This window comes from Eleginops maclovinus, chromosome 23 (assembly GCF_036324505.1).
Source record: "Eleginops maclovinus isolate JMC-PN-2008 ecotype Puerto Natales chromosome 23, JC_Emac_rtc_rv5, whole genome shotgun sequence".
Taxonomy (NCBI): Eukaryota; Metazoa; Chordata; class Actinopteri; order Perciformes; family Eleginopidae; genus Eleginops; species Eleginops maclovinus.
Window position 1 is genome coordinate 16,884,941 of NC_086371.1, and position 70,206 is coordinate 16,955,146.

General features: G+C 39.7%; 7 protein-coding genes and 1 long non-coding RNA gene across 9 annotated transcripts in view; 6 read left to right on the forward strand and 2 right to left on the reverse strand.

The window, feature by feature from the left end:
* Positions 1-255: 255 nt before the first annotated feature.
* Positions 256-5,365, forward strand: npy7r (neuropeptide Y receptor Y7). The gene is made up of 2 exons (XM_063876769.1): positions 256-431; positions 2,814-5,365. Exon 2 carries the CDS (start codon positions 2,851-2,853, stop codon positions 3,964-3,966), a length of 1,116 nt encoding a protein of 371 aa, XP_063732839.1. The 5' UTR covers positions 256-431; positions 2,814-2,850; the 3' UTR covers positions 3,967-5,365.
* Positions 5,366-5,904: 539 nt separating this feature from the next.
* On the forward strand, positions 5,905-9,980 carry prelid1a (PRELI domain containing 1a). Its single transcript, XM_063876770.1, has 6 exons — positions 5,905-6,057; positions 6,649-6,766; positions 7,332-7,557; positions 7,645-7,758; positions 8,071-8,149; positions 9,014-9,980. Exons 2-6 carry the CDS (start codon positions 6,675-6,677, stop codon positions 9,133-9,135), a joined length of 633 nt encoding a protein of 210 aa, XP_063732840.1. The 5' UTR covers positions 5,905-6,057; positions 6,649-6,674; the 3' UTR covers positions 9,136-9,980.
* A 2,590-nt stretch (positions 9,981-12,570) lies between these two features.
* On the reverse strand, positions 12,571-15,952 carry mxd3 (MAX dimerization protein 3). Its single transcript, XM_063876102.1, has 6 exons — positions 15,749-15,952; positions 15,007-15,112; positions 14,858-14,887; positions 14,637-14,751; positions 14,328-14,493; positions 12,571-13,819 (listed from the first exon to the last, which is right to left on the reverse strand). Exons 1-6 carry the CDS (start codon positions 15,816-15,818, stop codon positions 13,701-13,703), a joined length of 606 nt encoding a protein of 201 aa, XP_063732172.1. The 5' UTR covers positions 15,819-15,952; the 3' UTR covers positions 12,571-13,700.
* Positions 15,953-16,577: 625 nt separating this feature from the next.
* fam193b (family with sequence similarity 193 member B) lies at positions 16,578-27,802 on the forward strand. Of its 2 annotated transcripts, none has more exons than XM_063876098.1 (10): positions 16,578-17,120; positions 18,369-18,647; positions 19,302-19,488; positions 21,356-21,574; positions 22,730-23,141; positions 23,546-23,729; positions 23,864-24,097; positions 24,724-25,768; positions 25,889-25,964; positions 26,080-27,802. In XM_063876098.1, exons 1-10 carry the CDS (start codon positions 16,962-16,964, stop codon positions 26,174-26,176), a joined length of 2,892 nt encoding a protein of 963 aa, XP_063732168.1. In that variant the 5' UTR covers positions 16,578-16,961; the 3' UTR covers positions 26,177-27,802. The 2 variants fall into 2 exon arrangements, with proteins under 2 accessions (XP_063732168.1, XP_063732167.1); XM_063876097.1 differs by having other exon boundaries at positions 16,581-17,120; positions 24,724-25,792.
* Positions 27,803-27,941: 139 nt separating this feature from the next.
* Positions 27,942-34,674, forward strand: LOC134859556 (probable ATP-dependent RNA helicase DDX41). Its single transcript, XM_063876100.1, has 17 exons — positions 27,942-28,124; positions 28,605-28,700; positions 29,074-29,224; positions 29,334-29,408; positions 29,518-29,578; positions 29,665-29,801; positions 29,918-29,990; positions 30,949-31,102; positions 31,276-31,412; positions 31,639-31,801; positions 32,645-32,776; positions 32,894-32,965; positions 33,056-33,152; positions 33,493-33,642; positions 33,800-33,871; positions 34,005-34,115; positions 34,281-34,674. Exons 1-17 carry the CDS (start codon positions 28,098-28,100, stop codon positions 34,415-34,417), a joined length of 1,845 nt encoding a protein of 614 aa, XP_063732170.1. The 5' UTR covers positions 27,942-28,097; the 3' UTR covers positions 34,418-34,674.
* Positions 34,675-34,742: 68 nt separating this feature from the next.
* Positions 34,743-40,368, forward strand: dok3 (docking protein 3). Its single transcript, XM_063876101.1, has 5 exons — positions 34,743-35,085; positions 36,559-36,861; positions 37,105-37,195; positions 38,082-38,269; positions 38,940-40,368. Exons 1-5 carry the CDS (start codon positions 35,029-35,031, stop codon positions 39,786-39,788), a joined length of 1,488 nt encoding a protein of 495 aa, XP_063732171.1. The 5' UTR covers positions 34,743-35,028; the 3' UTR covers positions 39,789-40,368.
* A 26-nt stretch (positions 40,369-40,394) lies between these two features.
* Positions 40,395-41,375, reverse strand: atoh1b (atonal bHLH transcription factor 1b). Its single transcript, XM_063876103.1, is given in 2 exon segments — positions 40,395-40,870; positions 40,873-41,375. Coding segments are annotated over 2 exon segments (630 nt in total). The 5' UTR covers positions 41,318-41,375; the 3' UTR covers positions 40,395-40,685.
* Positions 41,376-60,402: 19,027 nt separating this feature from the next.
* LOC134860027 (uncharacterized) overlaps positions 60,403-70,206 on the forward strand; it is a 10,124-nt gene continuing 320 nt past the window's right edge. The window contains exons 1-3 of the long non-coding RNA XR_010165184.1: positions 60,403-60,637; positions 69,342-69,412; positions 69,534-70,206. The exon at positions 69,534-70,206 is cut by the window's right edge and continues 320 nt beyond it. This is a non-coding gene — a long non-coding RNA (uncharacterized LOC134860027). The remainder of the gene's footprint in view (positions 60,638-69,341; positions 69,413-69,533) is intronic.

Genomic DNA, 70,206 nt, shown 5'->3' on the forward strand with positions numbered 1-70,206 from the left:
GTTCATTCAAAGTTGTACACATGAATAATATTTAGAATAATGTCTGCCTGGAAATAAAGTGAATGATAAATAAAACAGTAAAGAGCAATACATCAGTGACGTTACTCTGAGTTGGCTCTGAGTTGGACATTCTGTGATATTTAATAACATTTATTTTTGTATGTTTTACTGTGTAATGCACTGGAAATTAAATAACAAAGAGCCCCCACTTAAATATGTGATCTGCAAAGTGCAGGTCTCCGGTGACAGTCCTGGCACTGATGTGGACGCTGACACTGTCTGTTTTCCTGTAGACCTGCCTCAGGAACGTACTGTCGAGCCACAAGATGCGCACTAAGAGCTACAGCTGGGGAGGAGCTTCGGGATTTTACCCCTTGTTTCACGCCACTTTGGAGTGAGACTCGTCTGCAAAAGGAGATATAGGAGAAAAGGTGAGTGCATAAATACGTGGATAGCGCTTATAATCCACTTTAAATGAGTGTTCCGAGGTTGCTTTATTGACAAAAAATGTATCCCTGAGGAAATATATATATGACATTATCTGTAATGCTGTTGCTAAAACTGTTATATGTGCGTAATTTGGATATGAGAGGAGCATTTGAAAAGGAACAAGTGACCAAATTACGTACCGTAGCCTCAGGTGATGATTTGTGTTGGAGGCAAACGATTTGCAGCTGTCTAGTCGGTGTAAAAAGCTTCGAGAGCTCACTTTGAGATATTTGAATGCGCACTATTCAGTAAGTTAAACAAATGGTGACAAATTACGCACGACCGAAGCATCAATGATATTTGATTGGACAATTAAATATCTCATCATAATTTAATGGCAGTGCGATTAGTTCACTACAATATTACATTTAGTTTATCTGCTCCTGCAGGTGTATGATAACAGCGACATGAGCTTTCTTAAAGTCATGTATTACCATCGCTGATCAGAAAGGGTGGTTTGACAGATTTCTAATGCATTGTGAAGTGCACATGTCGCCTGCAGTCTCTTTGATAAATCCCTGCTGCCTGCTGATGTGTGACTGTCTGCTCCGCTGACAGAAGGTACAGGTGTATGATTTTTGTCTCATTGGTACTGCACACTGTAGTTGTCAACAAAATGTGGACCCTATAGATTGAGAGTCATTACATGACTCACAATGTGTGTGTGTGTGTGTGTGTGTGTGTGTGTGTGTGTGTGTGTGTGTGTGTGTGTGTGTGTGTGTGTGTGTGTGTGTGTGTGTGTTTGTTTTGGCCTTACACCTGACTTTTATAATGTTTAAATACATATTTAGATACCCAGTGCCTGATCAGATGAAAGTAACTTTTTGTCTAGACATTTTTCACCACAATTGCAGAGGACAATATGATTCATGTATCATATGGATACATATAATAATAATAATAATAATACATTGTGTTTATCAAACGCTTTATCACACCTAAAATATGACAATAAAGCAACCCAACAATACAGCCAAAAAGGATTTAACTCTTTTGTCCTTGATGAAATTCTTTATTGTGAACACAACAATGAAAAGGCAAGAATGTGTGTCTAAAAGTGTGACAAACAATAGGCTTCATAATCTCCAGAGCAACAAAAATGTTTCTGTAACCAAAGAGATGAGTTCTCCCTGTTGTCCTGGTGGTCTCTGTTAAGAAAAAACTTGAAAATGTTAGCTTCAAAATGTGTTGAATCAGGAAAGTGAGCACTCACAAACTTGAAAAGTGTCCAGTTTTGAAGAAATATAAAAGTATTTTGGATTTATTTAAAGCCTCTGGCCGATTCTAATGTCACTAAATGTAAAAAGCTTTAATTTGGTTAATGAGGATGTAGCAATTTAGCAGCTACTCAAGAGTCAAAATTGAGAGTAGTTTTTATACATGCCATGACAAAATATTCTCTCTGTATTCAGCAGGAGCTCTCAGCCTCTTGCAGGTAAATTGACCGTAATGACAAGTATAGAAAGTACTGGAAAGAAAGAATATCTTTTAAAGTAAAATATGACTGACTAACATCAGCACGGACCTTTATGCAAGAAATTAGGCGTACCACACAGTATTCCTTTTAGGAGATGCTGACTGAGTCTGAAGGCAGTTGGCATCTCTAATGATGTAGCTTTGAACTGACTGCCTTCTTCTTCTGATCACATTGCTTCCTTCATCATCTTCCTTTAGCCTTTATCATGGCACAGGTGTCTTTCTCCCTTGGAAAAACAGCAAGCTGTAACCAAACAAATACTTCTACCCAGGCCGTGGTGATTCAATTTATCTAGCATTATGATCTAATTTTTGGGGGGTATACGTTTAAACAAAGAGAGCTGTTTCCCTATATTTTTCTTAGCTTTTTCAGAAAGTCCACTTCCTTAATGAAAGGCTATTTAATTGTTCTACACTAATAATTATGCTGCATGCATTAGAGAATAGTCATATGTCCTATTTTGGAATTTCATTATCCTTAGTATAATTACAAAATGGTTTTAATAACCATATGACATTTACAATACAGACTACCCTTTCCAGGTAATATGAAGAGAATAATGAAACGGTTCGGTATGTGATGTTTTTAGTCAGATTGCATTAGAGGTTGGAGTTTGTCAAAGCTCCAGCAGGTGAGCTGTAGACCCTGAAAATATATCTCAATGAAAGAAAATTGTGTATCCTAAAGTAATATTTGCAGTGAATTCTTAATTGGAGAGAAAATATTGGGGATAAAATAAATACCTCAAAGCTCAGACCTGCTTTTACAGTTGTCTTTTTATGTTCAAAGCATTATTATTATTTGGGCTAGTTTGGGTCAATAATTAAATGTGTTTTCTCCTTCTCAGTTGTCTTCACAGACTAAATCTAGCATCTGACGACAGAATGAGCCCTCCAGATACATCCAACACCTCGAGCGATGGGGAGGCTGGTGAAACAGATCCCTGGTTTCTTCTCAACAACAGCATGGGTTTACACACACCCGGTTTCCACACTGACATCACCAAGCACCTTGGAGTCCAGATCACCCTGATCACAGCATATTCCCTAATCATTCTGCTAGGGCTGCTGGGAAATGCTCTTGTCATCTACATGATCATTCGTTACAGAAACATGCGAACAGTGACCAACTTCTTCATAGCAAACCTGGCCCTGGCAGACCTCCTGGTGGACACCCTCTGCCTGCCCTTCACTCTGGTTTACACTCTGCTGGATGAGTGGAAGTTTGGGGCGGTGTTGTGCCACATGGTGCCATTTGCCCAGGCCCTGAGTGTGCATGTATCCATCCTGACCCTCACTGTCATCGCTCTAGAGCGGTACCGCTGTATCGTCTTCCACCTTGGCCGGCGCCTCACATGGCATTCCAGCTTCCTCATCATGGCACTCACCTGGACTATGTCAGCAGTCCTGGCAGCGCCCCTGGCCATCTTCAGAGAGTACCGCCATGAAGAGATCCCTTCCATCAACCTGCGTATCTCTGTCTGCTCTGAGAAGTGGCCCCACGGGACCAGCAGGGATGGGGTCATCTACAGCCTCTCAATGCTGCTCCTTCAGTACATCCTTCCCTTAGCCATCATCAGTTACGCTTACATCTGCATCTGGGTCAAACTGAAGAACCATATCAGCCCGTCCAGCCGTAGCGACAGCATCAACCGCCGCAAAAAGACGACCAAGATGTTGGCACTGGTAGTGGTGGTGTTTGCTATCTGCTGGCTGCCATTCCACGTGTTTCAGCTGGCCAGTGATCTCGACCTGGTGCTCAGGTTTAAGGAGTACAAACTTATATACACAGTGTTCCATATCATTGCTATGGGTTCGACTTTTACCAATCCTGTCCTGTACGGCTGGATGAATAAAAACTACAGGAATGGCTTCCTCATGGTCTTTCGTTGTGAGGATAAGCCAGATGCTTTCCACCCCGAAGGCTCGTTCAGGACACGGTCTTCAAGAAGGCTGATGCTGAATGGTCGTAATGGTGGACATCCTCCAACTGCAGTTTGAAATCAACACAATTTAAAATGCCTGTAGGATGTGACTGAGCACATTTAACGCACCTCTGGTTTGTGGTGCTTGTGGTTCAAAAGTAGCCTTTTGACTTGAATTGCCTGATTATTAGTATCTCTGGGACTAGAGAGGGCTCGGAGCTTTGCATGCAAATTGCTTTATGTAAGGCTTTTCTTTCCTTTGTGAATGGTACTAGTTAAAATACATCTGTCAATCCTATTCAAATACATGTTTAAGATATTAACTAGGCTGTTAAAGAACTTAGTACAATGTTATATGTGTTTTCTGTAAATGCAGAGCTGTTGTTGATCAGTTTTGTCCAATTAATGATGCATTCACTGCAAACATTGCCTGAGGCTATTATTGTATTCATACCTACTGAAGGAAAAAGGTCAATATTGTGACTGTGTGAACAGGTTTCTTTTTTCTCACTCGTTCTTCTCTTTGTTGGGTTTCACTTAATTAATCTGAATGCTGCATTTTCGATTCACTCAAAAGTCCTTGCCGAGTAACATTCAATTCCTGCCCATGTCCATCCAGAGGAAGTGTTGATCTGTCAAACCAGGAAGTTAATTGTGCTCACCTGGCAACCAGCTGTTCTCGATTAGAGGAACCAGCTGTGTCCAAAGGAATAACATCGAAGACTCTGATATTTTCGGCACATAATGTGTGCAGCTGCTTTGAGGATATGTAAAAAAGGGATTTGGATAAACAAAAAACATGCAATTCTACACTCAGCTGCTAAAGTGATTTTTGTGGTGGTCTGTTAATAAAGAACACAAGAACATTAATCAACCACACTGCCTCTGGGCATATAGTGAACACCCGCTGTACACATAACTCATCAGGAGAAGAAATGATATGTGTTTCAAATAAGCAAAGTTTGGATGAGTGGATTAAGTTAAGAAAGGACTAAGGTCATTCAGGTCAGGTCTGTTTCCCTCTAAAACTCAAAATAGTGGCATATTCTAAAATGTTTTCAACAAAGCTTCCATACATGGATTACTCTCGGGGTGTGTGCCGTGGTGCATGCACCCTCCATACAGTAATAAAGGAAAGATCAACTTTCCATGAACGACAGCTGAGAATCCATCTAGGTGGGAAGACAGTCTGCACAAAGAAGGAAAAAATAAGCATTTTGAGAAATAATTGAAATGAATCCTGCACAAAACATTCAGACTTCATTTTTGAACAACAAAAAGAACCAGTGGGTCCAAATAACATCAAATAAAGTATTTATTGAACACCCAGCTGCAGTGTGATTCATTTTACAGCAAATAAAACATATATTGATTTTGTGCTGCTGGTTCTTGACACCCACATTACTAATGTCCTAGTTTAGCCTATGTTTTTTATTTATGTATGGTAGATTATTATAAGAATTCCTGGCCTTAATCAAGACTACTAGCGGACAAATACTGAGCTTACACCCTTGCATCAAACCGTTTGGGAATTAGAGCTAATATGTGAAGATTTGGCTGCAGTCTGGAGATGTAGCTATTTAGGGATGATTTTAATATGCGTGAGAGATTATGCATCTGTCCTAAAAGTATTGCATGCTGAAGGGGAAATATCTCCAAAAATAGCAAGACATGGTCGTATTAAAAACAGAGTTCACCCAAAATACTTTTTGTTTTTGTTTTTCCTGTCGTGTTATTTATCAATCTAGATTGTTTTAATGTATGCATTTTTATTTTTTTGTTTGGAGGGTGAACTGTCCTTTCAACCATAACATTGTTTGCTTTTTTAAAAAAATCTTTGAGTTAAAGGGAGATTGTACAAATGCCACTTTAAGTTTTGGGGCAAAATCACATGATATTTGACCCCAGAATTCTGATCAAAATGTAAATTTCAGGTAACAAATACTCTCATTTGCTGAAGTGAATTTCGCAGTCACCTGCTTCCCTCTAGTGTCAAACTGGATATTGCATCGGCCCCACCTACCGGATGTTTCGTCTTCGTTTGACCTTCTCTCAAGTTTCACATGATTTTTTCGATGGCTGCCATGGTGGCTGCTGCACAGTGAAATCCATGCTGACAGGAGTATAACATGAAAATACACAACTTTTGAATGTTGTCACCTTACAGGTAACCCCCTTTGCCTTTATGAAGGAACGCGTCTCTTACTTTTTGAATGTCAATGAATGAAATCAATGTCTTTGCCATTCATTCATAAGGTCTATTTCATGCTAGGCTAGCTCATGCTAACTAGGAAGCCATGCAGTGCGGACGTGACAAATGTGACAGTAATGTTATATCTGATTGTAGCTACTCATTGTTAGGATATGCATTTGTTTGTGCTCAAGCCCTGTATTAGCCATACCAACAGCTTCAGTGTGACGTTGAATAAGTATGATTCTTTATTAGAAAGACAGCTGTCATGTAGTCTGAAAAGTTCTGGAAAACTTGTGTCTCCGTTAACGGTGTAATTTATAACGGATGTAAAACATATTTAAACAAACCTAAGTCATATAGTTAAAAACCTGTTTTGTTTTTTCGAAATGTCCTTGTTGTCATTAATGGGTACAAACACCAATGTTCCCGAATCTTCGAAACTATTGTCGAATGAATTCCGGGCCCCCTGTTTGTGTTTACCTGAGCCTCCTGGGCGTCCTGCCCAGTTGTTAGAAAGCTAGTTATACATCAGTAACTCACAGGCTTTATTCTGTATCTCCACAGCGGGGACAGAGTAAACGCAGGTCACCATGGTGAAGTATTACTGCTGCGCAGGTTTGCTCAAAAGCAGCTGGGACCAAGTCTGTGTTGCCTTCTGGCAACGATATCCCAACCCTTACAGGTGAGCGATAAGCGGAGTCTTGATTTAGTGTTACCTCTGCTCCTTGCATTCACTGAATTATTCACATTTCTAGTTGGATTCTATGCTCAAAGTGGTGAAAAGTAACTGAAGTGTATTTACTCTAGCAGTGTTCTTAGGTATAGGATGTAGGTACTTCACTAGTAATTGTATTTTATGGCACTTTAAATCCACTACAGTTCAGATGCATGTTTCTTGTGATTTTGCACATTGTTTATATGGTTTAAATAAAATATGTAATCCAGTGTTGTGATACAACATCATTATGTCACCGGATGAGAAATTTCACCTTTAACACTTTGAGTCCTTTTTTATAGCTTAATTTAGTACTTTTACTAAAGTAAGATTAAACATTTTAGACTTTGGAGCACTTTTACATTATGATGCTGCTGTTGTATGGTGATTTGCATTTCTTTAGTTTTTTTATTTTCATATATGTGTTTTTATAGTTGAAACAATATAATTTAATTGAAGAAAGGATATTTCCTTATAAGCCCACAGGGGTTTTGTATTGTTGTGATCCTGATCTTCCTCTTCTCTCCCACAGTAACCATGTTTTGACTGAAGACATAATTTTCCGAGAGGTTACTCCAACCAACTGCCTAATTTCCAGGCGTCTCTTGACCAAAACGAGCCGAGCACCTCACTGGATGGAGCCCTACCTTCCAAAGCAAATGGCCAGTTCGGCATATATCATCGAGGACTCTATTGTGGACCCTCAGAAAAGGACCATGACCACCCTCACATGGAACATCAGCCACGCTCGACTCATGGTACGTCAATGTCTGCTTCCATTCAGCATGACACAAAGTAACTACAGCCTCGTGTTCATTTTGTTTGTTTTTTTCTCTCCGTCGCAGTCAGTTGAAGAGCGGTGCAAGTACTATATTAACCCTGAAAATGGCAGCTGCACCGAGATAAAGAGAGAAGCTTGGATCTCTACCAACGTCTATGGGCTCTCAAGAGCTGTTCAGGTCAGTAGAAGGGGAAAGTGGAGCTCTGTGCTCTGTAACCGATCAGGGAAAATGCTGAGGGTATTTGAAGGGAAGACTCACCCATCTAACTTTTCATTAGGTAACATTATACATAGTGTTAAGATGTACCAGTTGAGCAGCTGAACCTGTCTGAAACTACTTATGTTTCTGATTGATCTATCACAGAGTTCAACTGGTCTTCTATTATTTTCCGACTCTGACATGTTAGTATGGGTGACAATATGAGGTCGTTGACACAAGACTTATGTCCAAGTGTTTTTTATGTGATTGCCGACTGTGTTCTCTTTCCAGGAATTTGGTCTTAGAAGGTTCAAGAACAGTGTAACAAAGACCATGAAGGGCTTTGAATACGTGTTGGCCAAAATGCAAGGTAAGTTGTCAATTATAATACAATGCATTACCTGCGTGAATAAAGGCATCGCTAGTTATTCTGTCAAGTGTTGTTTTCCTGCAACGACAAGTCAAGACTTCTCTAATAAAAAATGAATAATTAAGAAGCACAAGGCCTCTGAGGCTAGGTATTTTGTTAAGATTCAGTTTAATAGATGTAAAGTAAAAGATGCAGACATTGAGTAAATGAAAAACTGGATTAAGCAATCTTATCAGTCAAATCTAAGAACTGGAAATTCGGCTGAAGTTTACCAGTGGGGCGTATTAGTTTGAATCCATGTCATACAACTTGTTATTAAAAGTTCAGATATTTAGTTTGGCTGCAATGGGCCATACTTGTACAACTAAATGTTCCTGTAAAAATTGTAAAGAAATTAAGGCTATTCACTAATTGGTTTATTGTGTAAGTTGTTACGGCTGTATGTGTTCCCTGTTGCTTTTTCCCTGTAGCTTCTCTGCCCAGAGGTGCTGCAGGTGCACCTCCTTGCAGCAATGCAGCACACCTGGGCAGAGAAGCTTCAGGGGAAAAGCAACATGGAAAACACACAGCCATTACAAAGTTTAAGAAGACATTTTATGTGTGTTAAAGTAAAAGTAATGGACGCATCGGTCTTTACTGCAACAGTTTAGTCATTCCAAAGTTTAGGTATTGAATACATACAGATCAATCAAATCCCTTTGATTGGCACACACACAGAAAATCTGAAAGTCGGTGCAAATTAGTAATTAATGTTATTTATTACACAATTCTGAACAATGAAATGTTATCATAGTTTTTTTAAAACTATTTTAATACTGTATAACAGCTTTTACCCATATTATAACCATTATCGTATTTTTTTAGGTGAAACTCCATCAAGGACCTTAACAGAAACGGCTACGGAGCGAGCGAGAGAGACGGCACTGGCAGCTAAGGAGAAGGCCAAAGATCTCGCGTCCCAGGCTCAGAAGAAACAGTATGTGTGATGTGTCGATCATCGGTTCTTTTACCACTGACTCTGGGACAGATTTATCTATACCCTTTTGCTTAGTTGGGCATTGAGGTAAGACAAACTGATCCCGGTCATGGGTAGACAACTGACCTCTATGAGGAAGCATCCAACTGAAATGGTGGGTGGACCATAAAAGGGCCTGAGCTGGGTTCAAGAGCCTGTTAAAGCCTCCTAAAATATATTATACTTTTGATACCAGATCATCTCAGTATTTACCGTAGATAGAGATCAGAGGAACGGCTGGATATGGCTCCAGGTGCCGTAAAACAATAATAGCACTTTGCCGAGTTGATACTGTTCATCAGACCTTTGCTCAACCTCTGTGCCCTTCATCAACGTTTACTTCTTATTCTGTTCCTTTTAATACGTCATGTTGTTTTGTAAGAGCTTTGTGTTATTAACAGCTTATGTACTCATGCTAAGATTAGCATACCACGGGATCTCTGATTGATGCTAATTCATGTGCATGATTTACTGCAGTTTTATGTTTCTCCACTATCATGTTATTTTTTAGTTTAGTTGAGTTCACCCAACCACACCTTAATCATCTTAAACCTGATTACTTCAAGTTGAAGTGCATTAACTAGAGAAAGGTCCTTATTGCTTGCATTCATAGCTTGATAAGAAATACTCCCTTGTGGGAATATCCGATTGCAGTGTCTTCGCCTGAATTCAAAATGTGTGTACTAAGGCAAACATGTTACCTTGTTTTGTGCGTTCAGATTAGGTGTGATGATACATCCCATGCAACAATGTGTTCTCTTACTGTGTTGAATTCATTTCACCGTATCAATAAATGGACTGTTCCTTTGTAACCATCATGCTGTGATGTCTTTGAATAAGTGGTGCCTCGATTTACTGACATACAGTGGGGCAAAAAAGTATTTAGTCAGCCACCAATTGTGCAAGTTCTTCCATTTAAAAAGATGAGAGAGGCCTGTAATTTCTATCATAGGTACACTTCAACTATGAGAGACAGAATGGGGGAAACAATCCAGGAAATCACATTGTAGGATTTTTAATGAATTCATTGGTCAATTCCTCGGTAAAATAAGTATTTGGTCACCTACAAACAAGCAAGATTTCTGGCTCTCACAGACCTGTAACTTCTTCTTTAAGAGGCTCCTCTGTCCTCCACTCGTTACCTGTATTAATGGCACCTTTTTGAACTCGTTATCAGTATAAAAGACACCTGTCCACAACCTCAAACAGTCATACTCCAAACTCCACTATGGCCAAGACCGAAGAGCTGTCAAAGGAGACCAGAGACAAAATTGTAGACCTGCACCAGGCTGGGAAAACTGAATCTGCAATAGGTAAGCAGCTTGGTGTGAAGAAATCAACTGTGGGAGCAATTATTAGAAAATGGAAGACATACAAGACCACTGCTAATCTCCCTCGATCTGGGGCTCCACGCAAGATCTCACCCCGTGGGGTCAAAATGATCACAAGAACGGTGAGCAAAAATCCCAGAACCACACGGGGGGACCTAGTGAATGACCTGCAGAGAGCTGGGACCAAAGTAACAGAGTCTACCATCGGTAACACACTACGCCGCCAGGGACTTAAATCCTGCAGTTCCAGACGTGTCCCCCTGCTTAAGCCAGTACATGTCCAGGCCCGTCTGAAGTTTGCTAGAGGGCATTTGGATGATCCAGAAGAGGATTGGGAGAATGTCATATGGTCAGATGAAACCAAAATCGAACTTTTTGGTAAAAACTCAACTCGTCGTGTTTGGAGGAGAAAGAATGCAGAGTTGCATCCAAAGAACACCATACCTACTGTGAAGCATGGGGGTGGAAACATCATGCTTTGGGGCTGTTTTTCTGCAAAGGGACCAGGACGACTGATCCGTGTAAAGGAAAGAATGAATGGGGCCATGTATCGTGAGGTTTTGAGTGAAAACCTCCTTCCATCAGCAAGGGCACTGAAGATGAAGCGTGGCTGGGTCTTTCAGCATGACAATGATCCCAAACACACCGCCAGGGCAACGAAGGAGTGGCTTCGTAAGAAGCATTTCAAGGTCCTGGAGTGGCCTAGCCAGTCTCCAGATCTCAACCCCATAGAAAATCTTTGGAGGGAGTTGAAAGTCCGTGTTGCCCAGCAACAGCCCCAAAACATCACTGCTTTAGAGGAGATCTGCATGGAGGAATGGGCCAAAATACCAGCAACAGTGTGTGAAAACCTTGTGAAGACTTACAGAAAACGTTTGACCTCTGTCATTGACAACAAAGGGTATATAACAAAGTATTGAGATGAACTTTTGTTATTGACCAAATACTTATTTTCCACAATCATTTGAAATAAATTCTTTAAAAATCCTACAATGTGATTTCCTGGATTTTTTTTTCTCATTCTGTCTCTCATAGTTGAGGTATACCTATGATTAAAATTACAGGCCTCTCTCATCTTTTTAAATGGGAGAACTTGCACAATTGGTGGCTGACTAAATACTTTTTTGCCCCACTGTAAGTGGTTCCCAAACTGGGGGACCACAATCCCAAAAGGGGTTGCAATACCAAACTAAATTCATGTTTAGCTTCCTGTAATATTACTTCTTGTCAATAATTTTATAACAAAAATGTATTGAGAACAAGGGAAATCGGTCTCAGATTGTACTCAATATGCTCAATAAATGCAAGAGGGGGACAACAGCCATTACTTTGTTTTACAGGGTAATAATTAGAAATCATTCTTGTGAATCAGTAAGTTTCATTACTGTAAACCAGGGGTGTCAAAACTGTTTTCACTGAGGGCCACATACAGAAAAACATACAAAGGGCTGCAACCTGTGCTAGAGGTGAGGTATATTGCCTCATAAGTTTAGTAAGAAGTTAGCAAAATCAATCAAATGCCGGTAAATTATGATTGATACTTGAATAGACTTTAAGAAAACAAACAGCCTACATCACAGCTCTTCAAAGGGTCTTATTTATTTTGTTGGGAGCTCATTCCTTTAAACATAAACTTGGGGGGAGGGGAAATAGGAAGGGTATATTTCAAGTTTGTTATGCAAATAAGTTATTGGGCTTTTTTTTAATCAACTCATCTTTGTTTGAAAATGTTTTCAACTTTAATTGACGGAATATATTTGAAAATGGGCTTTATTAATACGGGATTACTGTGTAGTATATATAATTAAGAAGTACAATATAAGACAACCAAATGTTTCTGGTATGAGCAATATTACATTTAGCATTTGCTGGGGGCCAATTAAAAGTGGGAAATGGGCTGCATTTTGCCCCTGGGCCGTAGTTTGGACACCTCTGCTGTTAGTGAATAGGTCCTGAAACTCGTCATAAACAGCATTCATTTGTTTTATAGGGTCATTAGTGTCCTTCCAATGTTACAAACTGTTGAGTTTCATAAGAGTGAACCAATGATTCCAGGAAAAAAATGAAACGTCACATAAATAAACAAAATATTTATTCTTTAAAAAGCTTACACCAGTTAAAAAAATGCTACATTATATTACTGGGCGGAGAGATAGATGAATGCATACATACAAATGGTAGTAAGGCATCTTGCATATACAAAAGTGAAATGAAATAGCACCTTCAGTTATTAAATACATAGCAAAGAATATGATACATATTGGTAATAAAGCATACATTGCATAATTACTACAAGTTGACATTACCTGCCTGGCTGGTGAGTTTGTTGCATCCAACATTTACATTTTATAATCGACAAATGCAAAAGAACTGGCAGCAGTAATGGTCATTCCCAGCTCGTTAGCAGTGACTAAAACGAACTGTCGTAATACCTCTCTCCATGCATCTTCCTTCAGGCAACAACATTCTGGCACTTGATCACAGACTGGGTTGTGTACAAATGCAACAAATTAATATTTGCCTAATTGCCAGATATAAATGTGCAAATATGACCAGTTTATTTCAGATCACTGTTTTCATTTTAATATACCCACCATTTTTTGAAAACAAGTGCAATGTGTGGACGATTTGTGCAACAGAAAAAAGACTGAACTTATATAATAAGATTATACAAATCATGGCACAGATTAATGTTTAAGTGCATGCTACACATGACATAACAGAAAATGAACATAGTGCTAAAGAAAAGCTGTATGGTATACTACATCACGTCTGATTTAAGGCAGAATTCAGTTTTTACATACTGTAGTAAAGAATAAGTTAAGAGTTTAGAATAAAAAGCCCTCAAAGGCAAATGAATATGCCCTTAAGAGATAAAGGAGAACAACTTTTTGATTCATTAAGTTACAGACAAGGCTTGGCTTAAGTAAGCAATGCCAGAAAATATATATGCGCAAGGTTAGATCCATCCCAGCCCAGTGATTTTAACTGCTTTTCAGTGCAAAATGGACACAGCTCATTAACACCATTATTGTTTAGCTTGTAGTCTGACATATTTTAAGAAGAGAATGTCATAAGTTACACCATTTTAAAAAAGTGTTCAGTTGTACAGTAACATTTTTCTCCATGTTCCTCCGTTGGCTTGTTTTTGGAATGTTTTTCTCCTCTTCCCGAAGTCAAACGAGTTACCGTAAGTTTACTGCCGTCATAGCCAGACTTTGTCCATGCTGGAGTAACAGTGGTCTGCATCAGTGTGTGTAAGGCTCAGTCCATCAGAGTCCACACAATCGAACACTATGCCTTCCACGTCCACCTCCACATCCTCTATACAGTGACCAACAAAGCATCAAATCCATTAGTGAAAGTGTGGAAAATGTGTGAAAAGAACAAAGAACATGATTCAATGCATACACAGTTAAGCTAATGTTGTTAACTTGTGTTTTTTGTTCTTGCTTCGATGAAGTGGATGATATTTGTAAGTTAATAACAAAAATACAAATAACATCACAATACATTTCCTTGAGGTTGATAAACTGTAATATTGAATACCTTTTGTTTAGTTTCAATCATATGTAAAATGTCCACATCCTACACTTATGTATGATTAAGAGATTAGTTTTGACAACAAATCATGGGTGGACAGACATTTCTTTTAAAGCTTTTTTTTTTTAAAATATCCTTTGCTGGAACTTCCAATTCCCATCAGAGAAGAATGACGGGTTTGAACGTGACAGAATAATGATCATATATAACCAAACCTATAATTGCACTTACAGTTGTAAAAAATACACATTACTGTGGCTGTGCCAAGTTCAGAGGCTTCAGTACATACCTCTGTCGGAGTCTGACCTCTCTGACGACATGGTGGACCCATGACTGTCGTTCCTCATCCTCTCCGAGCCTCTCTGCAGCTGCTCCAACCGCACCCGCAACTCTCTCTGCTCCCAGCGCAAACGGCCCTTCATTTTTTCTGCACGCTCATCTTGCTCCTGCAGCTTCTGGAATTGAAAAAGCAGAGACGGACATGTGAGCAGTGGACAAAATATGTAGATCCAACTTTAGACGGTATAAGCATCTTTCAAATACTGTTGGCAAATGCACCATCATTAAATAAGAACATACGAGTTATGGTGTTGTGTACCTTTATGTGAAGCTGGGCTCGTCTCAGCAGGTTGAGTGTGGTGTTCCTCATCGAGTCAGATGAGAGAGGAACTTGCTTCTTCAGCTCCTCCAGGTGGTGCCTCAGCTGAGCTCGTCTAAAAAGCAAAACAGATGTTATTTCATGGAAGTGGCCACCATAATAAAAGGGTTTTTTGATACACTTGTGATATAATCTATTGTTTATGACAAAACATTTCTTACCTGTTTTTTTCCAGCTCGTTGTGAACCGACCTGCAAGTACAGAACAAGACAGTTGTGTTAAGCTATGAAATATGCTCATGACAAAAACTGTTTACGAATGCATAACCACACCCTTTTTTTGTCAGTTCTCCATTATGCAAGGTATTCACCTATTGCCTCCACCAGCAGCAGATATCTTTTTGTTCTTCTGTTTGCTCCTCTTGTCAGAGTTATCTGGACTGAGAGGAAGGAGTGAAGCGTACCCATGTTCTGCCTCTGTGAACGAAAAAAAACATTACAACTGTTTAAGAAAACCGTCTGAAATTAAATAGCAGCGATGTAAATAAAGAGCTCCCATTATCAACGCTAGTGAAACATAGTGCTACAAATGATCATATAATACCTCAACTCTTCATAAATCGCAAGAAGAGGAGGACAAAAGCTGTTGTCATCAGCATCATCAGCTGGGCGTTTGGTTTTTGGCGCCATCACATCGATCATTCAATTTTATAAAACCTACTCTCTGCAGCCTCACAGGCAGAAATGCACAATACGATTTAACATAGTTTTAATAGGAAAGGAAACGTTTAGTATAGCTTTGTCCCAGCTTCACTTTCATTGACAGTAGTGAGCGTTCACCGCCGCTCTAATTCCTTTTGAAAGTGGAGCAGGTTGGCGCCTTTGAGTACAATGATGTGACCGATATGTAGGCCACTGAGTTATGGGAAGGATTGACTAATATTACCCTTCTTGCAAATAGATTAATGAGCTCTGGAACAATTTCATTGTATATCATATCTACATTATGTTTTGCATTGCATGCATAGTTAATTTTGCTTTAAATGCATTTTGTTGGGTTAACAATAACCAACTTCCTCCCCTGTAGACTGACAGTTATCATAAAAACCTTACCTCGCTCTCTTCTCTCAAGAAACTCAGCAGCCCGGAGAAGCACCTGGATGTTGCAAATGGTTCCGTCCATTACAATGTTTGTTAAAAGAATCAAATCTCTGGTAAACAAGCAACTGTGTTGTAACCGTCGGCAGCCTAAAGAAGATGAAGCTCTGTCTGTGCTACGTCCTCTCAGTCCACAGAGCCTTAACACTGGCGCTGCGTTCACTTGTTCCACGTAAACTCGGACGTATGAGTCTAACGTAAAAAGAAATATCCGGCGGGCTCTGAGTTGATCTAACATAGAGTACAAAAGGACAATTTAACTGAAGTATTGCATCTGTTAGTTCATTTTATTTATCAAAGGGAAAAAGTCTCTATTTTGGTGACTTTTTATTTACTTTTTCATTGTATAAAGTTTTAATGTCACGATTATAATATGTCCGAAAGCACACGAAGGCATCAACAGTCAACGTAAAACGTCATTGTCAAAGCCCCATCCCCTCCTCTTTGACAACACCTTTATTTTTCAAACATTAATTATTTTGGCGGACTATATTGAATTGTGCTTACCTGATATGCATGCAGTTATACTTTCTTTCCTCTGTTATATAAAAACCTAAAGAAAAACATCTTATTAGGTGGCTGTCTGAGAGCAAACCTAGTTGTATAAAGTTGCATTGAATATCTAAGAATATATGCTTTTGTTACACTTTATAAAAATGTTACTCTCCCACTCTTCCGATGTCTAAAAAACAAATGTTAACTTGCCTAAGTCCATCTAATTTTCTTTCTATAAACATATGTTCCTTTTTAAGAAGGTGTCCATTAAACATGCATACTTTTTAGTAACATAGAATAAAATGTTCTTATATATGTTGAAGCCAAAACAGTCGTTTCGATAGCTGATGTAGGCGGGAGGATATGTCAAATTGTATTTTCATTCACATAAGAAAGTGGGAGGGGAGGATTACCCTTACTAAAGATGGCGGTGTCTGGCTTCACTGATTCCGTAAGGTTTCAGTTGTATCCGCCGTATGGGAATGAAGCCGCTTTGCCAGCAGTATCTTTAACCTATGAACTCCTGAGTGTGCCAGTCCTCCGCCATATTGACTGTTGTCTTGACTGGAGGAGATAGAGAACATTTTGAGGTCCGAGAAGAAACGAAAGTGTGCTCTCCAAATCATCGAAACTGGTGCAAACTTGGCCAAAGCGTATTATAAACACCACCGTAATGGCAAGGAAGAAAAGCAAGCAGCAAGGAGTCGCCCAGAAGGAGCTTGCGCCTGGACAGCAGACCGCACCGAAGAGCCCAGTCTCTCCCGGCGATGCAGCTGACGGTGGCGGCGGAGATGCTGGGCTGGATAGGCTGGCCACTACCAGGGCGAACCAGGTAGCTAGCAACAAGCCAATTGCTGCTTTTAAAACAGGCTAGCTAGCCTCTGAGCTAGCACCACTCTGCTAATCCAAGCATCTTTCATTGTGCTATTTTCTTGAAGCTAGATTCTGCAGATGTGAAGTTGTATGCATCCGCTGTCTGGGTGAAATATATTTGGTATCGTTATGTAGTAGTCGTAGATGTTGAACTCTCACGTCGATTGATATGTTAATAAATAAATAATAGCCTCAACTTGACTCGTCCCTAGCTGGCGGCATTGAGGCTAGCTTTGCAGCCCATCTCCTCTGCCGGACAGGTGACATTGTGGCTCGGACAGGTCGTCCCATTTCCAGCCTTTACAACTATTCATCCGCACAGTATACATTAGCCAGAAGGCTAGCTGGGCTATCACCAGCTAGCGCGTTGCAAACGTGCTTACTGCCTACAGTTGAACCCAATACACAGTAACCACTCACCACAGTAGCTAAACAGCTGCTAGCAAGCTAATTAGCTGGTTAGCTGAACGAGAAAACGAGTTCATAATAAAGCTAGCTAACTAGTTAGAGTTGTTTATTTGACTCTATCTTACTGTTTACCTTTTTTGCTGTGTAGCACTATCGGATTGTGACAGGAGCTAATGTTAAAAAAGTTTAATGCATGCAGCTATCGGAGAGTGATGCCTAGGCTTAGTGGGCTAGCTAAATCAGAGTCAGGGTGTAAGCTAAGTTGAGGGTATAAACACTAACCTTAGCCTTAAAAAGAGAAGATGTTACTGCAGGTTTTGACCACTATTGCCTCAGCAGCCCGCTAACCTCACATCTGACCTCAGAGCCCTTAAGATGTGACATTTTAAATCACCCCATGTGTATGATGCCGGTCTAGACAATACCCAAAGCTAAACAAAAATACGTTTTATTTTTAGACAGAATTGTGTTATGCTATCGCTAAGCTTTTATACAATCATGCCACTATACAATTATTCCCTGAAAATACTGGAATACATCTATTGTATCCATTACTGTTTAGAGAGTTTTTGAATTAACCGTTTACGTTTTGTATCACTTTAAGTTGGATGCACCTAATACATTGTAAAATCAGTGTATAATGCACACAACATCCATATTGGAACATTTCTGTTTGACTGTCTACTAGGTTTTGGTGACGATGTAATAATGTAGTAATTATTCTGACCTAGTAGACCATATTTTTATTTTCAATCACAGGCTCATTCTCAACCTCTTCATCCTCTCTTTCTCTACCTAGCCTATGCACACCTGCTGCCTCCTGTGCCACCGAGAGTTTAAGGACTGGGGAGCAAACTCTGTGAACGGGCTCCCTGGGGGCCATGGGACCAAGCTGGCTGATGCCGTGCCTGCGCTATCCCAGGCCTTATTGCGGGAGGCACCAGGGCGTAAGCTTGCTGATGCCGTGCCCTCGCTGTCTCAGTCCCTGCTGGGAGAGGTGCCTCTGTGGATATGTCAGAGCTGCTGCAAGAGTGTGGAAGAGGAAGAGAGGCGGAGCACCCAGGAGCAACCAACACCGGTAAATAAAAAAGGAATGATTTGGGTCGTATGTCTAGATCCTTTTTTACAACATCTTTGTACTACATTTTAGTTTAAATGTGTTGGTTGCTGTCGACGGAGGCAATTTTTTGTTTATTCATCATACAAGGCATTGCATTTGCATGTGCTTGCTCACTAAATAAAATGTAATTTTAAGTTTAAACGTATAGTGTTTTTGCATTCAGTAACAACTTGTTTAGTATTTATGTCTCTTGCATATCAAAGGCAGCAGCAGCTATCAACTTGGCTTGCTTAGTTGTTGTTTTTTTAAACAAATGCTTTACATGAAATCCAAATTTTAGGCTTCTCTTTTATCTTACTTAAGCTAGACTTCAGATGAACTTTGTGTCCAAGATGTTTTGTTGATATTTGGTTCAAACATGCAAATGTTCAAAAAATGTAAACGATAAGGAACATAATGAGAGATCAGGCCCTAGCAAGTGATTTTTATGTTTTGTTTGTTTGTTACTTAATATTGATTAATGCATTTTTTTGCTTGTCTTGTCATTCTATTTTCAATGTATTACAAGCACATGTTCACATTGTTCGTTACTTGGTGCCAATCGGTTAGCCTACTGTATTTAAACAGCTCTGTGATTAACCAGTGTGGGATTTGTTTGGTTTTATTATGCAGGTACCATTGTCACACTCTTCCTCCTGTAAGTCCCAGAGCTGTGGGAACGGTTACCCAGAGCAAAGTACTGTGGATTGGGACCCGAGTTCCTTCCTGTCAGCCCACAAACTGTCAGGTCTCTGGAACTCTGCCCACACCAACGGAGGGGAACACTGCAACCACAACACTTCTTCACACTCACAACCAGGTCTGTCATGGCAGGGTAAAACACGGCTCCAGAAAAACATTTAATGACATTGACAGTAATTGCTGAAAACATCACAGACCTACATTTCAGGCTGCATTGCAAGTTATAATTTTGTAAAATAGATGCAAATGTGGTAAGAATCAGAACTCTAAGGATAACTTGCTAGCCTACTTACTTCACAATAAAATGTGTGATTTATTTTTGTCCACTTTGTTCAGGTGTTAGTCTATTATGTCTTAGAAGAATAAAGAGGCATCTTGTAAAAGCTTACTGAGCAGCACATCCTTAAAGCTTTTTTATGCAGGGTGGAATAATCATTTAAGATTTGTAAAAACAACCCACTACATTCTTTGAGGTTGATGCTTTTAAAAATAACAGACTTTCCATTGAAGACAATCTTACTAAATCAGAGGATATGACTAAAAAACCAAAAGAATACACTGGATTAGCCTTTGTCAATGTCAAATATCAGGGTCACGATCTGTTTTGATATATTCTGAGATAGTCTTCAGAATTATTAAGCACTTAATGTATGCTTGGACTTTCAGCTTTCTAATATAAAAATACTCTAATAGACCCTTAAAATCCATCCTCCTTTATTGGGCAGGTGATGAAAAGTGATCTTCTCTTACAAATAGTGTGATTTATTTCTTGAAATATTTAGCTTCCTTAGATGTAATAGGGATTTGTGTTTCATGATGGACATGATTGCTTGCCCAGTAAGGATTATTTGATATAATGAAGTGAATTATGGTGGAAATTGAAGTGCCTGCGTCAAGATGCATCAAAGCGTTTCAAACTATAGTTGAATCCTGTTGTATCTCGGAAAGATCTTTTGAACATATTTATTATTTTATTATTTGAGCATTCAGTGGTTCAATAGGACTGTATAACAAAGTAACTCAGGTGCATTACTTAGCTATAAAATCTTCTAGCCATTGCAGAGATACCTGAGAGAAGTGTCTCGAGAGGAGAATTGAATGTGAAAGTTTTTCCTGAGACAGGCAGTTGTTTTCTAAGTATTACATTTCAGACAGCTATGATTTATGCTTTTGTCGGTTTGCTTCCTGTTTCTTGGCTTCAATTAAACCACCTGTAGAGTTTACCTGATGCGTAATTAAAGCTCTATCTCTAGTTTAGCAAATACTCAAATGGGTCATCTTGCCAAATTACATTTTAAATTGTCTAAAGGAAAGTAGTCTGTAGACTTTCTGAATGGACAAAGTTAATCCCAAATGTCCGCCTTGTTTAACTTTATTCAATTTAAAACGTTTGTTGATGGCCAATAATGTTTCAACTAGAAGTAATATCATTTTTTTTCACAAGTTGAATGAGAACCAAGCTAACTATAGTACTTCTTTAGATACCATTGCAAATGTTTAAGCTGGTATCAAAGGGGACATTTTTCAACTCATAGCCAGTGTCAGGCAGGATTGCAAAGTGAAATTGAGGTTGATAGGGAACCATTGTTAATGCAGATTGTCTCCATATTCTATAGCTAATACATTGTACTACTTCCTTGTTTTTGTTTTGATTATCAGAAAGGGATTTTCCCCCATTAGCGCTTAAAAATGTCTGTCAATGCCAGTCAATGCCAATCAGAAATGATCACTATCAGACAGATAAACATGCCTTCAGAGAGCAGGAAATTATTTGTACGAAACATGAGTGTAGAATTACCAAAATCTACTCACCTGGAAATTGATGATTCAAGGTCATTAATTGAAGCACTCAAACTATCCAGGAACTTAAAGCTGCTCCAATCAAAATAAGATTGTTTTCTTTGTTGTAATTATTGTCAGATTCTCTTAAAGGGACATGTCCTTTAAATCTATCATCAAATTAATGGAATATTTGTAATCTCCAGGTTTAACAGTAGGCTCAGCCTGTCATGAGAAAAGAGGACTCCATGAAGCGCCGGGTAAATCTGCTAAAACGTCGGGGGCCAAAGTCTGTCCCTACAGTCACCCGTCATCCCAGACCTCCAATGGATCTTCTGCTGGGAACCCCCTGTCTACCTCAGCAGACCTTTGTAAGACAACTCCCAAGCACTTCAAAACCATGTGCCGTCGACCAACTCCGCCAGGTAACACTTCCTGTGACTCTTAAGCAGTTGCCCATTTGAGGCTAGATGCCACCCCCTTTGTTAGCAAAACAACCAAAATGCATCCCCCCTGTTAACTTGCAATTCCCCTTCTCCATCCAGTAGCAGCAGAGAGGGTGCAGGGTGGGGGGTTGGTTTAGTTGACCATGTCAGTCTAGTCTGCTGGCGGATATGCTCTGTGCCCCAGTGTCTCTACTGAGCAGGGTTTGTCAGTGCTTCCACCAGACACAAGTTTCAGTAGCGATTCTCACTCTTTGTAATAGCAACTTTTTGCAATTCCCTCTTAGTCCCACAGGGGGTCGGGAGTATTTCCCCCCCTGATTAAAACTAACAAATCACCTTCTGCTTTAAAGGTTTAATAGCATTTACGAAATCAGAATCTAACTAAATATTTGAAAGATGTTAATCAATCTGCAGTGTTACTATTTTAAATATTGCACATTAAAAGATCTTGTTTTTACTTCCAAAAATGTTGTATTAAAAAATAATTTGCTTGTCCTATTTTATTTTAAACTTACTGTCAGAGTAAACTTAGTTCATTTATATACAAAGTGGACTTATTGGATTTAGATCTCAGAAATGAGCGGTAAATGCCTTAATCTTAGCCTAAGCATAAGAGTTCTTTAAGGGACCAGTTGTGCAAACTCACACCCCCCTATCGTACCCACAAAGCTCAGTATCTGAACTAACCTATCAATTATCTCCACGTTAAATCCTGACCTGACCAACGGTTAACCCACAGGCTGCCAAACGGTCTCTCACTTTAAAGTGGTTTAATTGTTCCCTGGTTTAGGCTGTATCTTTGTTCTTGGACTCAAAAATCCAGCTCAGATAAAGTTTCTTTCAAGGGCCTTAAAGTGAACTCTGCTTTTAAATCCATCATCATTAATGGATGCCAGTTTCTGGGATGGTTTTCACAATAAAAAAAATAACCTGACTGCTGATCCTGCTGATGAGGGATGTCTATAAAAATATGATCTGATTTGATTAGTTTTTTTTAAAAGTTAAGTTACATTTCTGTCTGTACCTTTGACTTTTTCAGGTAAAAATAAATCCCTTAAAATAAAATGTGCGTACCAGAACAAAACTTGATGTAGCGTTTAGGAGTCATTTTTATTCATGTTTTCTATTGTCCAGGTGAAGCCTTCCACCCCAGTGACCACCATCAACACACAGACTTGTCGGTACCCCCCAACAGTCCCACCGGCCTGTCATCCCAGCATTCCTCCCTCTTGCCTCCAAAGCCGAACTCTGGGCAGCATGGCCACGTAACTTCCTCTTCTGGTGCTGGTGTTGCAGCCCACGCTCCCTTCTCCCCGCTGGTACCAAACCTCCACGGCCCCTCAGCCAAACTCAACTCTCCCAGTCCAGACAGCCCGACACCTGTCCATAAGCCCAGCGCGTGCAAAAACTCCCACATTCCTGCCGTGAACACGCAACACAGCAAACTGGGCACGTCGATCATGGGCTGTAACCACCCTTGTAATGGACACAATGCGGGAACGGTGTCCACTTCAAATGTGGGCCATCTGACAGCCGGGTCCTGCAGGTACGGATTCCTTCTAAAGTGCTTTTTGAAAAATCTTAATCAGTCCGCAGTATTAAAATATAGGAATAAGTAAGGACTAATTATTTATATTTTACGATGACTTTCTGTAATAGACACCATTATCTGAACAGATATCTTGTTTTTACCCACAAAAACTTAAAAACAAGCAAAGTCTGTTATATTAAACTCACTCTCAAAGGGAACTTGGTTAATTCATATACAAAGTTGACTCATTTCATTTACATCTTAAAAAATGTCACTTTTTTTCATTGCTAAATACAGAATTCCAGACTTTCAGTAGTAGTAGTTTTTGAAGTATTTCATCAAGCTTCAGGAGACAGCACAAAACTGCTTCAAAAAACAAATGCTTTTTGATGGTCAATGTCAATTATCTCTTTTTGTAGGGATCAGGCATGTAAGGGGCACAAAATGACTAATGGGACGTTGTGCCACCCTTCGTCGGAGCTTGAGGAGGGAGAGGATGAAGACAGCAGCTCTGAGAGGAGCTCCTGTGCCTCCTCTTCCACCAACCAGAAGGACGGGAAGTACTGCGACTGCTGCTACTGCGAGTTCTTTGGGCACAATGCGGTACTTTGAATGCTTTCTTTGTTACTCTCATTTTCAAGTAGTAAATTAGAATTCCCTTTGCTATTACCTACTTGTTTAACATTTAGAAAAAGCTAACGTGAAAATATTTTTTGCTATATATTGTCTGCTCACAGCCTCCAGCTGCACCAACCAGCCGTAACTACGCTGAGATTCGGGAGAAGCTCCGCTCGCGTCTGACCCGGCGTAAAGAGGAACCGCCTCTGCGTCAAGATGCAGAACTGATAGTGGCCGGCGCCATCGACAACCGGGATGTAGATGAGCTGCTGGATTTCATAAACAGTTCTGAACCCAAACCGGTCAACAGTGCCAAGGCTGCAAAAAGAGCCCGACACAAGCAAAAGAAGAAGGTAGAGTCACTTAGAAAACGTTGTTTCATTGTTTTTTCATTTCATTTTCAAATGTAATCTCTGATGTAGGGCTGGGTATTGTTTTTGAGATTTGGATACTCGTACTCAAAGATATTTGATAAAAAAACAAATGCGTCCAAAGGCTATTCTATAAAACAGGGAATACTAATAATACATTTTTCAAAACACAAACGCCTCTAGAAAAGTGAAATTGCTCAAATTAGACTTAAAGGATAATCCCTTCAATGACTCCAAACAACTGTAAGACACATTGGGTCTGTGTTACTATCAGATGAGTGAATACAGCTCCTATATGGCACTAGGAGATGATAAAGAAATGAGATAAATTACAAACAGTAGTGTCTGATTACAAAAAGGCATAACTTCATGTTAGATATCACGCATAGGACCCCTCCTCTAATAAAAACTACTATATAGAACATTAATCACACAATGTGAATTAAGTTAATAGATTTCATGAAAATCTTATGGATTATAACTCAAATTCAAGAAACAAATCTGGTTTAGCGTTTGATGTCAAAGTGCTACAGATGCATTTTGGTGAACGAACCAAAGATACTAACGACGCTTCATACTTACTGATGTGTAATCTATTTTTGTTTCAGGAAAAAGCTCAGCAGGGAACGGGTGCTGCAGGCAGTGACCCCAACTCAGATCCATCTGATCCTGTGGACGACGAGCCACTCCCTGACGGTTCAGAAGCCAGTCGGCTGCTCGATTGGCCTCAGCTGGAGCTGGAGCGCGTCAACAGTTTCCTCACCAGTCGGCTGGAGGAGATTAAGAACACCATCAAAGACTCAATCCGGGCCTCATTTAGCATGTACGACCTCAATCTGGATGTTAATGACTTCCCAAAAAAGGCCGCTACGTTGGAGGGCAACCATTTACTGTCCCATCTCAATGGTTCCTCTGACCTGCAGCAGATAGACCTAGACTTGGCACCTCTTTCACTGGGAAACTTTAAGAGCCACCTGGACCTGGTTAATGGATGGGAGGACACAACTACGGTCTCATCCCCTAATACAGCCCCCAACACCACCACGGCCTCAGGGGTCCCTCCGGGGTCCAAGGACATCCAGCGGTTGCACACTACCCCCAGTCTTTCGAAGCTCATAAGGGTTCGATCCCCAGAAAGATGCACTTCCACTGGACCTGACAGTTTGCCGCAGGCGCCAGCCCAAACCACAGCTAAATCGAATGAGGACGCCCCTGATCCCAAGAACACAACGGTTGGGAACGGGAGTGCAAAGTCAAAGAAGAATAAAAAGCAGCAGCAGCAGAGACAGGAGCAATCTGTGTCCGAGCAAAATACCAACAAACCAACCAAAGCTGCCTCTGGGAATGACACACAGAAAAGCAATGAGTGCAAAGAATCGGCTTCTAACGGCACAAAAGCTGGGAACAGACAGCCCCAGCACTCTGTGGACAACCAGAGAAACGGGCCAAAGAAAGCCGAGGAGGGCAGATCGTCTAAACATGCAGCAAACGGTGGCGTCTCAAATGCACACCGAGGGAAAGGGGACACAGACACACGAGGAGGACGGTCCGAGCAGGATTCAGAAAGCAAGACGCAACCCGGCATTCCAGCAAATGAGCAGCAGCAGCAGCAGCAGGCCAAGGGAAAGAACAACAAGAAGAACAAGAACAAGGGTGAAAAATCCAGCAGTGCTATTGGTACAATAAACTATCTTTAAAACTGTGCTCACAATTTGAGTTGTTTCTCAGTTTTTTATGTGTTAAACTAATGTTTTCTTTTTTGTTATTCCTCAGATGATGTTTTTCTCCCTAAAGAAGGCGATCCAACAGAAATGGATGAGATTGATCGTGAAGTGGAATATTTCAAAAGGTATACTTAACATCAGGATACTTTTTTTTATGAGCTAGACTGTGTTTATGGATTTACACATCACTTAAACTTGGCAATATTTCTTATTGTCATTTGTCTGTCTTTTATTTTTTAGGTTTTGCCTTGATTCTGCAAAACAAACTCGCCAGAAGGTAGCAGTGAATTGGTCCAACTTCAGCCTCAAAAAGGTTCCTTCCAATGCAGCTCAATAACTTGGACGAGTGCCAGGAAAAAAACTCCACACCACAAACTCTTTCAGTAGAGCCCCACATGGCCTGAGGCCTTCTCTCATTCCCTGTTTTCTTCTCTTTCTTCCTAAGCCAAGGAACCCTAGTTCAAAATCATACTCCATTCAGAGGACTGAAACCTAACTTGTGGCTGATAAGCCAGGGATCATTCTCCACGCCAACTTTACCCTTTGCTTTTGTTGCAATGTTCACTAAATGAGAGATGCAAAGTCGGTAAAAAGTCTGTTGAATCCACTGCATCCACGTGCTTACTTATGTAGTATGTAAACAATTACCTTACTTGAAATAAATGTGTTTATCCCAAATCTGACAAATTTGAACGTTGTTAAACTTCTGAATTCCAATTTGGTGCTATTCATATATTTCCTTCTGCACAGCTAGTTTCCTGCTCACTTCAGCAGTCTCAGTACACTGCAGACCATTTGTCTAGTAATGTAACTGTATAAGGAGCACAAGACAACATTTTTGTAAAATTAGGAAACATTTGTACCCTTCTCTTTTGCAGGTGAGGAATCATTTAATTAATTAAAAAGATAGACTGCAGTGCATTCAGTGGTTGTTGATTTTTAATTGGAATACTTTTCTCAATATTTAATTATGATCATTAAATGATTTAGTAATCAGTGGTTTAAAATGAAAACACCTGATGACCCATGAAACTATGTTTTTTTTTTTTCGAGAGTTTATATCAAAAGTGCTAAAAGAACGTAGTGGAAAACATATTTACTGTTTGTAACACTTGGCTCGCAGGATGCATCTCATAAAACTCAAATCCAATGAATACCCATGCAACTAAGTCTCCATTCATGACATGTACAACAGGAACATCCCGAATAATGTTCACCAGTTCTGTATTTGGCAAAGTTAAAATGTATGTTGCTTCAATGTCAACCCTCCCCTGGTTTTAATGTTGAACAATTGCATATGTTATAGTGATTTCCAATATACACTCCTCTGTAGAAGAAAGTCCTTTACCACGGTTTTCTAACTCTTAAACTATTATTTTAACCCCTTTATCCCATCAGTGACAGGTACACCATTGTGCAATGTTCATTTTAACGTTGGAACCATCACACATTGTATGGCACAGATAATTTCAATGCTTGTACATATTGAGTGATTATTTTGGGCCCTTTTGAGCCTTTGTCATGCTTTTCTGGGGGTTGTATGACATATTTTCAACCATCCTACTCTTTCCCTTTACTGTGACCTTGGTGGCATCCTGTACCTCAGTTAGCCTATCTTAAGTTGAAGTCTTGATAATCTTTTGATAAATATCACTGAAGAGTTGATACCTTTTGAGACAAGGAACTTCAGATTTTCACCATTTACCATGTTTTTAGGTGATGGCTTTCATGAGGTGTTCTTTCCTGAATCTGTGCTGAGATTTTGTTTTCATATAACAACATTGATGCTTTCCAGGTTATATTCAATTAGAGAAGATTATCTTAATGTTTCGAATGTAGATTTATACTATATCAATAATAGCCAAGTGTATGTTGGCTTGTTTCTTTTTTTTTAATTCACTTTTGATACTGTGAAAAATCTTTCGTTCAGAAAGATTAAAAACAATACAGTTTTGACAAAATAAAGTGTGGTGTTTGTAGTTTTTTTTTTTAGTTGGTTCTATGATGTATAAACCCATAAACTGTGTATATAAAGTATAAACCATTTGCACGAGCTTGGCTCTCCAACAGCAGACTGAGGCGATTTAAAATGTTCGCTCAGGTTTGACCCTTCCCGCTTCCTGTACAGAATGCAAGCTTCCTGTGTTGTGTAAACATGTGGATTGGGACTCTTTATTGAATAGTTGTTTGCCGACTAGTTGTTCAACAACTCATTCATTTTAAGTTCATAGTGAACGTTACTGTACGTTACTAACAACATGGAGACCGAAAATCGACCCAGAAAGGTAAGTTTATTCATTCATCATTCATAGTATTATTTTACAATAGCAAGCTAACACTAGCGTGAGTTAGCTAGCTAGTCTTCAACTCTGCTTATAGGCATCATTTTATCCATTGAGAAGTTACAAAAATTAAAACAGGCCAATAAACAACGTTAGACAAATGTTTGAACAATATGCAGTTATCTTGGATGTTTGTGTGTAAATGGTGTCCAATGAAACTATCATTAACTATAGCCATAATGTAGCGCCACAACATCCACGGTCAATACGTGATGGTTACGTTTAGTATTTACTGAAGTCTGCTACAGATACAACTAACGTTACGTTTGTTTAACACTTAAATAAGCATAAAAGTGATGTTACTTGATTACGTTCATTAATAACATCCTTGTACTTAAGCAATTTAGCCATTCTGGCTTTAACCTCTCGTTCTACAGGAAACTAAGCGATAATACTACTGATGATAATGTTGTGTTTGTACAGAGACCCAATGAGGAGGAGGAAAGGTCCGGCTCAGATGAAGCAGAGGATGACGATTATGTTCCTTATGTTCCAGTCAAAATTAGGAAACATCAAATGGTAAGTTATTGTGCATTGTCCTGTTTAGACGCTTAAGAGAATGGATAGACCAATCTGATCCACCGGTCCTGTGTCAGGGCACAGATCTCATTGAGCGGATCAGTAATGTTGCCAAACAGCAGATTCCTAGAGCAAATATAGAAAATTGCTCTAAGAATCTGCCTTGGCATGTATCCTCAGTTATAGGTATCAAGAGAGAAACACTTGTGGTGCATCCCTTATTAGAGGTAGCCTACATGGTCAGGATTTTGTTGTGGAACCTACCATTTCTGTAAATGTTGAATCATTTAAATACAATTATATTTAGATATTACAGATGTATACCAACATCACATTCAAATTAAGCAATGTACATTTTAAACGTACCACACAGCTACAGAAGATGTTACGCCTTCGAGGAAAGGCGACGGACGAGGAGCAGAAGGACAGTGGGGAGGAGCAGAGGGACGAGGAGGAGGGTCTTGGTCCTCGCTCAAATGTCAGTCTCCTCGACCAGCATCAGGTCCTCAAAGAAAAAGCAGAAGGTATTCAGCTCATACACGACCCCCTCTGGATTATTGCTCTTATTATCATATTTCTATATAAACATAACCTTATTGTATTCTCACTAGCAGTGTGTTTTTGTATTTACAGCCCGTAAGGAGTCAGCCAAGGAGAAACAGCTGAAAGAGGAAGAGAAGATTCTTGAGAGTGTTGCAGAAGGGAGAGGTAAAATTGCTGTCACGCTGAAATGTTACAAATGTATCAGATTTACTTTAACTGAAAATTGTTCCAACTTGAAAACTAAATCTGGGGTCCTTAATTCCTCCTCTATCAGCTCTGATGTCTGTGAAGGAAATGGCCAAAGGTATCATATATGATGATCCTATAAAAACAAGGTAAGCCTTTGATAAGTGAACTCTATAAAGTAACATTGTTTTAGTTTTTCCTTTCATTAATAATTATTTGTGAATGTTCTCTGTAGCTGGAAGGCACCACGCTACATCCTGAATATGCCAAACACTCGAAATGACCGCGTCAGGAAGAAGTTTCACATCCTTGTTGATGGAGACGGCATCCCTCCTCCAATCAAAAGCTTCAGGGAGATGAAGCTTCCACCAGGTGCAGACACGCCCCCTTGTTTCACACATGAAAAAAGAAAAGTATCTTTCTGTGTGAGGCATTTAGTGCACCCACCTGATAACAACCTGACAACAAATCTTTGTGTTGTTTTGCAGCATTTCTTAAAGGTTTGAAGAAGAAGGGAATTGTGCATCCCACACCAATTCAGATTCAAGGAATCCCTACAGTGTAAGTACAACACAATAAGACTGAAATACTCTGCCTGGCCAAAAAAAAGGTCAACACCTGGATTTAACTAAGCAAATAGGTAAGAGCCTCCCATTGGATAATTACTGCTTGGGTGATTATGTTTCAGCTGGCAGCAAGTTATTTGACTCTAACTGATGCAGTGAGTAGCTTCTCATTTGTTAAACAGTCAGGTCGAAAGACATATCCTGTGGTTGTAGAAAAGATGGTAATCTGTTTCAGAAGGGTCAAATTATTGGCATGCATCAAGCCGAGAAAACATCTGAGGAGAATGCTTAAACTATTAAAATTGGGTTAAGAACTGTCCAACGCATTATTAAAAACTGGAAGGACAGCGGGGAAACATCATCTTCCAGGAAGGAATGTGGTCGGAAGAAATCTTGAATGATCGTGATCAGCGATCACTTGAATGTTTGGTATAATCAAATCGTAGAAAAACAACAGTAAAACTCACGGCTATGTTTAATAGTGAAAGTAAGAGCATTTCCACATGCACAATGCGAAGGGAACCAGGTTATTCCTTCAATGGAGTTTTTCTTCCCTGATGGCACGGGCATGTTACAAGATGACAATGCCAGGATCCATCGGGCTCAAATTGTGAAAGAGTGGTTCAGGGAGCATGAGACATAATTTTCACACATGAGTCCAGACCTGAACCCGATTGAGAATCTTTGGGATGTGCTGGAGAAGACTTTGCGCAGTGCTCCGAATCTCCCGTCATCAATACAAGATCTTGGCGAAAAATGAATGCAAGACATAAATAAATGTTGTGACATTGCAGAAGCTTGTGGAAAGGATGCCACAGTGAATGCGTGCCGTAATCAAAGCTAAAAGCGGTCCATCGAATATTAGGGTGTGGGACCTTTTTTATGGCCAGGCAGTGTATGTAGCAGATGTTGAAACCATAAACTGTTTATACATTAAAAGTGTTTTACTGTAGTCTGTCAGGTCGAGACATGATTGGAATAGCCTTCACTGGATCCGGAAAGACTTTGGTCTTCACTCTGCCCATCATCATGTTTGCCCTGGAGCAGGAGAAAAGGCTGCCGTTTTTCAAGAGAGAGGGGCCGTATGGACTCGTCATCTGTCCTTCTGTAAGAAACACAATACTATCCTACTTAATTGAAGCTGCCGCTTGAAATGCTGCATTAACCCTGATTGATGGTTACAATGAAAATGCAGCACTCCCTCGCACTTTAGACAGATGGCCTTTACTGTGAGCATCAGCTGAGCGTATCTGATTTTAATACTTTTCCCTTCAATCCAGCGAGAGTTGGCGAGGCAGACTCATGGCATCCTGGAGTACTACTGCAAGCTGCTGGAGGAGGAAGGAGCTCCTCAGCTGCGAACTGCTCTCTGCATCGGAGGAATGTCTGTCAAGGATCAGATGGAAGTAGTTAAAAAGTAAGTAACAGTGGAATGTGTGGAAAAAAATGGCATCCTCATCTGTATTTCATCCAGAATTTCGGGTACATTTATATCAATTTGAGAAGATGAAAATATGCAAATGTTGTTTGTATTTTTATAATGCATTCAGAAGCAATAACATCATCATATCCTAACCTAGGCACTAAGAGTACTGCATTTAGAAAATACAAGCCCAATTCATTTTCCATTCGAATGCTTATAGCGGTGTCCACATGATGGTGGCTACCCCTGGAAGACTGATGGACTTGCTGCAGAAGAAGATGATTAGTCTGGACATCTGCCGCTACTTGGCCCTGGATGAGGCTGATAGGATGATTGACATGGGCTTTGAGGAAGACATCCGAACCATCTTCTCCTACTTCAAGGTGAGGTCATCCTCAGCTGCAGTTTACGCAAAATGACAGCCACCATAAATTGATTATGATAGGATATTTTTTCCTGTGTTGGTTGTTAAAGTTGGAAAATTCTGATCTCAGTGGGATATCATTAATCTGTTCCATTGAGAAGCTTGTTGTCATTTCTAAATAAAATCTAGGAAATGTGTCCATAAAATCAAGTGCTTTTAGAACGTCAAGAAAACATTGTTATTGATTAACTGTTAAACTATCTGTAACACCAGCTGAAGTTGTTATTCAAGCATTCCTGATGCTCTAAGAGACAGCACATTTCATCATCTCCTAAATACTCCCCAGTGTTTGCCGATTAGTCCATCTTCCAGCTGTTGTGCTCAATCAGTTAAAGGGGCCCTATCATGCCAGTTTCCAGAGTTCATGTTTGTTTTTGTGCCTCTAATGTGACATGTTTACACGCTTTACTGTTCAAAAAGTCCTTTATTTTTCTCATACTGCCTGTCCTGCAGCACCTTTTTACCCTCTGTCTGAAACCAAAGCCCAGTCTGCTTTGATTGGTTAGCTGGCTGCATCGCTTAGATAAGTGTCAGGATGTTCCGCCCCTTAGCAAATCAGGTACAATGTGTTGAAGTGCGAGTGGGGGTGTAACTTTGGGTTTTTAGCCTTTGCAGACCATTTACATGCACATGAATCTAAATAACACACTACAGGAAAGGGAATATATAAAAAGCATAAACGGGCCCCATTGACTTTTGACTCTTTTTCAGAGTCAAATCTGAAAAAAAACTGAGCCTTGAAGCCATTTTTGTGATGCAACCAGACATGAAAAGTTCTATAATGTCTTTTTTCTTCACCCAGGGACAAAGACAAACACTGCTTTTCAGTGCCACTATGCCCAAGAAGATCCAGAACTTTGCGAAGAGCGCGCTGGTCAAACCCATCACCATCAACGTAGGCAGAGCTGGAGCTGCCAGCTTGGATGTCATCCAGGTGTGCTTATTTGTTACAGAAGGATGTTTTCCTTCTAAGTTTGGGGAATTCCTTGCCTTTTTAAATCCACTCATAATTGGTGTAAACTTAATGATAAATACTTGTGTGTTTGTTCAGGAAGTGGAATACGTCAAGGAGGAGGCCAAGATGGTGTACCTGCTCGAGTGTCTCCAGAAAACACCACCACCTGTCAGTACTGTCACATGAATCCCAATTGTTAGAGGAAATTCGTAATCAAAACATGAGAAAAGTCACTAACTCTTCTGTTCATATCAACAGGTGCTGATATTTGCTGAGAAGAAAGCCGATGTTGATGCCATCCATGAGTATCTGCTGCTTAAAGGAGTGGAAGCAGTGGCCATCCATGGAGGAAAAGGTCCACAGAGAACCTATCTAATTGTTAAAATACAGAGCAATAAATGCAGAGTAATAGTGCCTTTACAGAATGGATGTGTTTGAAGGAATACCCAACCCAGCATCAAGTTGTAGAGCAATATCTACACAGCTTCCCTCGTCAATGTTCTTGCAGTTGCTCGTCATGACCACCAGAGGCCACCCTGCCTGCAAATGTTACAATTTCGCCTACAGTTTTTTTACATTTCCAAAGAAGAGAAGTCATTGCAGAAACTTCTCTTACAGTTTCCGTTTCCATTCATTGTCAGTCAAAAACACAAAATGTGTATGTAATATTTGTTATGTTTGTGGTAATTTTCCAGATCAAGAGGAAAGAACAAAAGCCATAGAGGCTTTTAAAGAAGGAAAAAAGGATGTTTTAGTTGCCACAGACGTTGCCTCCAAGGGTCTGGATTTCCCAGCTATACAGCATGTAGTGAATTATGACATGCCTGAGGAGATAGAAAACTATGGTAAGAGTGAGTGTGTGTGTGTGTGTGTGTGTGTGTGTGTGTGTGTGTGTGTGTGTGTGTGTGTGTGTGTGTGTGTGCGCCCTGACCTTATTGAAATGGTAATCATCAGTTCTCCATATATTGCTTAAGCTTACATTTTGGAATCTTCTTTTTTCAGTCCACAGAATTGGAAGAACTGGACGATCAGGCCAGACTGGTATTGCCACTACGTTCATCAATAAGGGCTGTGGTAAGGAAACATACTGTTAAAGACTCTATATGAGCATTAGTTTTCCGAATATTGGCAATTAAAGTGAATTTAGTCATCTAAATTTGGTGTTTAATGACAATAAGTCCACATTAACTTGTCTCTTTCTCTATAGATGAGTCGGTGTTGATGGATCTCAAAGCCCTGCTTGTTGAAGCCAAGCAGAAAGTCCCTCCAGTCTTGCAAGTGCTCCAGACAGGAGACGAGACCATGCTGGACATCGGAGGTGAGTCTTTCACACCAAATCTAGTTCTCGTTCTACAGGCCCACATGCTCTTTACTTACAGGATACTCCTCTTAAGAATTAACCTCGTATAATTATCTTAAATACATAGAAGTGTTCATTGTTTGCAAACCCTTTCTAACAAATCTGATTCTCACGATTCCACAGGAGAGAGGGGCTGCACATTCTGCGGTGGTCTGGGTCATCGTATCACAGACTGTCCGAAGTTGGAGGCCATGCAGACCAAGCAGGTCACCAACATCGGGCGGAAAGACTACCTGGCTCATAGCTCAATGGACTTCTAAAAGTTTCATATTCTTGGGAAAAGTCATCGTAGCTTAATGGAACTGAAATGTATTTTTGAGGAAATGGTACATCTTTGTCACTGAACTAAGATCTGCAAACTATGTCAAGTGATTAAAAAATACACTTGACATAGTTTGCAGATCTGTTAGGTGAATTTCTTTTTTGCCCTAAAATCTGACATACTTGTTACTGGATATGTAGAATTTGTAATATACATTTTGAGACTCCAATTGTAAATAAAACCACTTTATCCGTTGATGATTTTTCATGTTCTTATTTCGAAAAATGTAAAGGTGAGTTTCCAGTTTCATATTTTGAGGAAGTTGCCAAAAACAGCAGATTTATGCAAAGGGAAGTAGACTCAAGAAAACTGCAACCCACACCTTGTCGGTCCTTTCTTTTGCAACAGTGAAATTGCAGATCACAGATATCTGTACTAGCTCACTTAGACTTACGCAACTCATCAACAGAATGAAAACCCGCCAGTGATGTAAAGGAAACTCTTATTCTAGTGGTATAGAAACCCTAATTTTAACATCCTGGTTTCTAACATCTTGACCAAGGAGCATCAAGAGCTAGAGTGAAAGATTTACAGACAGATCTTACAAGCATGGATGTCGTCTTCAAAGAAGGAAAGCTGCACCTTCAGAGTGTCAAGTTTGGAAAAGTAAGTTTTATAACATTTCTGCATACTTGTCACACTGACATTATGGCTAATTTATTTCTGAAGTCGTGCTAACTAAACAGCTCTGTTCAAAAATATGTGACTGCTTTCATGAACTGCGTAATAAAAATGATCAAAGGATGAGTTGGCATTGAGAATGTCTTTGTTATTCTCACATCATTGAGGATACATTAACACAAATGTTTAGTCCAGTGATACTTCTCAAACAATGTTGGATTATTAGCAAAGTTTAACTTCCCAAAAAGTTTATATTATTACCTGAAAGTCTAAGTTACCCTACACTCAGATGGCACAGAATAAACCAGGTTTGACAGAGTTAAAAGAACGTCTTTTCTGATGTTTCTTAAGATGTTATATGTAGTTTGCAACTCTGTAACGCCCTGCAGCTGTGCAATCTTTATACTTCCTTTGACTTCAATCGCAGATGAAATCCTCTAATGATGTTTCAAATATTGATTCTGATGTTCAGGTCCATGTGGACATATTTCTGCTTGACCAAATTTGAATAAGGCCACGCATCGTAATGCATAAATCTTCCTAAAATGTATTTCAAGTTCAGAAATGCATTTTTATTTAGTAGTCCCGTGTTCAGCTTTCATTAGGAAATCTAAATGTAAAACAAAAGCAGCTGTGAATTTATATTATCCTCAATGATCAATGATGGTTCCCCCATATTAGATTTTTTTTTCACAATTATATGAGGCTATTTTTTTTTCTTTAATGTCTGGCTTTAAAGCTTTTTGATCATGAAATTCCTAGTTTTAGTTGTATGGGACATTTAGGGAATACAGTGAAAACATTCCATAAAGATATACAGTTGTGATTCATTAAGTCTCAAAAATACTGGTCTCTGGAGGATGTAGAAACCTAATGTGTGACGATTCTTATGCACAGGGTAGCATATTTACTTACTTTGTTGTCAAAAAAACATAACCCTAAGTAATAATTAGATTGTTTAACTTTTCATCTGACAATTGAAAATGTCAGATAAATCAAGATAAAAAATAATACAAGAACCTTACGAGAGACATAATCATACATAGTTAAACAACTGTAAATTACAAAACATACAGTGAATAGGTAAAAGCAAGTTAGACAAAAATAATAAACATTTACATTTTCACTATTTATTAAACAGCTGTGTAAGCTTAACTCTAAAGGGTGGCTGTTTAAGTGTCTGGGGGGGAAATGACTAAGGTCATTCATATATCATCTTAAAAAAATGAGAAGCATATTTAATTCAATTCTTTAAGTTACCCCTATAAACCCTGATCTCTGTGTAGTGCATTGACTTCAGAAACTTAAACTTTCAACAATGTCAGCAGGGTTGAGATTGTCATGTGGAGCAGAAATGTGGAGCTGTGTGTTATGAATGATCTAAACCACCCATAAACGGTGCCAGATAACCCATCTATTAACAAGACTTGTTATTTCCCCCTCTGTAATCTACTACAGAAATCATGGCGGAATGTATGGATGGTGCTTTTTAAACCCAGCTCCTCGGGGGTCGGTCGGTTTGAGCTCTCTACTGTACTTGACAAAAATGCTGCTGCTGACCAGAAGAAGGTTGGTCGGCAGAAAACATCTGAAAGAAAAGTGGTGCGTCTCCAGGACTGCCTCAGTGTCATCCCTGCTCCAAAGGTGTCCTGCCCTTCGGGTTGCACCGCATTCTACTTACACACCACTCAATGCTCCTTCACCCTGGCCTCCACCACAAGCCAGGACTGGCTAAGTGCCCTCACACTTCTGGCCTTCCAGGTACAAATCCCCTCTAAACTTTCCTTTTTTCTTTCCAAAACCGTGGCAGGAGTTTCATCATTTGGTAAAGGTAACCCAATGAGGAAGTTACTAAAGTATCTGTTACATCCGTCTCTGCACTTCTCTAATTCTTGTGCTTACACAAGCTATGTTCTTTCTTACATCTTACATCTTTAAAGTCATAAAATGATAAGAGGGTGCTGTACACTCCATGTAATGTTTACCATGCCACTGTGTTTACAGAAGGATCCTGGGGAATCGGGTAAAGGGACTTTTGAAAGAGGAAATAGCTTGACCATGGCAGACAATGACATTTACTCATCCTGGAAAAAAGGTAATGCTTGTTTTTGTGCATACTGAACAAAACAAGGAATGGAAAATAATATTTAGTGAGGGCCAGTTTAGTAAGTACCAGCTGAATTGCTTCACATTAGAAACCAGCAAAAACATATATTCTCTCCTATCTGGTGGAGAATTTAAAGGATTATATCTATAGTTTTCCACATATTTCCTATGTTATTAAACATTGCACCAAGGTAATTGTTAAGATCAGAATTACGTCAGAGAACGGGGAGGGTGTGGTGATTTTCTTTGGATAAATGTTTTTGCAGAGGTCAGAGAGGTCACTACATGGTGCTCAATTTAGATTTGACCTCCAAAAAGTGGTTGACTAAATTGCTGTTTATTTTGAACTATATTTTATTATTTTTTACCACATATCAGCAATTAAAAATGTGATCTAATATAAATAACTTGAATTATTCTTTGATAAGGTAATACTAGTAAACTGCTGAAAGTATTTTAGGAAGGATAAACAGGAAGAAGCTGACTTGTTTTTGTCTCCATGGCATCATAAATTCAGGACACCAGCCGAAACCTAGAATACGTGTGAGCAATTGCTAAAGCCACTAATTTATGAACGCCAAACTGTATTAGCGTCAGCAAGCCCTGGCTTACACACATTTATTTATTTTTTTATTTCCTAATGGATTACGCTTGTCCTGAAAAATCCAGGGAGCCCAGTCACAGTGAGAGATTAGCTATACAGGCAGTTTTAAATCAGTCTGTTTCTGTATGAGAATATATTAGTGTACAATTCGTCCCTTTTGCTGATTTGTTTTAGCTCAGACTTTCTGAAAATATATTTATTTTATACGCGCTTCGCTAACCTCACTGTGTTATGATGTTTTAGTAAATATTTTCATGTCTCTCATGTTTAGATGTGACCCTTCCTCCAAACCATTACGAAGTGATTGTTCAGAGCACAGAGGCATCCAGGAGGTGCAGGTTGGCTGGGAAGTATCTAGTCTCCCCACAAACAGAGGCTCTGATACTGCTGGAGATCAATACTGATCACATCATCTACCGCTGGCCATACAGATTTTTGCGCAAATTTGGACATGTTGAGGTAAATGATACCTACTTATGAATTCCAAATTGAGTTCAGCTCAGAGGACACAAATGTCTTTAAAGGATTTTTTGGCAAAAATAAACAAATTGGCTTTATTGCAGAGTTATCTGAGATAATGGATTCCCTATTCATATCTGTTTGATAATATGACACTGCAGCTATCAGCTAGATAGCAAAGCTTAACAGAAAATATTGAAATTAAGACAAAGAGGTAGTTTGGACTTGTCCAAAATCCACCTAATGGCACCTCTAAAGCTCATTGCTTAAGTTGTGACATCTTCCTTTATATGTTTTTTGTTTTTGTTTTGTTTTATCTTCACACAGAGAAATCCTTGCTATTTCCCTCTGTTTGCAGTCTTTATGCTAAGCTAGGCTAACATGCAGGTGGCTCCAGGTACATAGTTATGCCACTATACAGATATTTATGTACATGTAAGTTAAACATCTTTGTTTAACTTAAAATAATAACCCAAAAAATAGTTTCCCGGTAACCGAGTTTCCAGTCTTCATGCTAAGCTATTTCAATGCATACTAGCTTCATTGTACTGTATTCACATGAGAGTGGTATCGATCTTCTCATCTAACCTTCAGCAAGAACATGAATGACCATGTTTGCCAAAATGTCAAACTATTCCTTAAAAATGTGTGTTAATGCATGTGATTTCAGGATGGATTCAGCATTGAAGCAGGCCGTCGCTGTGAGTCAGGAGAAGGCGTGTTTGTCTTCCTGTCCGAATATGGTCCCCAGATCTTCCAGGCTATATCAGATCAGTGCTCCATGGAAAGGAGGTCATCTGGCAATCCACACAGGTCATCGTTGATTGAGCTGTCTACCAGTATCCTCCCAACAAGAACCAACTGGTGTCCTGATCCTCTAGTCTACAATCATGCAGATGTTGACACAGAGGATGAGTCTGCCACCCAATACTCTACTATTAATTACAACCCTGTACTTGATGTAAGGAGGCTGTCTCTTGCTGAACCTCATAGCAATGAGCCGTTTGGAGAGGAAGGTGAGGAGGAACGTTGTCATTCCCTGGATGCTGTAAACCTAGGTAATGTCATGGAGGATGACATTTATTACAACTTAAGGAGAGCCACACCTCCAATGATCAGACACAATAATGTAAAACCAAAGATGGACACAGAGTGCATCTATGCCCATGTGAAAAATGTGGATCCTCCTTCACAACCCCAGCTGCAGCTCTCCTCGTTACCCCACCCCCAGCCTCCTCCCTGCACCTTTCCCCAGTCTATTCTCTGCACCCCACCCTATTCTCAATATCAGCATCAGACCTCTGCAAATGACTTCATCCAGCCGGGGCTCAATGCCCAGGCACAGGCGGTGGACGACATGAAGGAGACGGAGGAGGCCATGAGCTCCTCTACCCTTGTTGCCCCCAAAGAGGCCCCTGGCAGTTTTAAACAGAGGCTTGCAGAAATCATTTCTAAGGACCTGGCAAAGATCCAGCCACCTATTCCCTCCGGAGCAGGCAGCCCCACGTTTTCTCATTAGGCTATTAACAGAAAGACCAGGAGGAGAGCTTTTTATATGATATACTGTCATGAAGCAGTATTAGTTTCCTTATTTCTTTGCAATCCTCATTGCTGGGAGCATTTGGCTTCAGACTTTGGCATACAAATCTATGTTTACCTGTAGCCTGTTGTAAAAGCGCCTCTGGGACACATTTTAGTCTGTGGATTGTTTTGCAAAAAGAGGATTCATGTACTGTTGCGCTTCACTGAAGCTATATGTGCTGCAGTATTTTAATGTGACATTGCCATTAGTTGATAAGCTTAATGAACCCTTGGACTGTTTCATTAGGGAAATAGCTTTAAAGAAAATATATTTCATTGTTGAATTCAGAGTTTTAACAAATGTTGCTGGTGAAAGATCAAATTCTATACATTTTTGGAATTTAAATTCAATTTCTTGAAGGGAATAATAGGTTTTGTCACATATAAATCAACATTTTTGCAGCAGTACTGTATTTCGGATATGGATGCATCAGTCTGCTTTGGATTAGTACAAATATTGACATGAAATACTGTACAGCTGACAATGAAATAACAAAAATACAACTTAAAATGCACAATCATGTTTTCAGTATATCTTTATTGTAGCAAAACAACTCTCATAAAATACCCCATAGCTATACATAAATATCAAAATAATTGTTTTTATAATTTAGACACATGTGGTGATGGTTCAGGCCATAAAGTGCAATAAAAAGGCCTTTGGGAGTTCACCATGGCCTTAGGAAGTACAAATATCAGTTGGCGTTTCTTCATTGGCAGTGCATCATCTCTACACTATTAAAATGACAGGAAAATATTAGTCTATCCGATATGACCAACATACAGCTGTAATATTTGGTCCAATAACAGACACTGCAGAATAAGAAGCTTTCTGTCACTGTCTTCCACTCAGACTTTCCTCCATGTCACTGAGGTGCAAAGATTCCCCATCACTGCCGTTGGAAGAACTCATTGATTGATTAGAGTCAGATCCAAATATAATAATGTGTCCAACTGAGGTGTCCCTCTGTTCTCCGCTCAGAGGGCTTTGCGCAGTGAGAGAGTGGATCAGACTCATCTCTTGTCCGCGGGACTCCTGCACTCCGGGTGAACCACACCAGTCAGCAGCTCCGACAACTCATTGATGTAAATCTGCGCCATTTGTAAGGTGTCATACTTGGACAACTTTCTCTCGTTCTCCAGTGAGGGGATGACGCTTCTCAGCTCGTCAAACGCTTGGTTCAGGCCGTTCATCCTCCTCCTCTCCCTGGCGTTGGCTGCGACGCGCCTATGTTTTTGCGGGCCAAAGTGGCTCACCTGCCCCCCCTCCGCTGCTCGGTCAGAGTCTGTCTCTGTGATGCCCATTGGCCCATGTTTCTCTAGTGAGAGGCCCGCGGCTGCAGCTCCGTCCCTCCTGGAGAAGGCATGGAGTGAGTTCGACGAAATCCAAGTTTTGGAGGCGATGTGAGCCATGCTGAAATCCTCTGGGAACTCAGGCCAGCTTGATAGCTCTGATTTTGCAGTCATCCCTGTTATGGCCTATGGTCGCACACAGCAGTGAAAGGTCACACAGAAGACTCTGGCTGATGCCTTGGGCTCTGAATGAGTCTGCACTGCGCCAGCATTTTATACTGCCTCCCCTCTGTCACCTTGGTGTCAGTCCCAGCCCTCCGACAGCCCTGCAGCCTCAGGAGGCAGCAGCCAATCGTAATCCCCTCTGACCCTGTCAACGAACAATTAGACAAAGCTCCACTTTTTCTCTCCTATTGTGCATTGTAACTCAATCACGACCTTGTTATTATCCTCACACAGAGGGGAGCAAAAAGTATTAATCATTTAAGAGCGTGGTTTGAATGTTTCAAAAGCTCGGTTAAAGAGGATCTAATTAACTTTGTGTTTAGTAGTAAAGTCTGCGCTGCATGTCTGTTCGCTTTTAGGTTTCTTAAAATAAATAACACTTTTATATAGCGTTTATAATTAGACCACCTAGGCTATTTTTAATGTCAGCAGCCCCATTCAGTGTGTTGCACAGTTTATACTTCTATATTTGTTATGAGAAAACTAAAAACCAACTTCTTTATTTTGGTTATGACCCTTGAGAGACATGCAGTGTTGAGGTTTGTTCTCAAACAAGCAGTAAAAGCTGAACAATCTTTCGCAGATTATTTGCAGAAGAATAATAAAACGAACAGGTGGAAGGCCTGACTTGAGACACACCTGTCTATAGCAGGACCATGATAACCGATAAGTTGTCTAAAGGCGATTTATGAATCATTTAGCAGGATGCCAGCGTCAAAACAAGCATACGTCATAAGCAGGGGTGTAGTGGGCGTTGGACGCGGGGGTACGCCGTCCACCCACTTCTCCCGACGTGATATATAAAAAAATAATAAATATAAAATAGCTTAGGCTACAACTAAAAAAAAAAAATTTAAAAAAAGCTTACAACTCAAATGTCAATCCGGAGATATTGGCAATGGTGAGAACAACCTACATAGGCTACATAAGACATCCCTAGTATCTGTCCGTGACCTATATTGGCTACGACATGAACATAACATGAACATTCGATAATCGTCATCAACCTGAGACTTAAAACAAGACAAAAAAAAACAACGAGAACGTGGATGTGATGAAGCTGAATATATGTATGGCTTTTTGGGTGTGTGTGTGTGTGTGTGTGTGTGTGTGTGTGTGTGTGTGTGTGTGTGTGTGTGTGTGTGTGTGTGTGTGTGTGTGTGTGTGTGTTTGGGGGTGACGTCACAAATAGCGTACCCTCACTTAAAAAATCCCCACTACACCACTGGTCATAAGGCAAAAAGTGCCATTATTATTAGTATCAGTGGTGTATAGTAACTTAGTACATTGACTCAAGTAGCGTTCTTAATTTAAAAAGACTTGCAATTACTTGAGTATTTCAAATGATTGCTACTTTGTAGGGTACTTTTACCTCACTACAATTTAGAGCTAAAAAGTGTAGTACATTTATTTAATGTCTTTACTTTCTTCATTTGGATTTATGATGTGAAATATAATAGACAGTTAAATAAGACTTTAGTTACACCTGTAGCATACAAATGAAGTAGGATATAAGTTGCACTTAAACCAGCTTTGATAAACATATTAATACATCAATAAATATAATCAAAACATATGGTATTTATTATACAGAAATGAGCCAATGTGCATAATGAGTACTTTTACTTTTGGTACTTTAAGTATGTTTTGATACTTTTGTACTTTAACTTGAGTAACATTTTGATTATAGGACTTTTTACTTGTAACTTGAGTGTTCATACACTCTAATACTTCTAATTTAACATCTGATTACTTCCCCCTACTCTGATTAGTATTATGATTCATACTTTTTGCATTTGCATTGAGATTAGGATTGTATTTTTTTAATTTGACCAAATCAAGTCCGATGCATTAATTTGCATCGCTCACGTGGCCCCTGTGCCTATCAGCTGGTGTCCCCTGGCACCACACACAGGCTGCACACCTCTGTCACAACCAGAGTCCCCCCACGTCTCCCATATGCCGCGCACAGCGACAACTCTTCCTTCCCACTGGCACCAGTACTGACACAGGAGCTAATCACTCATTATGTCATCAATTACACAAGGAACCACCTCAGCATCGCGTCTGAGATGTTGTGATATAGCAACTTGGACACATTTAGCATTCATCGCCCCTCTCTTCTTCTTCTTCTTCTTCTTCTTCTTCTTCTTCTTCTTCTTCTTCTTCTTCTTCTTCTTCTTCTTCTTCTTCTTCTTCTTCTTCTTCTTCTTCTTCTTCTTCTTCTTCTTCTTCTTCTTCTTCTTCTTCTTCTTCTCTGTTTGTGTATGTGTGACAGTCGGGGTCGAGCACTGCTAAAGAAAATCACCGTGACCTGCCTCGCCGCCAGCAGTTTAATGAGGCCTGGTCTTAGTTGAATAAATCGGCACGCTCTCCGTCCCGGGGTGTCCATTCATTTTTTGGGCAACATGAATATTTCATTCCTTCAGCCACACTGCCAGCGCAACAGCCTGCAACCCTGCGTGCTGGTTTAAAAATGCGGCTACACTTCCCATCTGCTGCGGGGCGTGAGCGGGGGAGTGGCAGCGGAGTCCGAGGAGGTGTGAGGAACATTTCTAAGGTCAACTTTAAACCGACCTCCTGTAAGAAAGAGACTGATGTGTGTGTGTGTGTGTGTGTGTGTGTGTGTGTGTGTGTGTGTGTGTGTGTGTGTGTGTGTGTGTGTGTGTGTGTGTGTGTGTGTGTGCGTGTGCGGGGGGGGGGGGGGGGGGGGGGTAGTTGGGGGGGCCATATATGCAAAACATCCACTTCCCTTACAACTAAAAGAGTTACACTTTGAAGGATTTCCATAATTATTCAAAGTTGTAGGGGTATCTCTGCAATAAACATGTTAGAATATTCTAACCTGTAGCATATTAAAGTTAAACTTATGTAAGTTATAATGTGCAGAAAATATTAAAATGTAATTTAAAGTAATGTAATGAATCACAGATTGATTTGCACACCCTAAGTTTGAAAAATAAATTAAGCAACCAATAAAGAGTATTGTTATTAGAAACACTTCTTCATATTTTGATGAGTCGTTTAATTTATAACATTGTGTCATATTCAAATGTTTCATTTGCAAAGTAACTTGGACATTTTAGCTCTAAAATCAAACCAGGAATAAAAATGGAGGTATCTGCTCTGTCAAGGAGGTTATCAAGCCACCTATACAATATTGCTGAATAAAACCTAAAACACTCTCAAAACTAGATCAATCTATAGCTTGTGCACCCTTTGTCTCATGAGGAAACAGGGAGATCTTAAATACTGCTGACTCTACCAGAATGTGAACAAGTTGAATTAATCTGTTGACAGTGGCAACCTGTGTGTTTGTCGACTTTAGGTGCTCCTCAAAAAGTCTTTGAATTTAAAAAAAATGAAATGAACCTCACAACTCAGTTTATAGTCAATAATGGTTTCACAACACAACTAGGCATCCAGGACACCTGCTGCCGTATGACGTTGATGACAGAGCCTGGCAGCAGTCCCAACAGTTTATATTCATTCAAACCCTAAAGACAACCACAGCAGCACCCTCTTGTGTCAACACACACTCTATGGCTGCTGTTAACTGTCAGTAATAAACATCTAGAGTAATTACAGCATGCACATAGGTGGTTGTAAGTAGTGAGTAAAAATTAGTCATTCTATTAATGGAGAGAGTGTGTAGTTTCTATTATAATACATTGTATCACTGTTTTCAATTCTAGTAAATTAAGCAGACCTAATAGTGAAATTAAAGCAGTTCTAATTTCACTGGGGAGGAAAAGCTCCTCAATTCTCCCTAGGGAACCACAGTAGCGGAACCATGGCCCCAAGCGATCTATCATTTATTCAACTCTATTTTAGGAGGATTTAGTTTGAGTGTCTCTGTTTCCTTGTCCACCTGTTTAAGACATTACAACACGTTATAATGCATTCAGACAAACCACATAGGATTCAGGAATTAAGGTAACACACAATCATGGCAAATGTTGTAATCATTTGCAGGGGATAAAATATGGTTATTTGGTTTTCATTATATATTTAAATTGACATTTCTCAAACTAATTGCTGAATTTAAAACCCAATAATCCCACATTGATATGTTTTTCTTTCATACTTAATATGTTGAGTTGCATGCTTGCCTGTTTAAAATTGTACAATTAACATTTGAACAAATCATTTGGAAGTTTAGGAATTGAACACTGCCTTCATTTATGTCACAATCAGTATTTCATGACTAATATCTAATATAATTTTGGAAAAGTCGACCTGTATCCAACATTGGTCCCCTTCATGATGACCAATGTCGGATACAGTTCCATTCTAAATATAATAATATAAAGATTATGATAAATGGTACTCACAAAGGCTTTAGCTTTTTATGTTAATTCATTATCATATAGCCTGTAGGCTTTTACCTGTAATAATTTCAAACATATAATCTATTTGATATATTTATATTATTTCCTTGTCATCCAACCATCCCCCTAAAGTTTGACTTACTTTTAATGGTTGATAGCAGGTCAACATGAGTTTATCTACAGTGACTCACTGAGTTTCCTTCCTCTCTCTGGTTCTTACTAATCCATAGTAGGCCTAAACCTCCGTTTTGCCCTGTCTCTTTAATGTTTTAATTAAAGACTCCTTAATTTCTCAACAATAGAGTGTTTCCATTTTTTTTTTAACCACGGAACCACACCATCGTGCACCAAGAACAGTGAACCCCTTGATGTTGGGAGCAGTCTACTCTGTAATTATGCCCACACACACACACCCGAAGCTACGGAGGTGGCTCCACTGAGCAAAGAGACAAATCTTAATGCCCGGGTTTAAAACGCAATTTAGGACAATTAGCAGCCTCATTAATTCGGGAGAAGGGAAGTAATATTCTTGTTAAAGTAACGCTTCGTTAAGTTATCTGTGGTAGGAGGCTAATTGATGAACTCTGAGTGAAGGACAATAAGTGATTACTCTGACCGACTTTGCGGAGTCACCAGGCCTGAAATGACTGCAGTTTGGGGCATCGTAATTAACGCTTTTTGTTGTAAACACACCGCTTGTTTCATCGTGAGTGTACAGTCTGTCACAGTGGGCGGTTACACTGAAGGAAATGTCGCGATTCCTGAATCAAGCCTCTCTGCAGGGTGCCCTCTTCTTGCTAGTGTTGCAGAGGATAGACGTGGCCCGCGGGGTCAGCGGTTTACCCAGCATGACCGACAACAAAGACCGTCTTCAAAGGCAGACCTGCACCAATGATCACAGGTGTTAACAGATCCTTTTTGGACTACGACGCGTGTCTTACAATAACGACTATTTAAGTTCTGTTAAGTTAGCATGCTATTCCAAACTGTGCTTTGATGAATAAATCTATGCTCTGAATGTTACCCCCCACAATATTGTATGTCTTATTATCTCTTAATCAAACGTTAACACTAAATAGCCAAATATAAGTTGATTTTCAGTATTAAAATTCTTAAATGTCCTGATATTGGAGAAGACCACTATTTACTCAATTACTGCACTGGAGTACACTTTTTTACAATACTTAAAACAACCCTATACTCTGTATACCTCACTAAAATACTAAATTACAAATATTAGTTTGACTCAACTGCATCCAACTGACAGCTAAAGTCAGTTGTTGCTGAATAAAATCGTATAAAAAAATAAATAAGTTGCCCTCTAAAATATGATGAAAGACAAATTATATTGATATTCTGACTGAATTCCCTACAGTCTACACTCTAGTTACAAGTACTAACATGCCCAATTAAATGTTGATTTTTTCTTACCATCAAAGACTTCTATACATATAAACAAACATGCACAAAAATAATTGCATAAATGCACAGTTTTCTATTTTTGTCACCTTGAGATTAATTTATTGCTAATTTTTTTCAAAGTGCTTAATCAATCATTAAAGAGAAGAAGGTTGCATTTAATTTAACTTTGTGTATGGCAGGCTGAAAATGCAGTTTGAAGGGAGTTACTTTCTTATACCAGCACACCATATGGCAGATAGGCAAGCGTGGAGTAGGCTCTAAAGACCCAGTCCATCAAAAGAAAAGAAAGGATTTCAGGCACTTGAACATCGGGGACTCTGGGAGCTGTCAGCGGTGGATAAACACTTACAATGTGTAATGGATGTTCCGGCTTTTGTGCGTGTAACAACATATTTACATTTTGTTGTGATGCAGGGACAAGGATATAATACAACTAAAAATATCTACAGTCCCATCATCTTTACCATAAGTGACTATTGTTGTCGAAAACACACAGATACGGTCCTTATGGAAGTGGTTGATTTCGCTTCAAACATTTACAAATACAATCAAGATCAGATCATATAAACGCTGAAGAACCAGAGAGAAGATACATGTACATATGTATCACAACACTATAAAGCTATAGTAAAACTTAAAGTTTCTAAATGTTAACAATGCGTCAGAGTGTTGATAACTACATTTGGTGATTGAAGGTGTAGATTGTGGTTTTGCTGTATCTGATTTGATAATATAAACAAAACAGCTACACCGAATATATAAATTCTTAAAAAATGAAAAAAACTTTCAAAATGTACCACCAAAGTGATTCTACAAAACAAAAGTAGAAAATGCAACTAAAAAGTCTCATTCTTATTGAGCCATCATTAGCCCCATGAACTGGATTTGTTCAACATAACATTTAAAATTCATTTATTTTTATGTGCAGTTTATAAGAGAATAGCCCCTCTGATGTGTCTGCTGCTTGTGTTGTTTATTTTATGGAATTTGAGTAAAACAGATGTCGTCACTATTTTGCTGGGAACATAAACAGATGCTCTTCAGCAACTAAGACCATGAGGTGAACAAAAAGGTAGTAGCAAACATTATGTGAATATAATGTACAGTCTTTATGAGTGTGTACCTGGTTGAGTTGACATAAAAAAGGCTACATAATATCATTTGTTCTACCACATACCACCAGGTGGCGACAACACAGCATACTTTTTACAGGAAGTCATGGTGTTAAAATAAATACCAAAAGCTATTTTATTTTTCAATCAAAACAAGGAAATCCTAGATAATGATTATATAAATATAATAACACACTCCAACCAACTTAACAAGCTTTTAAGAAATGGCAAGGTTATTTACCAACTGTCTACCAGACAGAAATCCTGCAGGAGGTGGACAACTGTCTGAGAAGGGGATCTCTCTGGAGGCTTCATGATGGTCAACAATCAGAAAGCTATTTACTGTGAGGATTAAGATGTGTATCTTATCATAATAAGGCCTTGCTCAGTTCACCGGGGATTACATCCCTCATGATACGGGCCGTGACAAGATGTGATCATATCCTCAGCACAGCAGCTGCAACTCAAACTGCCCTTCGTTGCAAAAAAAGGAAAATATTCTCCAAAAACTTTCTTTAGTGGAAAACAAGGAGGGTCATTCTCATTATCGTTAATAATGTAAACGTTGATGAAAGACCACATTTCAGCCAGCAAGTGTCACACAGCTGTCAGTAGAGAGCAGTAGCGCTCTGTGTTCAGAGGCCCACAGAGCAGCATGCGGCTGTTAGTAAGATGAGCTACACTTTGTCCACTGACCTCTGTGACCTTGCAGACTGAATTAAACGTGCTTCACAAAGTGGGAGCTGTTATGAAGTCATGTGGGCATGGCCGAATCACGCAGGGCTGTTTTCAGTAACTGATACCTTGAAAGTGCACGACCTTCAATGTCTTTAGTGGCTGTAAAGTTGGTGAAATGCCTTGGATATGATGGTGGACAACTCACATATTCCTTGGTTCATCCTCTTCCTCCCGCTCCTTCAGTTTCATATTCACCAATGAACCTTAGGAAGTTTAAACATTTCCTAACTGATATTGGGTTGATGCAAAAGAGCAGAGCACAAGATTTAGAGAATAAAATAGAGATTAATAATTATGTCTGTCATGATCGCGGTCAGGAGGGTTAGCTCAACAAGATTATTTCATTAGACAGATAGTGACAGCCACAACCAACTTCAATTATAATGGTGCCATCCCTGTAATTCGGCAGTAAAGATTGTTCATCAACTTTCAGTATGGATTTTCTATGGTCGATTAATGTAATTGGATTGAGAATCACTGATGTCTCAGTCGGATCTGACATCTGAGCTGATGTCATATTTTGCAGCAACAGGCTTTGTCTTCATAATGTTGCTTAGAATTATGAGCTTAACTTGAGCATTTGTCATGTTTATGTTTGTGTATAGTGTGTGTGAATAGGAAAAACAAAAAATATAAGAAAGAGAAAGAGCTTTTAGGTGATAATGAGGCAGTAAGTCCAGTTCTATAAGTTGGAATATATAAATAACCCTTATTATGAAAAGAGCAATTTTCTGCACCTGCTAAATGTTCTCATTCTGACACTTTGAATTGGTGTGATCTCTCCTTTTAAGGCACTAACTTCAGACAGACGGAGGGGGAAGGGGGGTGATATAAGGGTGGTAAGAAGGAGAGAGAAATGTAGAGTGTAGGGTGAGACTGCTGGTGGTGAACGGCATCTTAAACTGAGCGGAGCTGATTCTCTGTTATAATCCTTCAGTGATTTCCATCTGTAATGTGTGCCAGAGGATTAGTGAAGGTTGTCATGGTTCCTGCATGACACTCCCTGTCCATCCCCGCTTTCCTCTTCTCGGTCATCCGGCACACAGAAGAAGATAAAATGTTGATGTCATAAATCTTAGGATTCATTTAGGACACAAATTTGCAAACCCGGAGGCTGACTTGAATGGAAATTATTAGTGCCTTGTCCTTTATTGTTATTCTCAGATAGCAAAGAGCAAGTGAGGGTGCCAGGGAAAAGGGCCCTAGGTGATCTTATTGGCTATGGGAACAGTGAACGGAGACGGATGAGACCAGTGAGGCGAGGTTGAGGGGTTAAAAAGAAAGAAAGAAAGAAAGAAAGAGGGGGAGACAGGTAGGAGATGGAGTGTGTTAGGGGAGGTAGAAGCTGTTGTAATGGGATGAGGGGTGTAAAGTGTGTGTTCTCTCTGAGACAGCTCGATCATTTGCAAATATGAACAACTCTCCAGTTGGAATGACAGCCCGACGGCAGTATTGGATCAGATCCGTTTCCTGTGCTTTCATTCTACTGTAGCCACAGAGAGACCACAACGTTTATTTTTCATGCACACAGAAGAGAGAGTTTCTGTGTCAGTACTGTTTCATTTAAATGTGTGGAAGATAACAGGCCAAATTGTGTTTGTGTGGTGTATTCGAGGAGAAAGAGGGTAAACTGAGGTAACGCCGGTCTTAAGTGCAGACTCACATGCCTGTGAGTTGAATGTAATCAAACTTACTTTCTGAATAGTTAAAAAAAATGCTGAATCATTGCACATACAAGCTTTAAATATTGTGTAAATCTTCAAATTGTCCTGACTTATGTTCAATTTCTTCTTCTTTTAGCTGCCATTCCCTAGCGCTACTAAATATTTTGACTTTGCTCTTTAAAGCAGTAGTTTAGCAGTTGGGGAAATATGCTTTTTGTGTGCTTTCTTGCCAAGAGATACATAAGAAGATTAAACCACTAAATGTTTGTATGCTAAGTATGTAGCTTGAGGCAGCAGCTGGTTTGCTGAACACGTAGGGTAGAAACAGGGAGATCAGCTAGCCTGACTTTGTCTGAAGGTAAAAAAGATGAATAATAATCGGTATTAAACAAATGAGCTAAGCATTATGCATGTTAATCATGAAGGTAAACCCTGCTAGATGTTTCCCCCTGTTTACAGTCTTTATGCTAAGCTAGGCAAACCAACTAGCCTGATAGTGATATTGATCTGTTCATAAACTCTTTGCAAGAACATGAATGATTCTATTTTACCCAAATGTCGTACTATTCCTTTACCAGAACTTGTCCCAGTTGCAGGCGGACCCAAAGATGTAGATTATATTGGCTTTTGTGACTTTACAATCTAAACACATGATATCATGGCTTTGTGTATTTTCCACAGCAGAGGATTGATTTTGCCTCCTATTGTTAAATGTATACCACAAAGAAAAGACCTGACCAAGCCTGTCACCCACATGATGGATCCCATAAGAGATAGCAACCCAAACACAGTAGAGAACACTACAAGAAAACCCTCAATACTCCAGATATAAAAAGTGGCCGAGGACATCTGCAGGGCATCAGTAAACCAGGAGGGTGGAAACAGAGAAAATCATAGCTCTTTTGTTTTCTTGCTTTGGGCGAGACTTGTTTTCTCTCACACTCACCCACTCTCTCATTCTCACACACATGCTTGAACACAAGTCTACAATAAGCGTCTCAGATGAAACACATAAGTGAATTCTGCTTGACAGTGAGTTTTCGCTTTACTTTGACAGCCATTGATTGTGAGAGCTCATCCAGGTACTGATCAGCATCCCTGCAAAGAATGTGTTGCTGAGAGAAGGCGGGGTGCCCAACATGCCTCGCAACCAAGGTCAGGAGCAATGCCCTCTGGCAGGAAGTGCTGTGAGGAATGGCAATGTCAGTCAGAAACCTCCCTCACCTTCTTGGACCTGTCAATTTGCCGGCAATAATTAATCTCTCTCTGGTTAAATATAAAGATTGTAAATCACAGCATGATCCTGCCCCATTAGGGGGCCTTCATCTGTCAGCATCAGACTTGGGCTAATTGCCCTTTGTAAGCAGAGTATTGGCTGAGGCAACACACCAGCCACCTACTGGTCTTCCTCATCATTTGTTTCTCATGAAGACATCTCGCCCCCACCAGCAGAGTGGGGGATCATCAAGCCGCAGGCAAGAAGACAGCAGTTTTACACGACCAAAATGATCGTCCTTAAAACCCATATCTTTACTTTGCTCAGCCCTCCTCAGCACCATGTGTTAGTGAGGCATACATTATCACATGTTGGCTTTATTATGGCTAATAAATCATGTATAATGGTTTACACTGTAGTTCAGTAATAAGACATTGATGAGAATAACATTTGGATTGCCAGTTGAATCACTTTGGGAGGCGCATATTCTCCTCTGGCATAACCTCACTTAACTCCTAAGGAGGACTCTTACCACTCAACTTTAGTAAAGGAACAGCAAAGCATCTTTATGTCAATCTAATTAATCTAATTTATGAGCAAAGCAACACTAAACTTGATGGATTATCATGGTGGAGGAACACTTTCTATATTTAAAAAAAAAATGCATTTCTTTTTGTGGACCTGATGGCTTGTTATAAAAAATGAAAAACTCATGACTCTTTATTATCAACCTACTTTCTAACAAGGCATCTCATTTGCAGTTACATTAATAAATCATAATAAAAGGGTTAGTAGCTTGTTGCTTTCTCTTAAGCTGTCTGCAGCTGTGGATATTGCAAAATTTCTTAATTATTTTGGTCCAGATGCTCTCCAAATCTTTTCCAGAAGTCGTCAAACTATCCAATTATGCGGCTTACATACTGTAATAAGAGGATAAGCAGCCAAATGTATTTTTGCTGATTAAACAATAAAAACATGAGTAAAATCTGTATCAATGAATAACAAAATCACCACCATTCATGCAGTTGGCCTTACTTATGAAACCCTGAATTCTTGATGGATAGCATTTTGCCTCTTTGGCTTATAAACAGGCTCCAGTTGCTCCAGGAATTTTAATATGAGTAAAACGAATAGTTGTTGAATTTGTTACATTCTCAACTGTCCCCTGCAAAACCACAGAAGGTAGGAACAAAATATGTTATGTGGCAAAGTAGCACGGATGAAATTCCAACAATGACATTGATATCATTGACATATCATACTAATATGATAATTACATAATAACGTCTTGAATAATGACGACACAACTTAAGTCTGCAACAGCCCAATATATTTGTGATCCATATTTAATACAGTATGCTTAACTACACAACATAAATTATTTTGTTAAACTAAACCTAACAATTATTATCAGCATTCGAGCAACATTGATAAAATACAGTCTCCAGCTTAAAATTCAAGAAAGCATTTGCATAGCAATACATGCTACAGTAACTTAGCAAAAGCGTAATAAATATGTCTCACTTATTCCGTGTAACAGCTCATCTGCAGAAGTGGTTAAAAAAGAAAGACGTAGATCTACAGCATGTCCTCCATCTTGACATTTAAAATTAAAGCAGACGCTCACAGTTTGGTGACTATCAAACACTGAGGTTCCAAGAAACACCTGAATGGCTTATACATACAACCTGCCACAGCTGGCTTTGGAAAACGTAATACTGTTTAAGATGTTACAGGCTGTTCATGGTCAGCACTGATGGTTAATGAATAAAAGATGTATTCAATGAGCAGAGTAATATGAGTTTGTGTGTGTCCTTCACATTTATACTTATTGTACAGATTCCTTTACTGAATCTCCTTACCATTCTGCATAGTCACATTCAATTATAGCAGGCCGACATTTGAGCATTTAACTGCCTCTAAAAAGCCCTGTGACCCACTTTGCGGTGATCATATTATCACCACGATGCTGCTTACTGCACCTTTAAAAAGAAGAACTTCCCTCACAACCCTTTCGACTCAGCATTACATCAACCATAATAAAGTTGTTTTGTTTGTGTGCTTGTAGGGGGTAAACTCTGCGATAGTCTTCCAACGAGCTGTTAGCACTGTGCACTGTTGTGCTTGTTAAATGCTTTGTTGGAAGTTTGACACTCAGCTTCTCAGGCTGCACTCAACGCTGCCGACGGTATCCTTAAGTCATGAGGCTGTTTCATGCTGGGCCCCCATGGGTGAGGGAGGAATGACAGCTTAGCAAAAGAAGCAAACAACAAGTGTGGGCACACACACACACACACACACACACACACACACACACACACACACACACACACACACACACACACACACACACACACACACACACACACACACACACACACACACACACACACACACACACACACACACACACACACACACATATACAGAGTCACCTTTAAAGTGTATGAGAGCTCCCTGATGCCATTTCTGCCATACTGCATGACTAATGCAGCCCGCGAGTCACTGTTTCTCCTCGCCGAGTCCCCGAGAGCTGAATTAATTGGCTGTCATCACGGCCGCTCTCACTCTCACACACACACATGGAATGATCAAGATATAAATAAACCGAGTCAAGATGGCATTTAAGTGACAGGCAACCATAAACACTTTGTGCAACATTCAATGTCAGGCTCTTACTTTGGGATTCCCATCAAACATATGGGTCCCTTCCATGAAATGCACATTAGCACAACCATCAAGTGCTAGTGCAGCAGGAATAGTTTGACATTTTGGGGAAATATGCTTTCTAAGCAAGGGTTGGATGAGGCAATCAATACCGCTCTATATCTCACAAGTTTTATATTACATTTATATACTACTGATGTGTTTTGCCTGAAGGTTTCCTGAATTTTGAGAAAATGGAATTGCTTCCTGGATTTTATTCAGTGGCAATGGTTTTTCTAGTGTATGGATTGCATCATTTTTTTGTAATGCGTGCAGGTTTGGGTCACAAGATTTAGGCAATTAATGTGCTTTGGTTAAAGTTAGAAAATGATCTTGCTTTTCCTTGAATCTTAATAAAGTAAACTGTCTTTTGATTTTGAATTTTGTATAGTTACCTCTGACTCTTTAGATATTCAAGCAGACCTCTTAGCCTTGTTGGCCAAACATAACTACAAATTGCAAATCATTTTTTAAATGATGAGCAGCAGACTAGCTAAAGCTTGTTTTTAGGCAAGTAATGGATTGCTGTAAATGCTTTTTGCTATTCAAGCAGCTGTTGATCACTTGCAGCCCAAACCAGTCGGTTAAGTGGAGTGAGAAGTCAGCAGTCAATGACGATAAAAAAAATGTCAATACAAATAGTCTTTTGAAAAATTGTGAATCACTGCAGTTACAAGAGGTGCTTGAACATACAGTCACAAATTAGCACAAAATAATATTAGCCTGATGTGTTCGGTGTGCGAGATTATCTGCTGACAGACAGACAAACAGTCAAGCCAAAAAATGTATCTTAAATAAACTGAATTAGATTACATTTAGATGTAATTTCGAGACATGGAAGCTTTTCAGATTGCAGTCTAACACTTCTGAGTTTATGGGAGATACTGTGGGAGTCTGAAATTTCTGATACAAACCGCAAAATGTTGAACAATCCCTTTAACTTTTCTTAATACTTGATTAGACGTCAAAATCATATAACATTAAAATCATCCTAATCACATTTGACTCGTTTCCTCAGGGGGAGTGCAGTTTAGATAGAGATGCCATGATAAACATGTTCAGCCTTTTTTGAATACAGCACAATGAAGCAATAACCTTTTAATGACCCTGTCATTCGAACAGCTTTGCATTCCAATTGTAATGCACTTAAAAGACAAAGAGCTCTGCCTCCTTCTCTATTTGCCTGTGCTTTGAACCATAAACAACGTTTGTGTTTCTCAACAGTTTGCTCAGACTGAAAGAATAATGGAGTGTCATTCCGACCCTAGTCTTTGCATAATACTGTCTGAGTAGTCATGCAGTATAATATCCTGTCTCTGATAGAAAGGGATTATTTTTAAAGTATTTCACTTTTATTCTGAGCACTGATCGTCAGTTTAAACTGGAGGCAGCAGAAATAATGTTTCATCAGACATCGACAGAGATGTGAAGTGATCTGTGCATTATCAGACCGAGAAGGCTTTACCTTTTAATCACCTCACACATGTTTTCTTCATGTAGGCGAGGGCACGTCTGTGTGAGGGTTTGTTCTGCCTTTTTCTCTGTCCTCAGAGCTTTTCCTATCCGTAAAACTCCAGATGTTACGTCTGCTCATTTGGGATGAGACTGAGCAGTCAGGTGTGAGCGAGACCCTCGACAACCGGATTGGAACAAAAATAAAGCTATGTTACGTGCCCATGAGTTTACAGCTTTTCAACTCAAGGCATGCAACTATCTGCAAAGTAATGACAAGGCCTTCCACAATCAGCAATGCTCCTTTCCTGCCTGACGAGACTGCAGAAGTTTTAGAATCAGCCATACATGTTTGTGTTTTTTTTCCCAATGTTTTGAGATTTGACGGAGCAGGGTGTATTTTATTAGTCCTTTTATTAAAGATGTGTCTGTTGTCTGTGTTTGTTTTTAGAGTGTGTCAGGATGGATCCCTTATATTTTTATCTACAAACTAAATCTACATAAGTACAAATAAAGAACCTGAACCTGAACCTGAACCTATACATGATGGTGAAAAGGGCTGAATTATTTTTACTGGCTACTTAAAAGACATTTTTATGAAATTATCCGCTGCTGTATATTAATTAAAAAGAAAGTTGCGCACTATGTTTATGACTAAGATGGATCATCTTATCTAAATTAATAATTTAATTGGATGACCTTTTAATTCATTGTGACAGTTGTAAATCAATGGTTGGACAATACACAAGAGGATAAAACAGGTGTGTGCTGCCAAGATAAACGATCCCTTAAGGAAAAAGTGTCCCCGTGCTTGCAAACAAGACACGTTGGACACAATGATGCATTTAAGCTACATGTGTACATGCAAAGGTTAATCAATTATTATATATAATAATGTTTAGCATAATCATACTGCATTTTTTATCTGCAGTGCCTCAACATGAAGAGAAATAAAACACATGCAATTAATTCGTCGACAAGTTCAAAACATAATAATTACTGAAATCAGTCATAGGCTTAAATCCTCAAAATATCTATCACTTAACAAAACACTATGTATTACATTGTAAATCCCCCAGGCCTGCTCCCCTCCCCGCTCAATATGGAGTACAGACATCACGGTCTTATAAAATACACAAAATGTGCAAATTGTGTCTGTCTCACGGATGATGTTGGTTTCTTTAAATTCACTTTTTGACTTTACAGTAAAGAACAGCCAGGGAGCTAGTTCAATACTTAAAGATCTTTAGAAACACAAAAACCAGCAGCTGACCGTGAAGCTCTGATTGTTCATGCTGAGCAAGGTTACAGTTGCACATACAGTATCTTTTAAGCAATAGAAGGGCAGTACTTTAAACACCAAACTGAAATCGGAATATAACACTATATACCTCACATGTTATATGTATTACAGTTGTTGCAATGATGATCATTAAAAAATATTCAAGGCTTGTTTATAAAGTGATGATGTTAGTTTTAAGGCTGTCATGTAGACCAGCATGACATGCAAAAGTTGATATATAAACACCTTTATATTGAATGCTTCTGTAGCTAGTGAGCTTCTTATACATACATACAGAGAGCTATGTTATAATTCAGTGCATGAATCATCTTGATGATCTGCTTATTGAACCAAAAGCAGCATGTTAAACCAACTAAACATTTGACCAACATTTCTTTTTTTTACCATTTGTGTAAATATTGGGAAAAGTTTAAGCCATTTTGCAACTTGTTCCATTTTAAAAGGACATCTTAGCAGTTACTTGTTAAGTGACTGTTAAGTGTTAGTAAGACTGAGGCTGAACATCATTAGCTTTGCAGGTAAAATAAAATGAAAACACTACTCTCTGAGGAGAATAGGATGTTCTGTACAAAATGTCATAGCACCCTATCCAATAATTGAGATATTTCAGTCTTAACCAAAGTGGTTTACCAACCGATGACATCACAAAGTAACGTCGGTGTATGCAAACAATTACAAATGCAAAGAACAAATCTGCATCTCAGGGACTCTGGTTTTTCCAGGACGTAGGCTTTCTTCAGTGTTTTTAGACACCTGTTTGTCACACAAACACAAACTATATTTGTGAAGTAATCTTGGTGTCCAAGTAACAGCTCACACAGGTCACTTGAGTTCCACGCTTGTTTACCTCTCTCGTACCGCATTTAATGCATTTATAGTAATCATGCAACATTTGCTGAAGGGCCTTTCAGCACATCATGATGTTCCGAGTGAACTGTAGCAACAGATGTGACTCCAGCGAACCTCCAGTAACTGGCAGCTGGAGTACACGCAGCACCGAGTGGCAGGGATCAAACCGACAACACTGGTAATTGGGTGGACTCTTTACCTCTCTGCCAACTCACCACCTCTCCGGAGTCCCAGTTTACAAATCCACTTATTCCTCATCATGATCATGGAAGCAGTTGACACCTTTTGAGGAAAATCTAATCATGAAACATAATCTTGTTATCCTGGGAGGTGACAGATGTAAATCCTTCTAACGGGCCTCCCAAACAAAGAAAATCATCAGTCTTTTTTATTTTTCTGACCCAGCAGAAGATTCATGGTGCTGTGCGAATGAAGATGATGCATCGCTATGTCTTTTAGTTGTGAGAGGCAGAGAAATATTATCACATTAACACTAGATTTCCATTTTGCTTTGAATAATTTCTTTTCGGTTCCGTTTTCAGGAACATATTTCATCGTTCAGCACAACTGAAGCAAACTATATAATATCAGTGCTGCTGCTTACCACTAAATTATGATTTACTGTTGAAATACAACACAAAACATGTCTGAAATATGCCCTGTGGAAATACTCTCACCGACAGCCCATTGTAATCACACAGCATGACAATCAGCTATTTCTATTATACTATCAGCCACAACATAAACAATGACAACCGTCCAAAGTGTCTGCTGAATATATTTATTAATGTTTTTTTGCCATATGTGCTGCGATAACCCTTCATTGTGAATAATCATTGTTGTTGTTATTCATGTGGTTTTGTGATATTTGACAACAGAAAACAAGAAATTATTCCAGGATTATTGGTGGGTGATAATAGCACCTTTTCATCGACTTGACTTTCAAAAAATCTAAACTTAATTGGCTTCATAATTAAAAGTGATGATTCCTCTCCCCTCTCCTCAGCATTTGTTGAGGCAAATCAAAATGGAAGGTTGACATTTCTCAGATTATTTCTGATTGATCTTGTCCATCCTACTGCGAGCGGCAAATGAGAAAGACTTTGCCTTTGAACCTGGACATCCACAGGCTTTGCCATTCAGCAAAGAACAAGCTGAGAAGAAAACAACTCATTAAATGTGTGTGTGTGTGTGTGTGTGTGTGTGTGTGTGTGTGTGTGTGTGTGTGTGTGTGTGTGTGTGTGTGTGTGTGTGTGTGTGTGTGTGTGTGTGTGTGTGTGTGTGTGTGTGTGTTGTGCGATATACAGTAGCATGCAAGACATAGGTGCTGCTTGTTTTAATCTCAAAACAGTTATGAAACACTTATTGCTTGTGTCAATTCAGTTTATTGCTCCCTGGGTGCAGTATACTCTTCTGATACCTTTTCAAATTTGGCAATGAAGAGTTTGGTACAGAGACAGTTTCAAAACAAAACGCAGAAGAGTAAAATTATACTGACTATAAAGTCATCCTTTACATTTAAAGGAAATCAAACCCCGCCATTGACCATGGTTGGTATTATTTAACATTTACATTCCTATTTCTGTATGTAGTGTTCATCACATCATTTATATAGCATCATTGATCATTTAAATAACCTGCCTATGGGATTCACAGGAAATGATCCTGTATGTAATCTGGCATAATCCTTTTTTTAACTTCTTCACTCTGATATCAGCATCACTTAACTACAGCTGCATCAGCTTGTATTAAGTGACTGCAGATCAAACCACACATGCTAATTCAGATTCAATGCGTTCAATCTGGCAAGACAACGGTTTTACTTTGTTTTACAGCATCAGTTAAAATGTTGCATGGGAAGTGACACCAAGGTTATAGACAACCATGATTTATCAAAAAGTCCCCTATAAAATAATATTTGCATCTTTGACATCAAGGAAATGTATTTGTTCAATGAAATGGCAATTGAAAAAAATCCACTAACCATTAATGTCCATAGTGGCTATAAGAAACTCATTTTTAAAGGGGAAGTCCCACGAATCAACCTATCAAAGTACATTCCAGGAGTAGAAGCAAAGGATTATGTTTGTTTTTGTGACTGTAACAAAATCATTTGTATTGTGGCATTTGACATTGACATATCTTAGCCTCTTAGCCTATTGTAAGGCATCTATATTTATTAATCAATGGCGTAAAGCACCACCTGTTCAGATCAAACGCAACACCGCAGAGCATGCTGGGTCTGACGTTAACTAACATGCTAGGTGGCGTCTGCGTATACTGAGGATTTTTACATTTCGGTATGGTGAGTGAGCGCTTTCTGCTTGTTGTGAATGAATACATATCACAGGAGAGATTAAAGGAGTTTTGGAAAACGTTGAGGAGGGCAGCAGGATAGAGAGGCCGTGTGGACTTTAGCATTGAGAGTGAAGGAGCAGAGAAGTTGAACCTGGAGCACGACCTCACGTTCAGACAGGTGAGTTCAAAAACACACATTGGGATGTTTCAAATCTCCAGAGGAAACCTCAATGTTGCTCGGGGTTCCTCTTGGTGCTGTGTTTGCTCTAATGTGTGTGCTTGTGACTGCAGCTGCTGCGGACTTTATATTGTTTGTACAGCTCCATGCTGTCAGCCTTGTTGTTTCTATTCAGTTGTTGATAATATAAGAAATGACATGCGGTTTACTTCTTCGTTACACCCGCCGTGGTGTCTCATTTTTGTTTAATTGTCTGTGTTTTGTCCTGTTTTCTGGTCAGTTCTGATGAGGCTAACCAAAAGGAGGATGTTGTATGTTTAATAATCAGTTGAGCACAATGCTGCTAAAAGGGCCATCTATTAAAAATGAATTGTTGGTTTGGACATGAATACTCTGGGGTGTATGTTAATGAATTGTGTTTTGTGGAGAATATGCCCCCCCAGAGAGAACTATGCAAAGTCTGATAGACTCAGGTGATGTCACTGGAGTCCATTACAACCCTCACAGTACAAGTCTTAATAGGACTTAGAGAGAAAATCATCTCTAAACAGATTTCTGTAGATTTTGGTAACTGAAACATTTCTTTTTTTCCTGGTTGTATTGTATTTTCCAATCGCGTTTGAGTGTGGTTTTGTTCGTGGCAGGTTAAAGGTTTGTTGGGAGAACAGAGGTAGAACACATTGGCCTCATGCAATATCTGAATGATTTAGCTTTGTATTCATCTCTACTAACAGATACCTGCATATTAATGCTGAACAACTAGTAAAACGCTTTTCAATCGCTGACCAAAACTGATGGTGGTCAAGTAGCATTGTTGGTAATGTAGTCGTAAGGTTTTGACAAGAAGGAAGAAAGAATAGAATGAACAGGACTATTTCTAGTTTTGCTGCATTGATTTTGGTCCTCTACTGTCTGATGATGTTAAAAGTCTCCTATTATGCTATATTTGAACAATATATTGTAGGGCAATATCTATACAAAACATGTCTGTGAAGTGTATTGCTCAAAATACCAAACAGATCACCCATTGTAGCATGCCTCATCCCCCTCTATTTCAGCCCTGTTCCTGAAGTGCTGATTCTGTGACTGGCACTTAAATTTGAGCTGACCTGAAGCTGGCCACGCCCCTTTGGAGCATCATGCATGAGAAGTTTATATATATATAGGCTATATCCCTCCTGCAGCCATCCTGCCGAATACACAGGCACAGAGCTGATCGAGGGGATAAAGCTCGCGACTGTGGGGGACGATAGGTTTGGACATGTCACCTGGGTGGGACGTTGCCAGGAGTTCAATATACTGTAAAGCCAGCCCACATTTTGGTTATGAAATCATATCGGAAGCAAATCGGGATCAGCTCGTTTGTACCCCCGTTTTTTATGGGTAAGGTGGAAAAGAGAGAGAGTTGTATTTTCTGACACTTTGAGTCTCCTTGAGCTTGAGTCAGCAATGTTCAAAACAACAGCTAACGCCAGAAACCTAGGCGTAGTCATGGACTCTGACCTGAATTTCAACAGTCACATTAAAACAATCACTAAGTCCGCCTACTATCACCGGAAGAACATATCTAGGATTAAAGGACCAATGTCACAGCAGGATCTAGAAAAACTTGTCCATGCTTTTATCTTCAGTAGACTGGACCACTGTAACAGTGTCTTTACAGGTCTCATTAAGAAATCCATTAGAAAGCTGCAGCTGATTCAGAATGCTGCGGCTCGAGTCCTCACTAACAGTAAGAGAGTGGATCACATCAGTCCAGTTCTGAAGTTTTACACTGAGAGAGTGGATCACATCACTCCAGTTCTGAGGTCTTTACACTGGCTTCCTGTCTGTCAAAGAATTGATTTCAAAGTTCTGCTGCTGGTTTATAAGGCATTGAATGGTTTAGGCCCAAAATACATTTCTGATCTCCTTTTACATTATGAACCATCCAGAACTCTCAGGTCTTCTGGAACGGGTCAACTTTCTGTCCCCAGACTTAGATCTAAACAAAGAGAAGCAGCGTTCAGTATTATACTCCAAATATCTGGAACAAACTCCCAGAACCCTGCAGGGCCGCTGCAACTTACTACTTTTAAATCCAGACTGAAAACATTTTTTTGCCGCTGCTTTTAATTGAACTGTTCTGATCTAACATTGCACTGTAACTTTTATTCATGTATTTTATACCTGTGGTGTTTATTTCATTATCTTTGCTCTTAAATGATTGTTTTTAAATGCCTTTTATAATGTGTTTATACTGCACTATTTTTTTTTTCAACGCTCTTAATGTCTTTCATGTTTGTAAAGCACTTTGAATTGCCTTGTGTTGAAAGGTGCTATATAAATAAATTTGCCTTGCCTTACACACCGGGGACACATAGTTATATGTACGAGACATCAAAAAGTGCATTTTGCATAATAGGGGGCTATTTTAAAGGAGTGTAATGTTATATCGGCACATCACTCATTCAATATTTTTCCCTCATAAACTCAGGGTAGGATAGGCTACATATTAAACACAGCTTTTAAATAATTGAAACATATGTGGCAAGCATGGGGGTGTGTAATCACAGAAGTGCTCTTTGGTGATGGGATGAAACAGTCACTGTCAACCATGAGATGTGAGCCAAGGAAAGTGTCTTGCCAAGACAAAGCGACAAGATTAAAAAACCTGTATTAAATGGCTCAGGCTCAGAACACTTTAACATCTAACGGACATGCTTCAGCTGCTGGCCTGCATCCAGCCAAAGAAGTAGACCACAACACTGGCCAGTTTCTAGTTAACTTGAATTATCTCTGAATTAAGGGACTTTTTAAAATTTGTATCTGTATTATTACCGACATCAACACAGTAATATGTTACAGCTTGTTGCCAGACTCAAAAACACGCAGCGCCTTCATTTGCTTTCTTCTGCTCACTTGTAGTTTGAAAACTTCTGTCTCTGTGCATCTGTCCAACTTTAACAACATGAATTTGCCCACCAGCCATCCGAACAGTGGTGTACCAGCCTGTTATTTACCCCCACAGTGTATTAAAATGCCAAGCAAGGAAATCATAATGAGTTTTTGAATCACGGTTGCTGACCAAAAGTGGGAGGCTGCAACTGCAATTTCCATTTTCATTTTCAGACACTCGGAGAAATGCCTTCTCTGCTATGTGCTAATATGCAATGTGTTTTTTTTTCCTGTGCGCATCTAAGATATTGTTTTACAGTAATTAGACTTTACGCTTGAGCGATTCCTTGCTTTAATTAAATGAAACTCAAAAGGAGCAAAAGTGTATTTTCAAGGGAACAAGGCTTCTGCAGAAATAAAACAGGATCTCAGGTATTGATTTGTCTGGAAGTGTTGGAGACAACACTCCTGGCTATCTGTCTGAGATGGCTTTTGACCCGAACAATGACAGAGTGAGAACCTGCAATGCAGACAACAAGCACCAAGCAGCGAGTAATGAGCCGCATGTTTGCTGTCTTTGTATTCCTGATGGAGGAATTTGGTTTTTCCTCACACACTGCTATTTTCCTCTTGTCCCTTTTGGATGTTACTCTTAAGAAAATTGCTCGCTTATGAAAATGGCACGCCATTCTTTTGTTCCTCCACTAAAAGATGTAACAGCTGCTTCTCAGGGAGTGAATTCTAAATGAGGCTTGGCATTGCCCTCCGCTGTCAGATCCCTCAATGACCTCTACTTCTCCTGCTTCCTAGCTCCCCTATAGCACCCCCTCCTCTCCTCTGTCATCCTCCACCTCTCTCCTCTGTCTCCCTTTACTCCTTAAGACGAGCCCCTTGTGTTGGGCGTGTTGACAGGGCTTTCGCACTCGAATGCAACCAGAGGGAAGCTGATGTGTCCCCGGCTGCGCAGAAGCATCACGGCATGTGATGGCACTTCAGCCTCTGCTCTTAACAGAATCCACAGGAGTGCTGGAAGTGGAAGAGGAACAAAAAAAGAGCATGGCGTCTCCTCAAAGAATTCCTGAACAATTATTGCTGCAGCGTTGATGAGCTGTGATATGTTTGTGTCACAGCATCTTTAGTTGCAGGTTGCCTCGCCAGGTGACACCAGGGGGATAAGTCACAGCCCCAAATCGCAAACGTGTAGCCAGGGCAAATCAGAGGCAATTCTCATGCTGAATGAAAGATTCATCCTCTGTAAAAATGTGTGAATGTCATAGCAAGACGGGGAAATTGTGTTTGCTAGGTTTATCAGCATGCGTGTTACGGGAGGATATGATTATTGAATGACTACATTTCTGAACATACAATGAGAAGCCTGGAGATATGAAGCAAGGGAGGGGGGATGCAGTGGAGAAGAACAGTACAGATGTGACAGAATCAGGGGAAGTGTGAAAAGGGAGTAAACCAGGCAGTGGTAAGACATTTAGGCCACACTGGGCTTTTTTAAATGCTTGCACAATATGCAGCTTGTCTGCTTCCTCAAATGTCCAGCTGCTTCTGTTCTCCTGGGTAACACTTCTACAATAAAATGCTGCTGTGACTCCTTATGCAGAGAATGCTATTATTCTCCCAAAGAAACAATCTGATCATACAGCGTCCCTAACGAGCAGCTCACAAATCCCCAAGTCATTGTAGTATTTTCCTGGGCTTTGTTGCAAATTGGGCTAGGGGCTTAAATCGGCTTAACCTTTCACCAGTAATCATAGGTGATTATGAGGATTTGGACATCCTGTTGTTCAGAATAATGACGGGGGGTGGCCAGGTAGGCAGTTATTATACTGCAGAGGGTTGCCAGACTTGTACAGTAGGTTTTTTGTGCAACACAATGGTCAGCTTGATAGGTAAAGGGTTCTGCTGGACTGCAATAAAAAGAAATCACCGGGCTTATTACAACAACCAGGCTCCATTTTTTATAAATAACACAGTAGCAAAATCAGTAGAACCCCTTTTCCCTTTGGAAGGTATATTTTATTGGAAGCACTCATCCAACCAGGCTCCAGCATTACTTTTTCCTTGTTCCAACCTAGCAGATGGAGTTTCTAAAAATTTCATCGAACAGATTTTCCTCCCATCTTTGTTTCCTTGACAACACGTCTAAACAAGGAATGGTAGGAACAGGTCTGAAAAATATCACAAATATCTCAGTGTATGTGTGAGTGTGTGACAAGGAGGTGAAAGGAAAGATTGTTGTGTTGTTGTGTGCAAGGCATGTTATTCCAGTTGTGTTTCCGACTGCGTTTTCCAACAGACTCACGTGTTGATTGATCTAGTCACCGCACTGTTCGCAACACGTGTGTGCAACGATGGAGGTGTAATGGAATAATATCATTATCTGTTCAGAGAAGGCCTTGCCGTGAACTGTTAGCCTTGACCATTTCCAAGGAGAGGAAAATGTCAGCTTGCCAGCAAGACCCCTTTTCATCCCCAACACAATACTGTGTGAAACAAAAGGTATTTTTGCTAGATATAGAATGGATTATGCAGCCTTAGCTGAGAATACTCTCCCCATCTCAGATCTACTCTCTGCTAACGGGGCCGACAATTCATCCCTCCTTATATTATTGACCTGTCCTCACTCCTGTAGATGGCTACATCAGCTGACAGGGTCTCTTTCTTTTGCCGGAAATTTCTTCATCTCCCCCTGCCCACTATGCTGTATCAGTAGTTAGTACAAGGGATTGTTACTATGGCTGTCTCGGTGGAAGAAAAGCTATTAGAGGACTGATTGTAAGCAGTGTTTGCATTGAGGCGGTAATCAACAGACTCGGCTGTGAAGCTATGAAGCCATCTGCCAGACAGAGAGGTCAATACAGAGGGTGAATGCCTTTGCACTTTCATTAAGACGGTTGGAGCATTAACACTTCATCTACCACAGCATAAAAATGTAACAAAAGAAACTGATGGAGATAATGGAATCAGTGCGCCAGGACATTGGTATTATTGAGGAAAGCGCTCCCTTTGTCAACAGAATTTATTTTATTGATTTATTCATTCAGAAAGACATAACTGCATCCTTTATTGAGGCATAATACATTCATTCCACGTACAAATGAAGAACCTTGCTCTCCCAGCAGAGTACAGAGTAGTGGAAGCTGAACCTCTCTTGTACTTCCTTCCTGTAGAGCTTCCTCTGTCAGTATGGATTAGAGAGTAGCGAGCTGGAAAACTTCAGAAACAGAACAACACCTCCAAATGCCGCCCCAAACTCATGAAATGCATGCAGCCATGCATATAAAAGATAGAGGGTTATTTTCAATATTAGTTATACATATTTAATGGTGGCCAAGGTGTGCACTCAGAAGCACAGTGTTTTTAAAGATCTCCATTCGACTGAATTGGCGTATATGATCATGACGCATATTTAAATTATAATAAGAAGTCAAATACATTGTCGTGCGCATATGAAAACAGAGTTGAGCTGTTGATGTGTGAGGACTGCATGATGTATAATTTCAGTATTGACATTGCGATGTGTGCAAAGGAATCCATTGTCGGACGTGCGGTGTTTGCATATGAACTCAAAGATTTCACGCTAGAACTGGCTGGTGCTTTATACAAAAAGAAAACTTGCACTCTTCTCGTGTTTCATGACTTAGGCTACCAGAGTTGTCCTTTAATTACTGTCTTGGTCGCTTTTTATGCTGTTTAGGAGCTAAATATGTTTCAATCTGCCATACAGTGAACATTACAGAGCTAAACTTGATAATGAATTCTTAAGCAAATTAATGTTTGATGAAAACGTTTTTTAAAACTTATGAATCAAATTAATGATAAAACGTTCTTAACTTGCTAAATTGAAAAAAAAATGTTTTCCCCCTCAAGCTCAAATTTGTCATAGTCATCATGGAGTGTTGTTTTTATAAGCAGTGCCTTCGATTGCTAAACGCCCTGTTGGTGCATTTAAGTTAAAGAGATAGTGAGCTGCTGAAAATAACCAAATACACATCATCTTATTGAAGATGTTTACGTGTTTTCTCGTATTGATTTGATTCAACATACACAAATGCTATTGCAACTTTGTAGTTTTTGACAGCCAATCATTGATTTTTCTTCTTTGAATGCATAGTCAAATAGAATTGTCAATATGGTGCCATGCTCACAATTTGCGACCACATTAAGATGACTTAAAAACAAGTTAAGGAGAGATTCTTCTTTTTGTGATTGGACGTCAATTTCAATATTCAAATTCAAACAAATGGAAACCATATGGCTGCTTAACAGGTTGAATTAAATCAACCTTATTCTGGTTTGGAATGGTCAGTGATAATAACACCATCAATAATGAAGTGCTAAAAAAAGGTAAAACATGAAAATCATTGGTGTGCTTTTAAAACTGATATGCGTTTGTTCTACCGAGTATTTGCGAGCCTGTCCAACCAGAGAAGACTCTAATGTGAATTACCATTGGATCCCAGTGGAACCCTTTCCCTGCAGGGAAGCAGACGTGCAGGTGAAAACCTGGTGAAACTAGATGTTTCACAAAGTTTTATTCATAAGTTTTGAGCCAATCCCCAACTGAGCCAAATGAATTATCTATGTTACGCTTTCAAACACTGCCAGCATTCCTGATGTATACACCATGGCAGAATACGGTCGATTGTGGATCCGCATTAGAGCAGACTCTCCAGAATTCAGTAAATATTCATATGGCCGTGCAGGTGGTAATCTGAGCAGAGAAATATCTGTGACCGCTACATCTGTCAGTTCAGTTATCTCTGCATCTGGCCCGTGTTGTACGGAAGCCAGTTCCTCTAAATAAAGACAGACTTCTGCATCCCCAGCTCCCACCCTCTGTTCTACACACAACACTTCCTCTTACCAGTGCCAAGCAGCCCAAATTAAATCAGGCCTAAATAAGATATATCTCCTTCTCCGTATCCTGGATAGACTGATCCTTGCAGCAGCGCTCTGACATTTCTCTCAGGCCGCGGGACGCCTCTGAAGGATTACCTCAGTGGGAGTGGGCTGCATTAGCTAGCCAATGAAGACTCACTCTATTGATAGCTGTCGCAGGTACACCTCAGCAAGGAGCCCTTGTGCGGCCTGTGGAGGGAAGTGAAATGAGTATAAATTGTTGGTGTCAATTCCAAAGAGGAGAGCTGGTCATCTGTAAAAGAAAAGATGTACGAGCCCATAAGGATGGGTAATTCCACTCCTCTGCCAAGAGAGGACATGGAGAAGATGACATTCTCTCCTCTGGCCTGTGACGGGTTTCAGAGTTGTCTAGTCTTGCTCAGCCTTTTTGAGACTTCCAATCTCTTTCCTTCTCTCCCACTTCCCATTTCTTATTTGCTCTGTGTTTTATGCACGAGGTATTTAATGTTGTGTTTAATCTGTGGGCAGTGCCTAACTATCTGCTTTCTTTTGTAGTGGGCCTATAAACTCTAAAATGGGTTTGCAATGTTTTGTCACTTTTTGGACGACCTAGCAAAACCCCATGCCTTGTTGCAACTTTAAACAGAAATTATTTTTTGTGAACTTTGATTTGAATACGTAATTTTTTTCTCCTTTATTCCCCTGCAGATTTACCTGATTGATTATACATAACATTTTGCTTTACTGGAAAATATGTACAACAACATAGTGTATATGATATATTTAGACGTTTATAAATATCAAGATTAAGGGACGTTTCTTTCATATTCACAAAATATCCAGGGATTAGCCCTAGACAACCAGACAGACAGATACACACACGGTCACGCACCCTCCTATTGATTGGCCCTTCTGATTTGTTTGCCACTGAGCCATTGTTTCCCCCTGTTAGAAAGGAGCGATGACCCAACTATCAATCAAGAGGAAGACGAAAGCAACAGCTTCTTCCATTGCATTCTCAAGGTCACATCAAACGGACAGCTCTGCCAAAGCAAATGTTGAACACCTTTTGATGCAGCCTTTACAAATTTGTTTAATGAGGAATGGATTTTCAGCCCTGCTCTTTTTTTTTTTGTGTGAACAGGGCCGGCTGTCCCTCAGGCCTGGGAACAGCAGGCGGTTCAGCTCCGCGGGAGCAAAAATCAGACGAAGAAGAAGAGCTGCTCAACCCAGAACCGGCTGTAAGGAGCAGCTCACTGGGCAGAATGACTCACAGACAGGGCATTCATACACACATGATGATGGCTGCAGCCTGTCTCTCCCACAACCACACCAGGCTGCTGGGCTCAAACGGATTGACTCCTCGGATGCTAAAGCGCTGTAGCCTAATGTTGTGGAAACCGATGGAGCTCAGTCATCAGGGTTGAATGAAACGGTAGACAGAGATGTGGGAAACATGTGAGCGATCTCATGAAAACATCAGAGGGATCAAATATATCAGGTCTGCTGCTTTTAAGTTGGGCCGCCCGGACAGAAGAAAATGAATAAAACATTGGGTCCGAAGTAACATGGCTGCCAACCAAATGGGAGGTTTGGAATTTCTAAGCAAAACATTTATTCATGACCAGCACGGGGAATGCAAAATATTGTTTGGAGGAGAGCGGCTCTGACAGGAATAGTGAAATACAATTGATGGATCGCAGCTTTATTGATTGGTTAAACACAGAGATGTATCTGCCATTGAATGAAATGCATATAAATCATGATCATCATTTCTTTTCTGTAGGCTAAGAGCCTATATGGTAAAAATGCCAACC

Bases quoted from the DNA above. Each gene is read 5' to 3' on its own strand.
- dok3 (XM_063876101.1), top strand. From the start codon at position 35,029: ATGGATGTCGTCTTCAAAGAAGGAAAGCTGCACCTTCAGAGTGTCAAG. The intron at 36,862-37,104 runs GTACAAATCCCC...CTGTGTTTACAG, and splicing joins TCACACTTCTGGCCTTCCAG to AAGGATCCTGGGGAATCGGG. The intron at 38,270-38,939 runs GTAAATGATACC...ATGTGATTTCAG, and splicing joins GCAAATTTGGACATGTTGAG to GATGGATTCAGCATTGAAGC.
- prelid1a (XM_063876770.1), top strand. From the start codon at position 6,675: ATGGTGAAGTATTACTGCTGCGCAGGTTTGCTCAAAAGCAGCTGGGAC. The intron at 6,767-7,331 runs GTGAGCGATAAG...TCTCTCCCACAG, and splicing joins CGATATCCCAACCCTTACAG to TAACCATGTTTTGACTGAAG. The intron at 7,759-8,070 runs GTCAGTAGAAGG...TTCTCTTTCCAG, and splicing joins GGCTCTCAAGAGCTGTTCAG to GAATTTGGTCTTAGAAGGTT.
- fam193b (XM_063876097.1), top strand. From the start codon at position 16,962: ATGGCAAGGAAGAAAAGCAAGCAGCAAGGAGTCGCCCAGAAGGAGCTT. The intron at 18,648-19,301 runs GTAAATAAAAAA...TTTATTATGCAG, and splicing joins CCCAGGAGCAACCAACACCG to GTACCATTGTCACACTCTTC. The intron at 23,730-23,863 runs GTACTTTGAATG...GTCTGCTCACAG, and splicing joins AGTTCTTTGGGCACAATGCG to CCTCCAGCTGCACCAACCAG.
- LOC134859556 (XM_063876100.1), top strand. From the start codon at position 28,098: ATGGAGACCGAAAATCGACCCAGAAAG. The intron at 29,991-30,948 runs GTAAGTACAACA...GTTTTACTGTAG, and splicing joins ATTCAAGGAATCCCTACAGT to TCTGTCAGGTCGAGACATGA. The intron at 33,643-33,799 runs GTAAGAGTGAGT...TTCTTTTTTCAG, and splicing joins TGAGGAGATAGAAAACTATG to TCCACAGAATTGGAAGAACT.
- mxd3 (XM_063876102.1), bottom strand. From the start codon at position 15,818: ATGGACGGAACCATTTGCAACATCCAGGTGCTTCTCCGGGCTGCTGAG. The intron at 14,888-15,006 runs GTGAATACCTTG...CTGTACTTGCAG, and splicing joins GCTGCTGGTGGAGGCAATAG to GTCGGTTCACAACGAGCTGG. The intron at 14,494-14,636 runs GTACACAACACC...TTTCAATTCCAG, and splicing joins GAGCCCAGCTTCACATAAAG to AAGCTGCAGGAGCAAGATGA.
- npy7r (XM_063876769.1), top strand. From the start codon at position 2,851: ATGAGCCCTCCAGATACATCCAACACCTCGAGCGATGGGGAGGCTGGT.